This window comes from Pseudopipra pipra, chromosome W (assembly GCF_036250125.1).
Source record: "Pseudopipra pipra isolate bDixPip1 chromosome W, bDixPip1.hap1, whole genome shotgun sequence".
Taxonomy (NCBI): domain Eukaryota; kingdom Metazoa; phylum Chordata; class Aves; order Passeriformes; family Pipridae; genus Pseudopipra; species Pseudopipra pipra.
In genome coordinates, this window is record NC_087580.1 from 14156261 (window position 1) to 14225009 (window position 68749).

General features: G+C 52.1%; 3 protein-coding genes and 4 long non-coding RNA genes across 8 annotated transcripts in view; 6 read left to right on the top strand and 1 right to left on the bottom strand.

Moving 5' to 3' along the window:
• Positions 1 to 2383: 2383 nt before the first annotated feature.
• On the bottom strand, positions 2384 to 7418 carry LOC135404860 (kelch-like protein 10). The gene is given in 6 exon segments (XM_064639591.1): positions 2384 to 2626; positions 2628 to 2650; positions 2744 to 3221; positions 5871 to 6032; positions 6156 to 6331; positions 7221 to 7418. Coding segments are annotated over 6 exon segments (1140 nt in total). The 3' UTR covers positions 2384 to 2523.
• Positions 7419 to 13876: 6458 nt separating this feature from the next.
• On the top strand, positions 13877 to 15378 carry LOC135406187 (uncharacterized). Its single transcript, XR_010426205.1, has 3 exons — positions 13877 to 14282; positions 14773 to 14928; positions 15352 to 15378. It is a non-coding gene; the product is annotated as an uncharacterized LOC135406187 (long non-coding RNA).
• A 3663-nt stretch (positions 15379 to 19041) lies between these two features.
• Positions 19042 to 22237, top strand: LOC135404861 (hydrocephalus-inducing protein homolog). Its single transcript, XM_064639593.1, has 7 exons — positions 19042 to 19051; positions 19581 to 19680; positions 19873 to 20041; positions 20327 to 20547; positions 20876 to 20930; positions 21545 to 21749; positions 22117 to 22237. The coding sequence occupies exons 1-7, from the start codon at positions 19042 to 19044 to the stop codon at positions 22227 to 22229; spliced, it is 873 nt and encodes a 290-aa protein (XP_064495663.1). The 3' UTR covers positions 22230 to 22237.
• Positions 22237 to 29067, top strand: LOC135406029 (hydrocephalus-inducing protein homolog). Its single transcript, XM_064640555.1, has 10 exons — positions 22237 to 22350; positions 22932 to 23083; positions 23847 to 24042; positions 24533 to 24641; positions 25236 to 25481; positions 25796 to 25941; positions 26283 to 26504; positions 27650 to 27810; positions 27994 to 28106; positions 28694 to 29067. The coding sequence occupies exons 2-10, from the start codon at positions 22977 to 22979 to the stop codon at positions 28705 to 28707; spliced, it is 1314 nt and encodes a 437-aa protein (XP_064496625.1). The 5' UTR covers positions 22237 to 22350; positions 22932 to 22976; the 3' UTR covers positions 28708 to 29067.
• A 132-nt stretch (positions 29068 to 29199) lies between these two features.
• On the top strand, positions 29200 to 30631 carry LOC135406188 (uncharacterized). The gene is made up of 2 exons (XR_010426206.1): positions 29200 to 29516; positions 30336 to 30631. It is a non-coding gene; the product is annotated as an uncharacterized LOC135406188 (long non-coding RNA).
• Positions 30632 to 36755: 6124 nt separating this feature from the next.
• On the top strand, positions 36756 to 42276 carry LOC135406141 (uncharacterized). Of its 2 annotated transcripts, XR_010426160.1 has the most exons (5): positions 36756 to 37008; positions 38456 to 38552; positions 39526 to 39596; positions 39786 to 40106; positions 41761 to 42276. It is a non-coding gene; the product is annotated as an uncharacterized LOC135406141 (long non-coding RNA). The 2 variants fall into 2 exon arrangements; XR_010426159.1 differs by lacking the exon at positions 38456 to 38552 and having other exon boundaries at positions 36757 to 37008.
• Positions 42277 to 67965: 25689 nt separating this feature from the next.
• Positions 67966 to 68749, top strand: part of LOC135406152 (uncharacterized) — a 2150-nt gene continuing 1366 nt past the window's right edge. Inside the window, exons 1-2 of the long non-coding RNA XR_010426172.1 lie at positions 67966 to 67997; positions 68522 to 68736. This is a non-coding gene — a long non-coding RNA (uncharacterized LOC135406152). The remainder of the gene's footprint in view (positions 67998 to 68521; positions 68737 to 68749) is intronic.

A 68749-nucleotide genomic window follows, 5' to 3' on the forward strand; every position in this document is an offset into this window, starting at 1 on the left:
TTATCCTGTTTTTTAAATAAAGTTGAATTCCCTAGTTATAAAACCCCTCAGATTAATAAAGGTTGTAAGTTTATACACGGTTGGCCTAAGGCCCCTAAGTTAATAAAGTTATTTCTCCAAGTTGCACTACCCTTTAGGAATATAAGAAAGTTTTAAAAGATTTGCCATAGAAGTATAAGAAACCAAGCAAGCGATGTGCTGGGTCATTGCAAACCTTGGTAGTTTACAACGTACTGTTCTGAATGTTTGCACTGTTGTTGTTTTGCACTGTTTTCGTGACTTCTTTAGATAATTAAGAGCAGGGTGATGTGGGAGGTGTGTCCAGGGCACAGAGGACGTGCCGGGGCAGAGGAGCCCAGGGGACCATGCGCCGACATAGGTAACCTCATTGGCTAAAGAAGTCACATGGTGTAAAAGGATAAAACCGCACCGAATTTGAAATAAAGCTCTCTTTGTCTCAGCACCGCACGAGGAGCAGTTATTCCTTGTTATACAAGGACTTTGCGTCCCCTACAGGGTGAGTGGGTTGGCGTCGGCTGAGGAGCTCTGGCCGACCGAGTTCAGGTTGATATAGTCAAGAGACTCGAGAAATTTAGGGTTGCAAGGAAATAAAGAATTTATTGAAGAACAAATAAGCAAGGAGGAAGCCCCTTGTTCCTGCCACAGTCCGCAAAAGGGAACAACAGGGCAGCACTTCTTATACCCTTTCACAACCACCTCCCCCCAGTGTCACCTCATCTGTCCATTGGCTCCAGTTTCGCGGGTTAGATTCTGTTTGGTTCCCCTTTCGCGGGCTGTAGTGGTTTGAACCAGATTTTCCCCCAGAGGCTAAGAAAGTGGTAACCCCCGAGGGGTGGTGGCACTTGAGCTTTGAACCAATCTGCGCTCCTGCAAAATGTAAACATACCACAAGCAAACGGAAGAGAAGAGTTGTAGTTTTGTTGTTGTAGGAGAGGCAGCCATGTTGTGAGCCACGAGGAAGGGGCTCGGAGCCCCTTGGAGGGCTCTGGCCCCCTCCCGACCCCCGGCTGGGGGGACTGCAGAGACTTGGAACAGTGTTAGACTGTTTGTAGTTAAGCTGGGAGATGTTTTCTCCACTGTGAGTGAGCAGAGACAGCAGCAGCAGACGCAGCGTCCAGAGACTCTGGCAGAGAGCCAGGACAGATAAGAACTGAACCGGAGAAGCAGCAGAGACATACAGCTGAGTAAGGGAGACACCGAGTTGTCCCGGAGAGCCGAGAAGGAGAGTCAGCAGCAGAGCTACAGAGTTTTGGGGGTAAGAACTGAACCAAACCCCCCAAACTCCTTTGAGACCTCCGGGAAAGGAGGGACATGGACTCCTATTTTGGAGAGTAGTTTTGGATGTGCAGCACCGGAGGGAGAGGAGCTGAGAAGCTCACAGGTGTCCTGAAGCTGGATCGGGACAGAAAAGGAATGTGGGGGGAGTTGACCTTGGCCCCCCCGCTGCTGCTGACAAGCCTGGCAGCCTGGAACAGAGCACAGGAGCTCTGGTAGAACTCTTGAGGCAAAGGCTTGCGACTGAATGCTGCCCAAGATGTTCTGACTCAGGGGTGAATCCCCTGAGGAAGGGACTTTCACGAAGATGCCCCTGCATTTCGTGATATGCCTGTGGTGAAGCGAGCCTTGTCCCTGCTGGCAGTCCACAGATGAGGCCTTTGCTTGGAGTCGAAGGAGAGCCAAGAGGGGTGAAAGGAGACCCCCTGTGTCTTGAAGACCCTCATTTTGGAGACGACGGGCCAAGGGGCTTGGAGATCCTCTTGTGTGTATTGAAAAGAGATCCAGCTATCAGCTGCTGCATGTGAAGAGGACTGCTGCCGTAGAGAAACTGCTCAGAGACAAGAAGGGATCTGTCTTTCTTCCCTCCTGGACTTTTATTTGGAGGGGGGAAGAGATCTGATCCATTGTAAATACTTATGTCATGGTAGAGATAGCTAAGATTGTATATAATGTATTGTAGTATTTATTTGTATAGTCATTGTAATATATTCCCTTTCCCCCATTTGGAGTCTGGTGTGTTTTGTCTGGAAAAAAAAAAACCCATCTCACATTAGATTGAGATGTGACAGGGGGCTAGGACTAGGGAATTTAGATTTTGGGGATTTCAAACCATGACACGGGCCGACTCCTGTTTGGTTCCTCTTTTCGCGGGCTAATCCTGTTGCTGGGAGACATCAGCCAATAGTCCAGTAGTCAATAGTCTCTATGGGCCGTGATGCTGGAATTTTCCATTGCAGGTAGTGGTTTTTAAATCCAGACCTCGTGGTCTACCCCTCCCCCTGCTTTCTCCATTTTGATTCCTACAAATATGCTTAGAACAAGTACTTTTAAGAACAAGGCATAATGTGACAATTCATCTCTGCGTTGTGGTTTGTTAGTCAGCAACTCAACAGATCTTGTGGTTAGTTATTACACAACTCTCAAACTTGTGCTTTTAACAAAACGCTAAATATAACATTATAACATTATTGAGTTGTCTCTTACTTCGATCTGCAAATTTATTCTTTAATAATCTATAAAAAAGTCATAGATTTCTGACAGGGCCCTGATGATGAGATCTTTGCCCTCAGCACTGTCCTTCACGTACTCGTGAGCTTCGACGTTGTTCAGACTGTAGGAGTGCCAGTCGAACCTGGAACATGCAAGGAGGAGGTTAGAATACTAATGCTGATGGTTTCCCCCTCGGCAGCCTTTGGGGACAGCTTCAAAGCTGTGCTGCACCCACCTTGTCCAGCAAGCAGGCGATGTACTGCCTCCTGTTCTGCGGGTCGTGAGTGATCCACCTCAGCACAGCCTCGAGCATGGCTTCTTCTCGCCTCACGTTGAGCTCGTCCTTCTCGATGATGTGTGCCAGCTCCTCAGCAGAGAGGTCTAGGAACTCCTCGGACACCTGGGACACCTCCTCGAAGTGATGCAGGATGTACGCGCAGGCGGCTGCGCGCAGGTCAGGGCAGTAGTAATAGCTAGTTAATCTCCAGATGCCAATGCAGTTCTCAAAGCAGAGCCTGGAATGGAGGAACTCGCAGCACAGGTTGACAATGCCCATGACATTGAACTGGTCGGCTGCAGCCAGCAAACTCTCAACGTTGTCCTCTGTGATCGGTACTGTCCCAGTGTAGGCGAAATCGATGATGAGACCCATCATTTCAGCTGAAACACCAGGGATTTGATAGACCATCTTGTCTGTGCTGGTAAACAGAGTCCTGAAAACACAGCACTGCTGCATGAAATCCTGTCCTTGGGTCCCCTGTGTTTCCCGAACTCCCAGGGCAACAGTTTAGGCACTGACAGGAGCCCTGCTGGGAGGCCCCATAGTTTATTAATTAATGTTTTACTTGCTGGTTGTTTGAAAAAGGAGAGAAAGCCTCTGGCTGGGGACAGGGAGCACCAGGGTGAACGACCCCCATGCTTCCACAGGAATCACAAAATCACAAAATGGCCTGGGTTGGAGGGGACCTTAAGGATTATCCCATTCCAACCCCTGCCATGGGTAGGAACTCCTTCCACTAGACCAGGTTGCTCCAAGCCCCATCCAACCTGGCCTTGGACACTTCCAGAGATGGGGCAGTCACAGCTTCTCTGGGCAACCTGTGCCAGGACCTCACCACCCTCACAGGGAGGAAGTTTTTCCAACTATCTAATATAAACCTCTGTCAGTGTGACACCATTACCCCTTGTCCTGTCACTCCAGGCCCTTGTAAATAAATTCTTGTGTTTCCAGTACTGACCCAAAGTAGACACTGCAACAGGAGAGGATTTGCTTGTTAGCTTTGAATTGCACTCCATCAATTGTTATGATCACATCACAGGGCGGAGCTTCAAGGCGGAGCTCGTTGGTGATGCTCCAATTCCTTCCGCTCATCTCCCTCTCTGTGCTGGAGGATGACTTTCTGGTGCTATCTCCCACGCTGCAGTCAGAGGCAGTGGACCTCACTGACGTGTGCGGAACACTGGTGTTGCCTGGAAACATCCAGCGCTGAACCCACTCGCTGGCTCTGGATTGTGACCCGTGATGACATCACAACCACAGGGGTGACCCAGGCCCAACATTCCCTGGTTGCCCGGCGCCTTCACTTCCCCTCGGCCCAGGTTCTGCTGAACCCCGGGCCTGCACAATGTTAATGGTTGCTGGGAGCAAAATCGTCTGTGTGATCCCCCAGCATAAGAATAATGAATAATAATAATAATAAATAATCCTCAGTATTATTTTGCCAGAGTGTAAAAGTCCCAAAAGGTGGGCACTGACTGCTGCTGAAGTGCCTTGTGCCACCTCACCCAGGAGGAAGCTGAGGCACAGCCCAGCTCCTGTCAGTGCTGAAGTCGCACACGCTGCCCCTGATTTGTCATTTGAGGTGTGCCAGGGGAGATTTAGGTTGGCTCATGGGAAAGTTTTTTCCCCAAAAGGGCTGTCCAGCCCTGGCACAGCTGCCCAGGGCAGCAGCGGTGGTGTCCTCATCCCTGTCCAGGTTTAAAAGCCGTGTGGCTCTTGGGGACATGGGTTAGTGGTGGCCTTGGCAGTGCTGGGGGACGGTTCTCTGCGGGCATTTCCTGCACAGGGTTCCGCGACTCCGCGTCCCCGGCGCTGCGGGGCGGTTCAGTGCCGGGCGCCCTTGCCCGCGGCTTCTTTATTGGAATCTTTCCTTTCTGCTTCGCCCTCCCCGCTCGCTGCGGCAGAAACGAAACCGCCGGTCCCGCCCCGCGCTGCTGCGGGCGCCGGGCGGAGGCGCAGCCGGGGCACGGGGGGTCCCCCCGCACCCCCTACCCCGAGCACGCCCCGAGTCCCCCCCGGCCCCGCGGCCGCGTTCCGGTCCCGCCCCCCCGGCCCCGCCCCGCGGCTGCGCGGCCCGGCGGGAGCGGAGCGGGAGCGATGGTGAGCGGGGTCCGCGGGCCGGGAGCCCGGGCTGGGGCAGCGGCGGCCCCGGGGCTGGGCGGGGGAGCGCGGCCAGGAGGGCGCTGGAGGCTCCTCGGTCCCACCAGGGCGGCACCGAGCGGGGTCTCTGCTCTGCCCGCAGGTGCCCGAGCTGGAGAAAGCCACAGTCCGGATCCGGCAGCCCGAGCGCGTGCGGGGGATCCTCCGGACCCTCCGGGAGCAGGGGGTGGCCAAGCTGCAGGGAAGCCCTGCTTCAGCACCACTTGCCCTGGCCGTGGAGCTGCCAGGTGGGCACTGGAGCCCTGTCCCTGCTGACAGCAGCCCCAGGGGGGTTGCCCCCTCCATCCCTCCGTGCCGTGGCCCCTTACCCACGCCGATGCTGCCGTAGCCCAGGTGGGGCCCAGGTGACGCCGCTCGTTCACGCACATGCCCTGCAGACCCCGTCCATGCCGGTGATCAGCCGCCCCACGCCCACCACGCCGGCCACTGTGGCTCCTCGGTCATAGCTGGGGCGAAGGGACAGGCCCGTCAGAGGTGCAAAAAAGGATGAAGCTCCCAAAGCTGCTGGGAGGGGGCAGAGTGGGGGCACAGGGCTGCCCCCTCCCCGAGGTGCAGGTAGCCCACCACAGCCCATGAGCCTCTGTGCTGCAGGCAGAATCCACAGCTCAAAAACACGCATCCTGATGGGCTCAATCCTGTGCTGTTGGGGGGCAGCTGCCCCCTGCAGCACTGGTGAGGGCTCCAGCTTGACCCTTCACCTCCAGAACCCATCAGCTGCCTCCCCAGGTCTCACCCACAGAGCTGGGCTGGAGGCCAGCAGCTCCCAGGCTTCCTGCTGCTTCCAAACCATTTTGCATATGGCACATTGGAGCTTTGTGCAGCAAGGAGGAAAGACAACGTCCCGGCCCCTGCACCCGCCCAGCCCGGCCCTCTTGGAATTTCTGTAGACGTGTCGCTCATCTCCCTCTCCATGTTGGAGGACCTGAAGTAGGTACTGCAACAACAGAGGATGAGCTTGTGAGCCTTGAATTCAACTCCATGAACTCTTAAAACCACATCACAGAATGTCCCTTCAAGCCGGAGCTCGTTGGCGATGCTCCACTTGCTTTTGCTCATCTCCCTCTCCACGTTGGAGGATGACTGTCTGGTGGGTGCTCAGATATCCCCCACGTTGCAGTCAGAGGCAGTGGACCTCACTGACGCGTGTGGAACACTCTGGTGTGGCCTACAAACATCCAGCGCTGAACCCACTCGCTGGCTCTCTTACGGGTGGGTCCGCTGGTGTTTGGACAAGTGTCCACTCTGGGCAAAGCTCTTCCCACACTTCCCACACCTGTAGGGCCGTTCCTCAGAGTGGATGTGCTGGTGGGTGAGGAAGCTGGAGCTCTTCTTGAAGCTCTTCTCACATCCCAAGCACTTGAAGGGCTTCTCCCTGCTGGGAGGCTGCTCAGGGACCACCAGCTCAGAACTCACCCTCAAGCTCCGACCTTCCCGGCACAGGCTGGGTCTTTCCTCCTCAGAGCACCCTGGGATGGCTTTGGAGCCCCTCCTGCGGGGGGATCTCCAGCCCTTTTCCTCCCCGCCGCCTTCCTGCGCCGGGGAGCCCTTCAAAACGGCCTCTCCCACCAGGGTCTGCCAGGGGGATTTGTCCTCCGGGCTCTCCGTCCTCAGCTCGGGGCCTGGGGCATAAAGCAACAAGGACAGGGAGGGGATTTGCCTCCGGCCCACAGGGAAGGCCAAGGACATCCCCCCAACTCCGGCCCCGGCAGGACGGCGGCGCCAGCGGGGTTGTGCTGCAGCCGGGGCCATGCTCGGCTGACAGAGCCAGCACAACACCCGCCCAAAGGGACACTGACTGCCTCCTCACCTGCCTGGGGGGCCCAAGGCATCTTCCTCTTCCTCGCAGCCTCCTCCTCCATCCGCCCAAGCTTTGGGAAGGACAAATCCTGATGGGGGGGAAGCAAGAGCTGAGCACGTTGGTTTGGGGGTTCCTCCTGCCCAAGTCCATCTCTAGAACTCATCGGGAATCCCGTGACCATAAAAGCCTCCAAAACACCAAGATTCAGCCCAGAAAAACCCAAACCACAGTGATTCAGGAAAAAAACCCCTCAAATACCAAGAAAACTCTCGCCCCCACAAACTGCAAAAAGCTGGGATTCAGCTAAAATATACTCCAAAATATGAAGATTAGCCCAAAAAATCTCTCCCAGAAATTCCCCCTCTCTGGTCTCTCCCCTCTGGGGTTCAGAGAGTCTCCCCTGTCTGGGATGCTTGGGGTCCCACTTAGGGGTACTTGGGAGTGTTGGGTCTCAAGGGTCCCTTCTCCTCTGACTCTCGCCTTCAGGGTGCCACATTCCCGGATATTCCCTCTCTCCAGGTTTCCCACTTCATCGTCCGGGGGATCCCAGGGGTCCCCACTGTCCAGGCTTCCCCTTCTCCACGCCCCCCGTTTCAGGCTCCCGGGGGTCTCGGGGCTCCTCCCTCTCCGTGCTCCCCCCTCCAGGCTGCCGGGGTCCCCCAGCTCTGGCATCACCCCGCTCCACCCTCCACACTCGGCAGCTCCCGGGCTCCACACCCACCCCCAGCACTCCTGGAGGGGCCCCAAACCCGCTGTGTCCCCCCCGCCGGCACCGGGCTGACAGTGGAGCTGGCGGGGCCTGACCCAGCAACACCAACCCCCACCATGGGGGGGACCCGCATCCCCCACCCACTGCTGGGGCTCTGCCCCCAACCCAGCCCAGCACCCTCAGAAAACACCTCCCACCCACCCCCAGGAGCCACCCAGGGCTGAGCAGGAACAGGAACAGCAGGAAAACAACTGCCCCCCCATCCTGTGCGTGCCTGGGAAGGGGGAACTCGTCCCAAATATTCTGGGGGGAGCATGGGGGGTCAGGACATACTCGGGCTGCCAGCACAGATTTCCCTGCAAAGCCTGCAGTGAGTCAAGCTCTGGAGAGGAGATTGTGCCCCATGGAGGGGATTGCAGAGGCTCCCTCAGGTCCCCAGCAGGAATCAGGAACCAGGAATAGACACAAAAGGTCCCCCCAAAGATTTCAGGGGGAGTGTCCTGGAGGGAGGGGACAGTGTCACCCCACCAGGGCAGGGCTGGCAAGTGGGAGGCTGCTCCAGGGCTCTGCAAGAGGCCTCGTGCTCTGCTCGGCCCCAGCACTGGCTGGTCCCAACAGCCCCGGCTGCCCCTGGCTCTGGGCAGCTCTGCTGCCACAGGCTGTGCCCTCACCGTGGCCCTGCAATGGCCCTGCCTGTCCCTCCCCCGTGGCCCTGCCCGTGGCCCTGTCCCTTGGCTCTCTCTCTGCCAGCTCAGTGTGGGGCACACGGGCTGGGGGTCCCTCCCGCGGCCCCCAGGCAGCCGGCGTTGGCTGGAAGGATGTGAGGGCTGGGCCTGCTCAGCACAGCCCCGGCCTCGTGCCCAGCGCCTCTTTCCTGCCCCACACAAGAGCTTCCCGGCCCCCCCAGGGCTCCCCTGCTGCTGCCTCTGCTCCTGGCCCTGCCTTTGCTGCTCCCTTGGCTGGGGCAGCGGCTGCAGGGGGGGATGGCAGCAGCTTCAGCTCCACGGCACTTCCTGGGGGGAGCTCAGCCCGGGGGGCACGGGCAGGGACCTGATGGGGATGGACAGGGGCCCAGCAGGGGAAGGCACAGGGACAGCCTGTACAACGGCCACAGCATGGGCATCACCCGCAGCGCTGTCAGCTGCTGCGTGGTACCAGGGCTCTCCAACGTCATGGACTACATGGCCAGGCCACACTACTACCGGCACAACAACTCCATGGACATCTCATTCAGCACTGCAACTCGGAGCGCGCCGATGAAGATAGTTCCCCCTTAGAAAACTGTTGTGATCAGCCATCACTGGATGCTGGGATGGGAGGGTTTGACGGGTACATAGAGCTCACCACAGCAGAGCTCCCCACACTTGTAAGGCCTCTCCCCGGTGTGGATGCGCCGCTGGGAGGTGACAGTTCTGGTTCTGGTTCTGTTGGAAGCCCTTCCCGCAGTCGGTGCAGTGGAAGGGCCTCTCATCCCTGTGAATCCGCTCATGCAGGAGGAGATCTAAACTGGTCTGAAACCTCTTCCCACTTTCTCCACACTGGTAGGGACGTTCCCCGGTATGGATGAGCTGGTCTCTGCAGAGGTGGGACTTCTGCCTGAAGCTTTTCCTGCATTCCCCACACGTGTAAGGCTGTTCCCCAATGTGGGTGTTCCCCACTGTGGGTGTAAGGCTGTCCCCCGCTGTGGATGCGCTGGTGTTGGATCAGGCTGGAGATCTGCCTGAAGCTCATGTGCTGGTGCCCTTTTCCTCCCCACTGCCTTCCTGCGCCGGGGAGCCCTTCAAAACGGCCTCTCCTACCAGGCTCTGCCGGGGGATTTGTCCTCCGGGCTCTCCGTCCTCAGCTCGGGGCCTGGGGCAGGAAGCAACAAGGACAGGGAGGGGATTTGGCTTCGGACCACACGGAAGGCCAAGGACATCCCCCCAACTCCGGCCCCGGCAGGACGGCGGCGCCAGCGGGGTCTCTCCGAGAAATTACCCCTCTCTGGTCTCTCCCCTCTGGGGTTCAGAGAGTCTCCCCTGTCTGGGATGCTTGGGGTCCCACTTAGGGATACTTGGGAGTGTTGCCACATTCCCGGATATTCCCTCTCTCCAGGTTTTCCACTTCATTGTCCCGAGGATCCCAGGGGTCCCCACTGTCAACTCCGGCCCCGGCAGGACGGCGGCGCCAGCGGGGTCTCTCCGAGAAATTACCCCTCTCTGGTCTCTCCCCTCTGGGGTTCAGAGAGTCTCCCCTGTCTGGGATGCTTGGGGTCCCACTTAGGGATACTTGGGAGTGTTGCCACATTCCCGGATATTCCCTCTCTCCAGGTTTTCCACTTCATTGTCCCGAGGATCCCAGGGGTCCCCACTGTCCAGGCTTCCCCTTCTCCACGCCCCCCTGTTTCAGGCTCCCGGGGGTCTCGGGGCTCCTCCCTCTCCGTGCTCCCCCCTCCAGGCTGCCGGGTGTCCCCCAGCAGGGGGATTTGCCAGAGGGGAGGGGATTTGCCTCCGGCCCACAGGAAAGGCGGCGGCAGCGGGGTTGTCCTGCAGCCGGGGCCATGCTCGGCTGACAGAGCCAGCACAACACCCGCCCAAAGGGACACTGACTGCCTCCTCACCTGCCTGGGGGGCCCAAGGCATCTTCCTCTTCCTCGCAGCCTCCTCCTCCATCCACCCAAGCTTTGGGAAGGACAAATCCTGATGGGGGGGAAACAAGAGCTGAGCACGTTGGTTTGGGGGTTCCTCCTGCTCAAGTCCATCTCTAGAACTCATCTGGCATCATAAAAACCTCCAAAAAACAGCAAGAATCAGCCCAGAAAAACTGAAACCACCAAGATTCAGGCAAAAATCCCCTTCAGAAATAGCAAGCAGTGCAGGAGGAGCCTCCCAAGCAGCAGTTGCAGGGCAGCAGGGACCGACCTGAGCTGCCTTTGGTGCCCAGGAACTCCCCCCACACAGCCCCTCTCCTGCCCCGAGGGACCAGCAGAACAGGGGGAGCCCAAAGGACTGGACTGGAGGAATTGAACAGACATTTTGGGGCCATTTGATGGACATTTTGCAGGGGTGGTGCACAGACTAAGGGAAGGAGACCTGTGTGTTCTAGCAAAGAATGGGAAGGGGCTGGTGGGGGGTGAAGTTGTATTGAGTCGTGTGGGGCCTGGGCATGATGGGACTGGTGTGGAATAAGGGCCAGAATGTGCTGCTTTGGGCCGGGGTGGAGTTAATTTTCTTTGCAGGGGCTGCTGTGGGGCTGGGGTTGGGCTTGTGCTGAGCACAGGCTTGAGAACACAGAGGTGGTTTGGTTAGTGCTGAGCCCACCCAGAGCCAAGGCCTTTCCTGCCCCTGGCACAGACACACTGGGGAGGTGCTGGGGGTGTGGGGGAGGTTGGGAGGGGACACAGCTGGGACAGGTTTGGAGGGCTGGAGATTGTTTTCCCAAGTCCCCATTCCATGGGATAGGGCCCTGCTCTCCTGGAGGTGCTGAACACCTGCCCAACCGTGGGAAGCAGGGAATGAATCCCCTGTTTTGTTTTGCTCCTGCGTGCAGCTTCTGCTTGTCCTTATTAAAGTGTCTTTCTCTCAACCCACGAGTTTTCCAGCTTTTCCCCTCCCAGTTCTCTCCAGGGTCCTGCTGGTGGGGGAGTGAGGAGCAGCCGGGAGGGGCTTGGGGGCTGCATGGTGTGAAACCACAACAGCCTTTGTTGGTGTCCAGGGTGGGGCTGGGAGTGTTGGAGATAGCCACAGATGTGTCTGGGATGTGCTGCTGAAATTTGCAGCTGCTGGGGCTGTCTGGGGCTCCTGGCTGTGTGTCAGAGTCTGGGGCTCCTTGGTGGCTGCAACTCCGTGTGAACTCGAGCTGAAGGGCCTGTGACCTGTGGGTGAGTCCAGGCTGGAGCAGAGACCCCCCTGCAGCCCGGGGAGGAGCCCACACTGGAGCAGATTTGCCGGCAGGACTTGTGACCCCGGGGGGGATCCACACTGGAGCAGCCTGTTCCTGACGGACTGATCCCATGGAAGGACCCACACTGGAACAGCCTGTTCCTGAGGGACTGACCCCATGGAAGGACCCACACTGGAACAGCCTGTTCCTGAGGGACTGACCCCATGGAAAGACTCACACTGGAACAGCCTGTTCCTGAGGGACTGATCCCATGGAAGGGACCCACACTGGAACAGCCTGTTCCTGAGGGACTGACCCCATGGAAAGACCCACACTGGAACAGCCTGTTCCTGAGGGACTGATCCCATTGGAAGGACTCAGGTTGAAGAAGTCCATGGAGGACTGTCTCCCGTGGGAGGGAGCCAGGCTGGATGGAGCAGGGGAAGGACTCCTCTCCCTGAGGTTGAAGCAGCAGCACAAACATGGGATGAACTGACCATAACCCCCACTCCCATCTCCCTGGGCCACCGGGGTGGGGGGGGAAAGGGAGGAAATCAGAGATGAAGTGAAGCCCGATGGTTTTGTAGGATTTGTAGGGAGAGGAGGAGGGAGATCCTGGTGCCGAGTAAAGGGGAGAGGAGGGATGAGGCTGGAGCTGTGGAAGGCGCCGGAGGCGGCCGGGGGGCAGCCGGGACTTGGCTTTCAACATCCGTGCGGGGAAAGGAAGCCAGTCCCTGGTTTCTGGGGCTGTCCCCCCTCGCAGTTTGTTGGGTTTAACACCAAAGTGCAGCAAAGCCCCGCCCCAGGGCACGGCCGGTCCCGGACACAGCCCCGGCGGGCGGGCGGGCGGAAGCCATGATGGCGGAAGGTGCGGCTGCGCTGGGGGAGATTGCGGGGCCTGCGGGAGAGCGGGGCTCTGGGGATCCCCTCGGGGGCTGCGGGGAGCGCGGCTGCGGGTGGAAAGGCTGGAGGGCTCGGGAGGGTTTAGCCAAGGGGTTCGGGGGTTCCCGAGGGTCAGAGCGCAGGCCTGGAACCAGCGAGCGGAGGGGGGAACTTTGCTAACGCCCTGGCTGCACTGCGCAGGCGCCGGCGGAGTCCTCAAGAGGGAACATCAACTCCCATGAGGCTCTGCGCGATCCGCCATTACCCCTCCCGCCACAGCGCCCCCTGCCGGCCCGGCGGACCGACCCCAGGGAAAGGGGATCTTAATGCCCCCTCGAACCCCAGAGACCCCCAACACTCAGCACACAGAGACCTCACAGGGAAGGGGTCCCGGGGTCCCCTAAAGCCCAGCAGTGGGGTTCAGGGGATCTCCCAGCCCTCAGGGGAGAGGTCCTGGGGGTGCCCCCAAAAGTGCGGGGGGGTGATGGACCACGTCCGGGTAAGGGGATCCCTGTGCCCCCAGTATATCCCAGTGACCCTCAGTACGGCCCAGTAACCCCCTCAGTGACCAGCCAGTGTGTCCCTGTGACCTCCCACTGCCCCCCAGTATGGCCCAGTGATCCTGCAGTGAGCATCCAGTAACCCCCGGTATGGCCCAGTAACCTGCCAGTGTCCCCCCGTGTGTCCTGGTAATGCCCCAGAAACCTCCCAGTCCCTCCCAGTGCCCCCTGCTTCCCCCCAGTGTGTCCCAGTATCCCCCAGTAATCCCCCAGTGCCTTGCAAAGCCCCCCAACTGTCCCCAAGGTGTCCCCAGACGCCCTTGGCCTTTCTGTGAGTGTGAGGGGGAGAGGGGATGTTTTTGTGCTCAGAGGGTCCATGGGGGGCTCCTGGGGTGAGATGGAGGGTTGGGGACATCAGGGATGGAGTTTGGGGACAGTGGGGAGGAGTTTGGGGACAGTGGAATTGGGGTTGTCAAGGGGGGAATTGGGGCCATGGGGAGGCCCTGGAGAAAATGGAGACACCGGGGGGGTCTTGGGGTGTTAAGGAGGGAACTGGGGACACAAAGAGGGTCTTGGGGACACCAGGGGGGTCTCAGGACTCACCTACTGGTGGTACTGCCCATCCTCTCCCCCCCCCCGGCCCATTTAACCCCCTCAAATGTCCCCCAACCCCCCTTTTCCATTTAATCCTCTCCCCCTACAGATCCATTTGACCCCCCAATGCCCTCAAGACCTTTTAACTCCCCCAAATGCACCCAAAGCCCCCTAAAACCCACAAATTCCCATCCAACACCACAAGATCCCCCCAAATCTCCCCCAGCTCCCCCCTCAAATCCCTTCCAACCCCCCCAAGAGGGATCGCCCGGCACCCTGGGACAGGAACACAGTGGGCTGTACTGGGGGCACTGGGCTGTACTGGGAGGGCACTGGGGGGTCCTCAGGTGTCCCACGACAACGTGGCCCAGCTCCAGGAGAGATCTGGGGAGCAGTGAGGAGCTACTGGTCTGTCCTGGTCTGTACTGGTCTGTCCTGGTTTGTTCCCCCAATCCCCAAAGCCCCTCCCCAGTTCCCCCAGGACCCTCCTGCACCCCAAAGCCCCCCAGGGCCCCCCAGGCCCCTGACTTGGTCCTGCTGCCCCTTGAGCATCTGCAGCTGCTGTAGAACCAGGCATTTCATCAGCAAATGTGCAGCTGACACCAAGCTGGGGGTGTGTTGATGTGCTGGAAGGCAGGAGGGCTCTGCAGAGGGACCTGGCCAAGCTGGATCCATGGGCAGAACAGGATCAGACATATTCTGTCATCCTGGGACAGGGTTCAGGGTATCATGAACCAAGTGCCAGACAAGTCCCACTCTTCCCCTAAACACAAAGATGAGAAGAAGAGCAGTAAGTCTCCGGAGAAGCCAGAGAAGAAGCCTCTGGAAAAACATGGCAGCCACAAGAGTCTTCAGCGGGAAGGGGAAGTTGCAGAAGGCTCAGTCAGAAGCCAGGATGCCGGAGTGCCCTGCTTGGACTTCCACGTCACGCGTCGTGAAAAGGTGTTTAGGAGGATCCTGAAGAGCAAGAAGCTGCCACCACCAAAGCAGGTAAAAGCCTGCAAGGCTCAGATGCTGAACTTGCCGTGGTCTGGGGCCCTGGAACAGTGTGTCCCCCAGGTGATAAGAACACAGAGCATTGTTGAGGCCACTGATGATGTTCCACAATAGCTCCGCAGTATCTCTGTGGATGGGGAGGTTCTCAGCCTCCCTCAGATGTGTGGAAAGTGGGAGTGCTCTGTGTCCAAGCATCCCATCTGTTCAGAGAGTTTCTCAGTCTGGAAATCATTAAAAATGGTCCCAGGGCAGGGCAGCTCCCAGGCATTGTTCTCTTCAGCTGAGTCACTTGGGAGAGGTTTCTCTCTTGGTCCCACTGTAGGTCCTGCCTCTGCTCTGGAGCCTGCTGACCCACTGTGAATAAAAAAGCACTTGTACTCTGTATAAATCAAAAACTCCACTGCCAAAAGCTCAGGGCCTTTACGGAAGGAGTGTGAGGATGAAGGTGACAGGAGTATAAACAGGCTTTTCTCTTTGGTTTTAGATCCTGCACTCTCTGGGACTGGGACCTCCCATTCCCCCTGGCTCTCTTTTCTCTGTGGTCCCCTACCCAGAGGAGGACAGAGTCCCCACAGCAACAGAAGACCTCAGACACTTCATCCTTGTTGAACCTGAGGGTGCTGCTGCAGAAGATGATGTGGTGGGTATTCCTTTTGTGCCTTCAGTGAGGGTGCCAGGGCAGGGGACAGGTTGGATGGAAAAGGGTCACCATAGAGGGGCAGTGAAGATGTGATGGGGCCCCATGTCTGCAGGCATCCTTTCCACCAGGGATGAGAGAAAAGAGACAGCTCTGCTGGAGGCACAGAGCAGTTCTGTAAGACAACAGGAAAAAAATGGCTTAAACCCATCAACCCAAGGGTCCTTGGTGGGGAGAGAGTCCTGGGTAAGGAGGGGTGTCCGAGGCAAGACAAAGGCCAATAAGGAAGACCAAGTCCATGGGCACTGGTGATTATTTATTCTCTCTCCTGTTGGCTAACAAATCCCCCATTCTGCTTTCCAGGAGGGGGGTGTCTCAGGGCAGGTCTCACCTCTCTCTCCCTTTTCTCTCTCCCCTTATGCCAAGGCCCCAGAGGCAGAGGCACAGGACCACTTTAATGAGGGGAAAGCCACGAGCAGACACAAGTCTAGCAAGGAAAAGCCAAACTCCCCCCAGAGCCCGAAAAGTCTCCAGGATCACTCCCCAGAAACACCCCGAAGTTCACCTGAGCCAATGAAAAGCCAACTGCAGAGTGACTCAACCCTCGAGAGACCTGCCAGGTGAGCTGCAGGGGAGGAGGTGATCCCTGTGCTTCACGCTCATCTTGCCAAACGAGGTCCGTCGTCCTCAGCTCCGCAGCGACCCTCTGCCAGTGCCTCCATGGGATGGTGAGTGCACACCCCTCCTCCTTGTCTCCTTTGCCCCTTAGCAGTGTCTGAAGCTTCCCTTTTAACTGCCAGGCTGAGAAGGTTCCGGTGGATCGTTCCTGCCCACGGCGAGGTGGAACTGAAGATCCGCTTCAGCCCCACAGTGCCAGGGCAGTTTGACCAACTGATGAACTTTGAGATCCTGGGCTCAAAGCGCCTGTACCAGTTGCCCTGCAGTGCCACTGCCCTGTACCCCAGCATCAGCCAGAACCCACAGTAAGGCTGGGCCACGGGAGCATCCCACACTGCACCCCCGACCTGGGAGCCAGGGCTGCCCCTTGTGACCTTCTGGCTGGGGCAGATGGTGCTGCCTGAGTCACCCAGCATCCCTTCCTCTGCTGGGAGCTGGGAGGCTGAACTGGTACCTCACCCACCGAGAAGGGTGATGGCTTTCTGACTAGATTTCCTGCTTGCAGCATCTCAGAGCTCCTCATTCCCCATTTTTTCTCTGCCCAGGCTGGTGTTTCCTCGCTGGAGGAAGAGCAAGGAGAAGGAGGACATCATCTCCAAGGAGTATGTCATGAGCACGAAGCAGTTCCACTTTGGACCGCTGCTTTGTGGCAAGTCAGGAGAGTGGTATGTGCTCCCTGCTCCCAAGTGAGCATCCCTGTGTACTGCCTGTACAGACTGAGATGTCGGGAGGGGATCTCCAGGGCCTTGTGCTCTCCTGGACACACTTGCAGACACACTGTCCCAGTGGCACAATGCAGGGCAGTCCCGGGCAGAGACCTGGCAGACACATGGGCTTGAGGGAGCACAGATGTGTGAGTGTGAGCAGATAACAGGCAACTGAGCCTTGGAGGAGCTGCTTTGCCAGCCTGGTGGGTGCCCTGGTGTCCAGAGCCACCAGAGCTGCTGCTGCCAGCCCGAAGGTGACTTGGGGCAACCTGTGTCCCCTCCACATCTCAGCTCCACCCCTTAGGAAATGAGTTTATGGTGCTTTTTCAAGTGCTTTGAGCTCGACAGGTAGACTAAACAAGCAAGTATTCTCCAGATGGTTTTTGTAAACCTTTCATTAATCTCTAATAGTAGTGAGATTTTGTGATTTGACCTGCCAATATGTGTGAGTCAGAGGGGAACCTACAGCAGGAATTACGTTTTCCTGAGATTCCATTGCATCCACAGTGCTGGAAAAAGTCTACCTAAAAATGTTGTCATTGTAGCTGTTGACATATTTCTGTTTTTAATGTCACTCTTCTTTTTTTTTTTTAATAACATTTGAAGTTAAGTTCTTGTCTCCATGGGAGCTCTGGAAGGCCAGGCTGATGGATGGTCTGGGATTTCTGTTTGCCTCTTTAGCCCTTTCACTCCAAATTCAGTTGCACACCTCAGGGAAGGGTCATTTGTTATCTTTCACATTTCCCTTGGGAACTGATGCTTTTGATTTCTTTCCCTCAGACTTTTGAGCTAACCCATGGTAGTCTGACGACTTTTCTAAAAGAGATAAGCGAAACTCTTTTGCAAACATCTTTTCCAAAGCCTTTCTCTATCCTCTGCAGGGAAGGCACCCCAAGAAAGAAGGGGAAAGAACCCTTGTGCCTGGTGTATTGTTGTTTTTCCAGGCACTTTTGAATTTAAATTGTGTGAAACACTCTTGAAATGGCCTGTGCATCGTCACGCTTCTGGGGTGCAGGCACCAGGTATAGGGGCAGCATCAAAGCCAGGCAAGGATGAGCACACAGACCGTGCCTCGTGCCCCTGACAGGGATCCTTTTTCTTCCCCTGCTTGTTAGACCATGGTCTTCCAGTGCCACCTCCTGCTGCCAGCACACGGTGCTTTCCTCGGTGTGTGGTGAGGGCAACAGTCTCCTCTGCAGCCTTTTCCCCTTCTCTGGACAGGTACAAGGCACAGAACTGCCCCGGCAACAGCGAAAAGTTAACCATCCTCAACGACTCCCCCATGGAGGCAGAGGTGCATTTCTCCTTTGAGAATGACAGCAAAGGAGAGACGTTCCTTTTGGACCCTCCCAGCATGAGGCTGCAGCCCAAAGAGAAGAAGGTAGGAGGTGAGCAGGTAGGGCAGGCACCGCAGAAGTGCCGTTCCTCCTGCTCACAGAGGGCTCTTTGTATTTCTGTTTGTGGGGACGGGTTCAGAAGCTGAGTGTTTGGGTGTACCCGACTTCTGCTGGCCTCCTGGAAGACAGTCTCGTCTACTGCATCAAGGACAACCCGGAGCCAGTGGTCTTCCAACTGTGCTGCCAAGGGGTGCAAGTGAAGCTGGGGGTCAGTCCCCAGGAGCTGCATTTCAACAAGCTGCTTCTGCACAGGTCAGTCATCCCACGGCTGAGGGCACTCCAAGGCTCGTGACAAAGAGAAGAGGTTTGACTCTGGTTCCAGAGGCTCAGATGGAGCTGCTTTGAGCCGCATTCAGTGGCCAGGCTGGTGTGACCACCCAGCACTGACGCTGAGTGTCTTCCTGTCTCTGCAGGACTGACACCCAGACCCTGGTCCTGAGAAACGACAGCCCACTGTCCATGGCATGGCATCTGAGTGGGCTGGACGACCTTGGAGATGACTTCTCTGCATCGCAAGGCAGGGGCATCGTTGGGCCCCGCACAGACTTTGAGGTGAAGCTGAATTTCAAGGCCGAGAAGATTGGCATCACAAATAAGATGATCCAACTAGAGGTGAGAGGGGCTTGGGCCTTCCTGGCAGAGCAGGGCAGAGCAAGCAGCCGTGTGCTTTTAGGGACAGAGTCAGGGAGAGCTGCACCTGACAGACACGGGGGTGCTGTGGCCCCAACTTCTGCCTCTGTGCTGGGTTGGCCGGGTGCCCAGGCTCTGCATCCGGAGCCTGTAGCACAGCCACCTTGCTGCTGTGCAGGCTTGAAGGCTGTTGTTTGGTTGTACAGACCAGCATTTGCTCTGCACCCTTTCTGGGATTTTGTTCCCTGTGGTTTAGAGGCTGCATTTCAGCAAACATGCGAGGTGATTGACGAGGAAGGTGCTAATTGTCAATGCCACCTGCTCTGGGACACCTCGCATTTCTTGTGGTTGTGTTTACAGCCCTGGCCCTCTCAAGGGTGCTTTAGCAGCACCATTCCCTGCTGTGGGAGTGCAGAATTGGGCTGATAAGGTTTCCTACTGCAGCGGAATCCCGCTGGGGCAGCCTGTGAGATGAACAGGTTAAGAAAACTTGGGAGTCCACAAACACTTGTCAAGCCAGGGAGGCCGTGGGGGAAGCAGCTGGCAGAGACAAGGACTTAGAGGCTGTCTTCCAAAAGAATGGTCTAAGCAGTGTTTGTTTCTTGCTGCCTCAGATTTCAGATACAGAAAACATCCTGGGCATTGTTCAGGCTGAAACCATCAAAGTCTCTGTGGAGGTCTACAATGTTAATCTGAGCATCAACATGCCTGAAGGTCAGTGGATGCCTCCCAGACAACACAGTCCAGATGCATTTTACTACCTTGGCAGGTGGGCAACCAAAGCCCTTGGGAGGGGATGGCATAGCAGGCAAGGGTGGCACAGATCCATAAAGCACAGACCTTGCAAGCTGCGTGAAGTAAAGCACTGTCAGGGCACCAACAGCCTTGAGTCTCTCCCTTCTGAACTTGGAAATGTGCAGCTTCATGTGCAGATTGCATTTGGTGCTTTGAAACAACAGTCATCTGAACAGGCAGTTGGCTCAGCAGAGCACATAAAGTAGCTGGATTTGTGCTTGGAAGCAAGGAAATGGAAACCAAGCTGCTTGGCTTCTACCCTGCAGATACTGGAGTGAGAAGAGAAAGGGCAGCCAAGTAGCTAGAGAACACTTCTGAGAAGGGACACTTGCTGAAGAGGGTTTTGTGCCATCCAAGAACTCCAACTGTGTAGCTTGTGAGCTGGTGTGCTCTGCAGCAGCTCACAAATATTCACCACTTCTTACCTCGCTCTGTGGGTTTTCTGCAGGTCCAGATGTCAGCTTGGAATTTGGAACCATTAATGTCCTGGATAATAAGCAGCAAGTCCTGAGTCTGCAGAACAAAGGCTTATATGACATTGAGTACAGGTGAGTCCAGCTGCCTGGTGCTGAGCTTTTCCTCAGGCTCCCAGGCCTGCGTTCCCCCTCTGTCCCTGGCTAGAACCTGTTCCCATGCTGCTCCCTTTTCTTTTTTTTCTGGTCCTGTGCAAAGTGCTGGCTGTGCTGGTGGCACCTGTGCTTTCAACTGCAGAGGTCTTCATTCTTTCCCTTTCTCCACAGTTTCAAGCTGACCACTGGAAGTGCCAAGAGGGGTGACTTGGAATCTCCCTTCACTGTCCGGCCGCAGAGGGCTGTGCTGAAAGCCTCCCAGCCACCTGTGAAAGTTGAGGTCCTCTTCCACCCCACGACTGAAGTGTTTCTCGAGAGCAAACCCATCCTGCTCTGCCAGGTGAGCTGCCTGGGCCTGGCTGTGTTAGCACAGTGTGTCTTGGGAGCATAAGCAGGAGAGGTGTCTTGTGCAAAGCAGGCTTTAGCTGGGGCATCCTCTCTCCTACACACACAAACAGAGACTTCCAAAACCATTTGGGAGGCTTCATAAGAGAGCTGGAAATCTGGCTCTGGAAGAGGCCTTTAAAAAGGGAGGGTGAGCTGCTGGAGACCTGGGCTGGGGTCAGGGGACAGGGTTAGAGGCTGGCCTCTGTGCTGTGTTTACCAGCCCCTCCTCTGGTTGCAGGTCATTGATCTCAAATCGGGTCAAGGAGGCGAGACCGTTGCCACCATCCCAGTGAGGGTGTTGGCGAGAGCTGTGTACAGCAAGTACAGCATCGAGCCTGCCTCGCCCATTGACTTTGGTGCCATGGTTAAGGGCACCAAGAAGAGACAGGTCTTAATTGTGGAGAACAAAGGCGCCCTTAACTTCAAATTCCTCATCCGCCAAGCACCTCCACTGCAAAGGTAAGAGAAGACCTGCCCCAGCCGTTCTGTCTGAGGAGGCACAACCACACAGCTGGTGTGTGACAGGCAGCCAGACCTGGGTTATTGTCCATTTGGATTGCTGGCTTGGGAAGAGGGAGGAAAACAACACCTCAGTATCCCCGTGTGTGGGACAAAGCTGGTGACAGAGCTGCTCTGTCCATGAGCTGCAGCAATGGGTGCTGCAGGCAGCTCTCCGGGGGCCATCAGGAGCAGGAAGGCTTTCCTGCATGGGGAGGAAGGCCAGCTTTAGCCTCAGACAAAGGCAGGGGAGCTCAGCATGACAGATGTATCTGCTTTCTCCTCTCAGTTCACAGCAAGAGGAATCTGCCCCCTCAGTCAGGGAAAGAAAATGCTCCACACAGGTGGGTGGCTCCTGCTCCTGCCCAGCGTGTGCTGCTGCAGGGGATGGGGGAGGATGCAGCTGTGCCCAGGCTGGGGGTAGGACAAGGTCTGTGGGATGGAGAGTCCATTATCTGCTCAGTTCCACTGACAGTCCCATGCTCTGGCTCTGACCTGCAGTTGTGGGGTCAAGAGAGGGGAGCAGGTCCTGTGTTTGGTGGCTGCTAGCCAGCACAGATCTGGGAACACCACAGGAGCAAACTGTCCCCATCTGAACTCCCAATCCATAGAGCACTGACAGCTCTGCTTTTTCTTCTTCCCAATCCCCTCCCTCTCTCCCGGCATTTCTCTCAGTCCTTTCTGCTCTCCTGTACCCCTGGAGGTTGAAGGATCCCAGCTACCACCTTCATTCTCTTCACCCCAACTCCTTTCTCTCTGCCACTCGGGACAGAAGTGCAGCTCCTCCTGGCTTGTTCATCTCATCCTGGGGCTGCCTTTGGGCCGTGGAGTCATTCTTTCCCTGCCCTGCCACTGGGTGCTTGGGCCCAGCTGGAGGCCAAGGCGTGGCATCCTCCTTGCTGGGGGTGTTCAGGGCACGGCTGTTGGGCATCAGCCTGTCCTGGCGCTCTTTCTGCAGGCTCAGCTCACTGCAGGCGTGTTCACGGTGTCCCCTTGCTCCGGCTCCGTCGGTCCTGGGAGCCAGCAGAAGATCACAGTGGATTGCAACACAGGAGCAGAGGGGAAATGCGAGGAGCAGCTGTACATTGACATCAGCAACAGAGACCCCAAGGACAATCCCCTCGGCATTCCCTTTACCCTGACTGCCAAGTCCTGCTTCCCAGGTACGTGCTGTCCACAGGTTGCCAGGGGTAGTCCTGCTGCTGATCAGCACCTAAACTTGCTACTTGGATAGAGAGGCACCCTGGTCCTGAAGTCCCACCTTAAAATCCTCAGAGGCTGCAGTCCTTTTCAAGTCCACCAGTGGGGAGAGGCTGGGAGGGATGTGTGGAAGCATAAAAGGAAAGCAATGCCCTTTAAGACTGAGGTTGACTGAGCTCCATCCTCACTGACTGAGATCTCTCATCCAAGGCTGGGTTTTGCAGTCACCTGGACAGAAAGGGCTTATCAAGCCTTCTGAGAGGCCAACTGGGTCCAGGTGAATTCAGCAGAGGTTCTCCAGCCTCAGCCCTTCCTCTGGTCTGTCTGCAGCGCTTGTTGAAGACGTCACGTCCATCTTTGAGCAGTACCCGATCCACAGCAACGTCAATCTCCACCAGACGTTACAGTCGGTGCAAGGCCAACGGTGTGTTCATCAGAGATGATAACAAATTCATCTTCACCAAAGTTCAGGTTGGGCAACGGGCCACGGCTCGCTTCAAGATCTCTAATGGCAGCAGTGTCCCATGTGACGTTGTGCTCTCCATCAAAGCCTTGCCTGGAGAGGTAAGAACAAGAGGCCAAGGTGAGCGCTGCTCTCTAAAGGCCATGTGAGAGCCTGCCTTGTTCTCCAGAGTCATTGCGTTCTCTGGCCCAGCTGGACCAGTCCAGCTCAGTGCAGGTCGAACTGCAGGGCAGAGCAGCAATGCCAGGGGGCACTTGCATGGAATTCCACATCTCTCAAGCAAATTTTGGCTCATGCTTCTGGGTCTTTGGTGGGAATCCTTCTGAACATCTCTCGAAAGCACACTCAGAGAGGGGCTGTTACAGACCGATGGGGCAGAGCTCAAAGCAGAGCATTTCCTGGCTTTTCCTTCTCCTGAAAGGCCAGTCCGGGGTTATTTGAGGGGTTTCTGTGCCATCCCAACCTCCCACATGTGCTGGGGTGGCTGCCCAGCCCTCAAAGCAAGCTTTTGCTCGCCTGGGTATTGGCGCAAGGTCAGCATCCCCTGGGATGGAGGGAGCCTGCCCAGGGAAGCATGAAGCAAGACAGGCTGTCTGGGGCTGTTCCCAGGGATGCATCTAGGAATGTACTGGGTCACATTGAAAGATGTGACACTAACACTGCACTGTGGGTTCCCCCCAAGCCTCGCAGCCTCATCAGCAACATCTTCAAGTTGGATCCTGTTGAGATGAGCATTCCTGGCTTATCCCACGCCTTTGCTACAGTGACCTTCACTCCAGAACAAAAGGAGGACTACCAGTGCACTTTCACAGCTTCCCTTGTTAGCCCAAAAAGGTAGTGACCCCGTGAAGTACTGGGGGGACCGTTCTGGTAGCTGCCTCTCCTCTTGGTGCCTCTAATGCTTTCAGTGCCCTTAGGCAGAGTACCTGGCATGAGATATCTAGGAGGCATTAAGCATTAGGCAGAGCAGAGCAGGAAAATGAGGAGGATACTTCAGGCTGTGTGAGGGACTCTGAAGAGAGAGCCTTAGGTAGCCAGCTGGAAGTTACTGACAAGTGCAACAGCTGAGCTGGGGCTTTCCAAGGACAAAGGCTCAGATGAAGCAGTTTCTGTGCCAGCAAGTCAAGATTTCCTCCTTATTTCTGTAAAAGGAAGTGATCCTGTGTGGTTTCCAGGCATACATTAAGCTATTTTTTCATCAGGGGAGTGACTGGAGCTCTTATCAAAGAGAAGCCCAGTTCCTCTCCCTGGTACCTGTGTACTGGGGCTCTGACCTGCCCTTCCCCAAGCCTTTAGTGGCTGAATTGGAACAGGGAAGTCAGCTTTCTGCCCTAACAAGCAATTCCTTCTTTAGGATCCTTGGAAATAATCTTTACTGACGGTGCTGTTGATTTGGTTTTCCCTTCTTGCTTTTGTACTGTTCTCATGGTGTGCTTTTGCTTGTTGCATGTCTCCTATCACTGCAGCCAGAGGATTTGCCACGTCTCATCTGGTGCCTCGTTATTTATCTGCTGTATGGCATGATTCAAATGAGGGAAATTATTTAGAACTGTTATTCTGGAAGGCTCTGGCTGAAATGGTTTCTGTGCCTCTCCAGCAGGTCTGTGAAGATGAAACCCCAAGAGCTGACCTTCACTGTCAGTGGAGAGGGGCACGTGCCTCAGGTGACAGTCGAGTGCCCGGGCCTTCGGAGTAAGAGAGGAACCCCTGTGCTGCGCTTCAGGAGGCTCCTGCTGGGGGATTCACAGACACTCCCCCTGGTCCTTTGTAACAATGGCATCATACCCACAAAGGTAAGGACCTGCTCGGGGAATGCTCTGGGCTGGGAACAAGTGCTTGTCCTGTGGAGGAAAGGTCCCAAAAACTGTGATTTTCTGTCCAGTCTTTCCTCATCAGTTGAACACAAGACAAGAAAGGTGGTGGGGTGTTTTTCCCCCATCTCCCAGCTCACATTTTGTTCTCATGTGGGTGTGGGTGACGTCCCAGTTCCATGAGATTGCATTTGATACTGGTTGACTCCATTTTAATTAAACTTAGTTGTGGTTTCGTTACATTCTGCTTGTGACTGACTGTCCTGTTTGGCTCTATGGCAGTTCTATCCATATGCTTCTGAACAACCTTTTTTCCCTGTGTGACTTCACGTAACCTTTGTGCTGGGTGCTGTGTTTGAGGTGGGGAGGTGGTCTGGGTTCCCCGTGCTGGACCAGCGGCCGTACGGGCTCAACCTCCGTGCCAGCCTCTCCTCACACCAATGTCATTGTGCTCCGTGTTCCCTTTTCTCAGTTTACAGTTCATATCATGGATGACCAGGGAGTTTTCTTCCTGAAAAGCACGCAGTCCGCACTCCGTGCCTTCCACACTGCAGACATGGAAAAGGACTCCACTGGAAAAGGTAAATTCATTAACTGTGCAGCGTGATCATTCACAGAGGGAAAAGGTGTGCCCTGTTCTTGGCTTGTCTAAGCAGCAGCCACATGTTGGACATAGTTTCTTTCCTTGGTCTCTCTGTCCCCCGAGCTTTTCTTGTGGACTCCTTGCAGGGTTTCCTCCTAGCAAGTTGTAGGAAGTTTTTCTGTTCTTCGAGACACGGTGGGTTGAACTGTGGGGGACTATCACCACCTCAGTGGACTGGCTGAGGTCTTTGCTGCGTGTGGGAAGGTACCAGCCTGAAGGGAGGCAGCCCTTGAGCACACAAGCCAGCCAGCAGAAGCCAAAACCGCTCCTTGGCTCAGCCTTCTGTATGGCAGGAGCTGGCTGGAAGCAGGTGGAATGAGGGCTGGGCGTTAACCTGAGGTTGAGCCGCTTAAGTGGTGATATGTGTGATGGTGGCATAGTCTTGTGAACACAGGAAGAGGGTCTGGAACCACTAGTGAGAGAACCTGTGCTTAGAAGCAACTGATTCCAACCTCTTATTCCTCGTATACCCCAGGGAAATATTTCCTCTGTACAGCTCTATCACTTAACTCTGATTCCCATTGCCGTGCAGCCAAGAAGCCTTACCTGCTCCTGGAACACGGGCAATCAGCAGAGTTTGACGTGTTTTTCAAACCCACCCTGGCCCAACGTCTGAAAGGGAAGATCCGTGTGCCAGTGTCAGGCAACAGTGAGATCGACATAGAGCTGGTGGGTGAAGGCCACAATGATGACTTCACCCTTGATAACCTCCCTGGACTAGCAGAAGACAGCCAGGAGAGCAATGCTGAGGGCAATCTGGAGGACGACATCATTGAGGGTAAGAGAGGAGAGGCTGCCAAGGTAGAGCGAGGAAGAGGAAAATGTCTGGTCATGCGTGTCCTCTCTCTAGCCAGGGCTGGGCTGTCACCCACTGGACTTGGGGGCCTGTGAGCTTGCCAGCCATGCACACAGAGCAGTGTGTGCTGTGCTGCTTGTCGCTGGGCACAGGCACAGCCACGGGCTTGGGGACCTCCCAGAGGGAGGGAGGGAGGCTTGGAGGAAGGAAGAGCTGAACATACACGTGTGTCTGAAAGTGAGGGGGGCGGATGGACCTCACTGCATGCTGAGGTCTCTTGCTCTTCTTCTTCACAGCTGTCAGAGCGAATCACATAAAGTTTGGGGAGTGTGCAGTCGGGGAGCTCTACGACAAGACCTTCACAGTCACCAACCGCAGCAAGGAGGAGGTGATGCGGTTTGAGTGGCTGCTGGCAGATGCCCCGTTCCAGTTCTCCCCCAAGGTGAGCTGGGACAGCCCTGCCTTTCTCAGTTGCTCATGCCCTTTCCTGGTGTTCCTGGGAGCTGGCAGGGAGTCACCACATACCAGTGAGAGCCCGTTCCAGTGCCATGCAGGAGATGCAATCCCTGTCTTTGCTGGGGCAGGGCTGTCAGCCCAGCAGAAAAGGCTCCGCGTTCTGGGAGGTGGCACCTTCTGTTCATATTTTGCTCTGTCAAATCTCACATAAATCCTCACTGAGTTGCTGATTCCCAGCACAGCTGCTCGCCATATCAGTCCCTTTTGCTGTCAGTGCTGCCCTTGCCAGTGATTCCAGTTTGGTCTTGACTTTCTGGTTCTCCCTAGGTGGGACACCTCCAGCCTGGCTGTGCCAAGAATATCAGAGTGACCTTGAAATCCAAGGTCCCGGTCACCATCAAAAGGCACTCTGTGAACTGTATGGTGGACAAGATCAAATACCAGCTGCCACCAGAGGAGGTTTGCGACTGGGACGACAGAATGCGCAGTGAGAAGTGGGAGGATACCACCGAGAGACTCCCGGGAGCCCGCTGGCCTTTGAAGCGGAGGGTAAGAAGCACAGCAGCAAAAGCTCACCGAGCTGCTGCAAAAGGACCTGCCGACAGCAGCAGAGCACCAGCGCTGCTGGCAGAGCAGCTCCTGCCTCCCCTGGGCATTGGCTCCAGCCGGGAGGTTCACCAGCAGTGCCTTTTGGGGAGAGGCGGATGCGCAGTGAGCGGGTGGGCTCACACCACAGGGGGAAGCCTTTGGGCAAGAGACCTTTATCCACACGCAAACTGCCGGTCTGTGCCACGAGCCGAGTGTTGCAGCCCGTGTTGAGTGGGAGGTCACGTTTGATTTTATCCCATTTGACAGTTTCTTCATCTGATTTGGTGCCTTGTCACCCACAAGGAGTTAATTCCACTGCATTCTGTCTCTTGTTCCGAAGGGGAGAGCAGCACAAGTGCTCTTGTGCGTACACCAGTGAGCTCTGAGCTCTGCCTACACCGACACCAGAGATTTTGGTTGTGGCCTCTGTATTGTGGGGGATATCTCATTATGGAGCAGCCCAGGCCCTGTGTGATAGTACGCAGGAGTCTGGAGAAGCATCATCTCCAGAAAGTCTTGCTTTTTCTATCATTATTGCCAAGCACACTTATCTTGGTGAAGGTTCTTTCTGAGTTTCTGAATCATTGTGAGTCCTGTAAACCCAACTTCCCCATCAGGGCATCAGCAGTTGGAGACTTTCCCAGGGAGATCATTCACATCCCAAAATGCCCACAGCCAGCTCCCACCCCACATGTGCCATCTGGAGAGCACTTTCTCCTAAGACAAGAAGGAAAAAGTTCTTTCTAGGACTAGTCAGTCTTGGGCTTCTCCATCCACAGGGCTCCAGCAGGGGAACTTAATCCTAATGTCGAGACCTGCTGGATTTATAGGGGACCAGGGAAAAGGTCAGAGGCTCTCCAGGGTTGAAGCACAGGGACTGACAGCTGACCATAGTCCCCTGGGGTGTATTAATAGCTGTGGTGGTGACTGCTTTGATCAGTGGGTAGAAACCAATACCGTAGTACACCAGTCCAATTTTGTCATCTTTCCAGGCAAAGAAACCTGAATGTCCTTTCTATGCGGCCAAGTTTGGAGGCCCAAAGGTTTCCCTGCTCAGCCTGGCTTTCTGGGCTCTGCTCAGTGATTCTTCCCTCCTCTGCCTGCAGGTGGTCAAGGCAGTCCCGGAACCACCTCACACCATCGTGGAGAGGAGCAGCCACGAGGTCGAGCTTGTCCTCAGTGCTCAGGTTGACTACGCCGAGTTCAAACTGGACACGGTCGAGGTTCAGCTGAAGCAGACTGAGCTCTTCCAGACAGAGATAAGCACGTGAGTGCTGGGCACCGTGTTGACCCTTTCCTCCTAAACTTGCAGACTTTGAAATACTTTGTTTGGGCCACCCAGGGCAGCAATTCTGAACGTGGCAGAGTTTCCTGGGGAAGGTGGTACCAGGAGCCCAGCAGATAGTGTTACTTTAGTACTTGCTTTTTATTCCTCCTCCTTGTTTTTCAGTTTCTGGATGTCCAATACAGGGAATGTAGCCCTGAAATACTGCTGGGAGGAGAATCTGGAGGAGGAAATACCATCAAAGAGTTCTGGGAGGCCGTTCTCGTCCACTCAGACACGTAAGTGTTTGGCTCTGGGTGGTGCCTGGGCCATTTCAGTTGGTAGCTGAGGGCCTGGGGAGAAGACCCTGCCACTTCACCCCAAAACATTAATTGCTTTTTCATCCCTGTCCACTTCCCAGCTGCAGCTGGGGAGTTTTCTCCTTCCCCCCTGTCTGCCTTTTAGCCCCTCCTGTTCTTGCTCTGCCACTTGTGCTCTGCACAGGAGCTGAGCTGGGCTCCAGGGACAGCCATGTGCTGGGTCAGGACTAGGAAGGGGGACATCAGGGCCCCTCTTTGGGAAGTCTCTGAGACTGGGAAAAACCAGGGTGGAACAAGTGAGCTGCCCTGCAGCCGCTGTCTGGATGCAGTTCCCCACTCCAGGGCAAATGCAAAGTCACTGTCTAAAACCAAGCCTCCTGCCCCGGCACGGGAGTGTGTGCTGCAGGTGGAGACCCTGCTCCCAGCTGCTCTGTCTCCTGCTGAAAGTACTTGGCCAGAGGCACTCCAAGTGCATCCCAGCTCTCTTCTATCCACCTGCAGCAGGAGGCAGATTTGTTGGGAACAAAGGATTTTGTCTTTGAAAGATGTCGTCTTTCCTCCTGCAGGTGATTTCTTGTAGCAATGAACTTGCCATATGCTGTATGGAAAAAGTCCTGTCAGAGATGGGCTGGTGAGGAAAACAGCTCTAACCCTATGGAAACAGAAGCTTTTACTGTAGTTTAAACATGTCTCAACATGTTTGTGTATTTTCTGCAGTGTCACTGTCTCCCTCTTCCCAACACCCCCCTGTGAAGCTATTGTCTCCCATACAAGGTGTCCTGAGGTGTCCCATTGGTCCCCTGTTAACCCCTTCCTATTGGCTGTTAACCCCTTACCTGATGGTTTCTTTTGTGTTACCCTGAACTTGTGATTGGTCCCCTTTGACCCTCCTAAAAGCCTTATAAACCCCACAATAAACTTCCTCTTTCCTCCGTCCCTCCCAGGTGGTCTGTGTGTGCTCCTTGCGGGGTCACCGGGCCATGTGCAGGGGTGGGAGGAACGGCATACACCTCACAGGTAATGGGGCAAGCAGCATAAGGCCTGGAGGTTTCCCCCAATATCCCCAATCCGCCGTAATTTCTTGTCCTCTACTGCTAAGGATCTCTGGGAAAGGAATCGTGCAAGGCTGGTGCAGCAGGCATTGCTGCTCGAGTCAACTCAGCCCCAGCCAACTCAGCCCCACCCAAGTCTGCGCCTTTCAAAGCAGCTGTGCCGCTCTTCGAAGGGCCTTAGCTCCTCCCCGGAATTCTTTCCAATTCCCATCAAGGACCCACCGCTGTTCTCCATCGAGCCCCACTGCGGTACCATCCCTGCTGGCCAGAATCAGATTTTCCATGTGAAATTCTTCCCGACGCGTGTGGGGGAATTTAAGGCCGAAATGCTGTGCAGGTAGGAAATGTCCATGTGCTTTCCAATCCATGCTCCTGGTGGGTATCACAGGACGGGCCATTGGGTGCACCCTCCCTGCTCAAGCAGGGTCATCCCAGAGCACATGGCACAGGATTGTGTCCAGAGGGTTCTGGAATACCTGCAGTGAGGGAGACTCCACACCCTCTCTGGACAACCTGTCACCTGCACAGGAAAGAAGTTCTTCCCCATGTTCAGGTGGAAGGTGTTTTGCATCAGGTTCTGCCCATTGCCTCTTGTCCTGTTGATGGGCAGCACCAAGCAGAGCCTCTGACACCCTCCCTTCAGTCCCTCTGACTGGGGTGGGTGAGCGTGCAGCCCTGGCGACAGCCAGCCCCAGAGAGGCAGCAGGAACACACAGCATACAGGAGCACAGAGAGATGATCATCTGGCCAAGGCCAGATGTCTGTGGAGATGTCTATGGATCTGTGTGGAGACAATGGGAAAAGACACTGTATGAAACACTAAGCTCCTGCCCGGCTTCAAAATCTGGAATGGGAGATCCAGAACGGCTGTCAAGGGGCCAGCCAGTCCCTAGCTATGCTTCCTTATGGGGCAAGCACAGCCTCCTTCTCTACCTGGAACCCCGTGTGCTGCAGTTGGTCCCCAGGCCCATAACTGGTTGTGATTCTGCTCTTCCACCTCTGCTGCCTCCATGGCAGGCAGTGCAGTTCTGTTTCATTTGCTGCTCGCTGCTTGCCTGGAGAGAGGATGTGACACTGTGTGCTCTGTGAGGAGACAGGCGAGCGGCTGGCTGGCTGGAAATGTTCATCTGGCTAATACCAGTCCCTTTCTTCCTAGACTTCTTAACCTGAAGCCATCTCAGAAGAGTCCACGGGTGTTTGTGATGGGGAAAGGCTGTTTGCCGAAGGCTGATCTGAAATGCTCTACATCACCGCAAAAAGGTGAAACCCAGAGCAGCAAACCCAAGAAGAAGGTGCAGCGGTCAGCAAAACCAGAGTGACACCATTTGTGTCATGGCTTCTCCTGCTCGTGGTTTCCCAGCCTTCAGCAGAGACCTCCCCAGCTACTCTTCAAGCCCCAACACCCATCTCTACCTCATCTGTGTACTACCTAATAAACTGTGTCTCAACGCACGAGTTTTCTCACTGTTACTCTTCCAGTTCTCTCCCACCTCCCCGGGAGGGGAGTGAGCAGGTGTCCGTGTGGTGCTTGTTTGGGAGCTGGGGCTCAGCCATCTCCAGGAAAGCAGCTGTGATCAGACATCACCCCCATTGCTCCACAGGCTGCTCTGCTCTCTTAGGAATTCCCATTCCTTGGCCTTTGTGTCATGGGTGGGGTAGTGAAGTGTCCCTTTGGTCACACCAGGAACTCTGCACGACTAATGTGGGAGCAGCACTGACTGTACCAAGAACTCCAGTTGCTTGGCTAAAGGCTGGGGTGAGCATCTGCAGCTGCTGCAGAACCAGGCATTCCATCAGCAAATGTGCAGGTGACACCAAGCTGGGGGTGTGCTGATGTGCTGGAAGGCAGGAGGGCTCTGCAGAGGGACCTGGCCAAGCTGGATCCATGGGCTGATTGCAAGGGGATGAGGGTCAAGCAGGCCAAGGGCCGGGTCCTGCCCTTTGGCCACAAGAAGCCCCGTCAGCCCCCCGGGCTGGGGCCAGAGTGGCTGGAGAGCAGGCAGGCAGAAAGGGAGCTGGGAGTGGGGATGGACAGGAAGCTGAAGAGGAGGCAGAGTGTGGCCAGGTGGCCAAGAGGGCCACTGGATGGTGGCCTGGCTGAGGAAGAGTGTGGCAGCAGGAGCAGGGAAGGGATTGTTGGGCTGGACTGAGCGCTGGTGAGGCCACCCCTGGAGTGCTGTGTCCAGCTCTGGGCCCCTGAGTTGAGGAAGGCCCTGGAGGGGCTGGAGCAGGAGCAGAGAAGAGCAGCGAGGCTGGGGAAGGGAGTGGAGCACAAGTGGTGTGAGGAGAGGCTGGGAGTGACTGAGATCATTCTGGGAGTGACTGGAACCATAGCAGGGGTGAAGGGGAGCAACTGGAACCATGATGGGGGCAACTGGGATCCTACTGGGAGCAGTTGGGCCCCTACTGGGGTCATACTGGGGTCATACTGGGAGTGACTGCAATAATACTGGGAGTGTGTGAGAGGGACTGCAGCCATACTGGGGATGAGTGGGATCAAACTGGCTTCCTACTGGACGTGTCTGGAAGTTACTGGGATCATACTGGGGGTGACTGGACTCATACTGGGATCATACTGGGAGCAACTGGGACCATGCGGAGGGCAAATGGCATCCTCCAGGGAGTGACTGGGAGTGACTGGGGCCATACTGGACTCAGATGGGGAGTCCCTGAGAGTGAAAGGAGCCATCCTGGGGGTGGCTGGGAGCAACTGGGACCACCTTGGAGGCAACTGGGATTCAGCACCATACTGGAATCATAGCGGGAGCGACTGTAAGTGACCAGGATCAAACTGGGAGTGACTGGAACTATGCAGGGGGGAACTGGGAGCCAGTGGGGCCATGCTGGAAGGCAACTGGGAACATCCTTGGAGCAACTGGGATCATGCTGGAAGCAACTGGGAGTAACTGGGAGTGACAGGGTGCATGCTGGGGGCAACTGGCATAAACTGGGAGTGACTGGGAGTGACTGGGATCATCCTGATGGAAACTGGAACCATCCTGGGGCAAGTGGAAGTAACTGGGTGCAGTGGGTTTCTGTGGCTGGGTTTTGGTAGCGGGGGGGCTACAGGGGTGGCTTCTGTTAGAAGCTGCCAGAAGCTTCCCCTGTCCCATGGAGCCAATGCCAGTGGCTCCAGGATGGAATTCCTGCCGCTGGCCAAGGCTGAGCCAGTCAGGAGTGACAGCAACGCCTCTGGGATAACATATTTAAGAAAAAGAAGGAATTCCAGCCAGGGAAGAGCGAAGTGAGACCATGGGAATAACAACGTAGACCCCAAGGTCAGCGCAGAAGGAGGGGCAGGAGGTGCTCCAGGCACTGGAGCTGAGGCCCTGCAGCCTGTGGGGCAGAGCAGGGTGGGGCAGCTGTGCCCCTGCAGCCCCTGGGGGAGCATCGGGGTGCAGAGACCCCCCTGCAGCCCCTGGGGGAGCATCGGGGTGCAGAGACCCCCCTGCAGACTGGGATGGACTGGGAGCCCTTAGGAGGGAACTGAGAGCCCTTAGGGAGGGACTGGGACAAAGTGGGAGCCCTTTGGAGAGGACTGGGATGAAGTGGGAAAGGTCCGCGAGCCCTTAGGAAGCCACCGTGGCCCTCCCGTCATTTGCGTAGCGCTGAGGGCAGGGTTCTTGCGCCATTTGCGTATCTTTACGCAACTGACTTAACTCCCTTATTGCCATTATCGGCGCCCTCTTTACGCTGTTTGCGTAGCGACGCGGGCATTGCCGGCCCCTGTTACGCAGTTTGCGTAGCGCCGCTCCATTGCCGCCGGCGTCGCCGCCTTACGCCGTTTGCGTATCCCTGCGCCGTTTGCGCAGCGCGGCGGGGGCGGGCCCGTGTCCCCGCCTGCTGATGTTTATTTATCAGTGTCCAGGCGCTCGACCCCTCAGCCCCTCACACACCCACGGGCCCCACGGCAGCGCGGGGGAGGATCTCGGGGGTGTCCAAAAGCTCCTCCAAAAGTCAGTTTATGGCTTTGCAGAGGGCTCTCGGGAGTCACCGAGGGGCTGAATGTAAAGAGTGAAAAATTAAATCTTTAGGGGGAAAAAAAATATAACAATAGCATGTCTGTGTTCCCGAGGAGCCGTGGGTGTTTTTAGGCAGCTGCCTGCAGAGGCCATCGCCGTTTCGTGAGGTGGCATTAATGCAGCGGGAGGAGACTTGTTCTGCTGTTCACAGAAATTCGGATTTTAAGGTTTTTCTCCTTGGTTTGAAGCTTCTTCATTCTTCCTTCGCTCTCTTTCAGAGCAAAGGTTTTAATTTTTAAACTTAAGAGGAAAAAAGTATTAACAACAAGTGAGGAAAACTAGGGGGAAAAGGGAAAAGTTCTTCTGAAAGGATTACAATGTGCAAGCAGAATCAGTTCTCTCTCCAGGAGACAAAAAATATTAGAGGTGTAAATTGGCTCCAAAAATGCCCCCAGGGGCATAGGGAGGATAATCAGGATGACATCCTGGCTGAGCACTCAGCATCCGGGGCATGGCCCAGGTGTGCAGGGGAAATGCAGCTCATCAGGCTTGTGTTAAATAGAGAATTTGTTTCTGGTATGAAAAGATGCCTGACTGGTCTCTGCACACACCAAACCAGCCCTTTGTGACTTGCATGGGCCGACTTGACTTCCAGGTTTTGAGACACTAGTTTTGATCTAAAAGCCCAGCCTAATGCTAGTGCTGCAGAACTGTTTGTTTGATGCAAGGAGAAAACAGGGATTGTGGCAGGAGCGAGGTCAGGCAGATCCCCTTAGGTGCAAAACTCCTGGAGCGAGCTGCAGCATTTCTGTTAAGGGCCTTCTGTGTTGGAGTTGACTTCTTCCACTCCGGGACCTTTCACTTGCAAAGTACATTATGGGGCTCCTTTGTTTAACAAGTCTCTGGGAGCTGTGAGAGAGAGAATTAATGCTGGCATTTGGAAAGACAAGGGATAATGCTGCATTGGATTTGGGTTTCATGTCATTATTTTCTGGTTCTGGAGTCAGAAAAAGCTGCTCATTTATTTTTCATGCAGCTGTACTGTTTTTTCCTGACTTCTTGAGGAGGCAGAGCTGATGAAATCGTGCTGTAGGAGGCCTGAAGCTTTTGATCTGATGTTCAGCTTCAACAAATTTCACTTCTGGAGTTTCTGCACTTTGGGGGAGGCTGCAGGTTATAGAAATGAATTAGTGCATCTGCTAAAGGAAGAGGAGTATTAGTCATATTTAAAACCAAGACTAAGTCAGAGTCCTCCACATTGGCTGCAGCTGAATTTTGCAAGGTTTCTGATCTCCTCGCTCTGGCTGTGAGGGTGTTTCCTTTTCAAGCCTGTCACCTGCAAAGACTTCTCTGAGACAGTGATTTCTTCATGTCAGAAAAGCAATGTAGAGAAACCTCTTTGCTACCCCAAGATCATTATTTTCTTGATTGCCCTCTTGTACTCTGCTGAGGTTCCATTACACCTGCAGGTCAAATGTAACCTGACTGCAGCACTGATCACAGAGAGCAATAAATATAGTACAGAGCTTTAGTGTGAACTTCATGCCCATCCTTGGTTTGTTTGTGTAAGACTGTGTATTATACAGAGAATATAAAGCATAAAATAGTTTTCATATATAAAAATTACTTTTCCAGCACATACTAATGTGCCTTTCATAACCTCCTAATCAGGTTATGTTTTCTCCTAAACTTAATTCCTCTTTATGACCAAGAGTTGAGTCGACTTCAGCCTCATTTTTGGTTCCAATTTTCATTCTGTTCAGTGTGTGTGTATATATATGTATACACAAGAAGATAGTCCTTTATTAATCTTTTGAGCAGAACACTTTTCATTCGCGCAGCAAAAGTCCTGTCTCTGAATGTTCATTATCAGCACCTGATGTGCTGCCTGGAGCACAATATCCTAATAATTGGAGTTAAAGGGAAAAAAAAAAAGGGCCATTTATTAAAGTTACAGTGTTTCATTTCTGTGCATGTTCTGATTCAAAATTATTCAAGCATTTGACTGCTCCTACACACAGAAACTTATGTCTCCCATGCATTTTTGCACCCCAAAGTGTTCTCTGGTTTCCTTTGTCTCCCACACTACGTTAGAGTATTCAAATGCACTGTGCAGTACCAGTAGCCTGTGGCACATTACAAGAAAATTTGAGACAGTTTCTCAGTTAAATGCATTTTATTTTGACCTATTGCCTTTCACTTGAGTCTAACATTTGGTCTCTTCATAGCCAATATTCTGTTTTATGGAAAGGTTTTAAAGTTTTCCTGAAGGAGATGAGTAAAAGGTGAAGTACCCAAGACAACCTAAATTTATATTATTCCTTTTGCCATTATTATTAAAAATAGGAAAGAAGAAGTAGTGTTGGGGAAAATATAGGGAATGCTGATGCAATTATACCTACATGTGCAAAGCTACGTGCTTGCTTTTACTCTTGAAATTTAGACCTCTGCTTTCCTTCTACAGACTGGGACAGTTCATTTCAGTTGCATTTTGCAACTACTGACATACATGTTCATTCCTAAATTCACTTCATATGCTTCCAAATCCTTAGGACAACATTCAGTTTAGGCACACCAAGAAAAACCTGGAGTGATTCCACCGACCTAAATGTAATTACTCAGTGCTGAATTAAAGGCACAGGTGTGTAACTTCAGACCCATGTGTTTGGAGTAACAAGGAGAGATCAAAATCTCAGCTTTTGTCATTAAATTCAATGTTTCTAGACCTTAATCCAAGACACATTTGTAGAGAGAAGTGATAGCTTCTTTTTAGAGGCATTATTATTATTAAACACTATTTTCTTGGACTGCTCACATTTTCTCCCAGCTCACTGTCTAACACTAATCTGTGACTAAATATTAAAAAAAAAGTGAGCTGTGAATGGTTTTAAGCTGAGACAAGATTGTCACTGTTAATGGCTTGGTCAGAGAGAGTATTTGTTTCAGCATGTAAATCTCTTTCCTGCAATGCTTAAAGCTGCTGATTCTGGAGTTTAGGAGGCCAGCGTGTCCAGAGCTGCTCTAGTCCCTGGGCTGATGAGCTCTCCCAGCTGGGTAAAGCTCTGTCAGGAGCCAGTTTGTAGTGAAAGGACTGCAGGCAGAAAATATAAAAGCTCATAGGAAACATGAGCCTGACTCAGGAGCTATTTCTGTTCAGGTGACATTCTAATCCAAGCGTGTGGTGAATCACTACAGCAAAAATTGATTGGACCCCATATCAAACGAGTATTGACAAATATGAAGAAGTTTGTTTTGAGTTAGTAATATAAGGGGTCTTTTATATATATGGTGCATTACAACGGGGGGATTCAGGGCTTTGTCAGACTGTCTATAAAAATTAAAAAAATACATGTTTGTATAAAAATCTCCGTTCTATACTTGTGGCTTTGAAGGCCTGGGCTGTTTTTCTTTTCCTTCTGGAGTAGCTCCGATTCATCTCGTTCGATTGCAGTGAATCCATCCCGTTCCCGAGGCCAATGGGAGGAGCGAGCGGGCGGCCATGTTGTGCGGGGGGCGGGGAGGAAGGAGCCGAGATGGCGGCGCTCCCTCACACGCACGGCACAGGATGGCCGGGGAGCAGCGGCAGCTCCCGCACGGCTCCCGGGCGTGCTCGGGGGACACCCGGCTGGCGCCCCGGGTGCCGCGCTCGAGGGCCGGGGGCTCTGGGGCTGCGGAGGGCGGCGAGCGGGGCTGCCGAGAGCGGCTGGGACGGGCGGGCAGCAATGGCGCCGGGACTGCGAGCGCTGCCCGCGCCGCTCCCTCGCCGGGCGGGCGCGGGGCCGCCCTTGGCCGCGGGAAGAGCGAGCATCGGAGCAGCGCCCCGTCCTCGGGGCCCCCGGTGCCGGCCAGCGGGCTGCTCTTCGCCAGGTGAGTGCCGCGCTCCTCCTTGTCCTTTGTCCTGGGGAGGGAAAACAAAATGTCCTCGGAGCCGGGAGGGGAAGGGGGCGCTGCCTCTGCCGGCCCCCCCTCCCACCCCTCGCCGCTCGCTGAGGGGACCCGCGGGAACTGTCGGGGACCCCCGGCCGTGTCCTGCCCGTGGGGGGTGAGGGGGAGCGGCGGGACCGGGGGAGCCCCGGTGCCCCTCGGCGGCTGCGGCGCTGCCGTCCCGGCCCTGCAGCACCCGCGGGGGCCGCCCGGCCCGGCCCCGATGCAGCACCGAGGGGGCAGCGGCGGGTTTTGGGTCCCCGGTGCGGCCCCGGGCACAGGCGGGGCACTACGGGAAGCAAAGGTAGGTACTTAAATATGAGTTACAGGATAAGGAAACGGATGAGTTTGTGTGTTACGTGGAAAGCTTTTAAAAACGTTTCTTGGGTGTCAGGTTTGTTTTTAGTGTTCAGTTTATGCGTTTTTCAGAGACCTCACAGTCATTTCTCTTTCTGGAGCATTTTTTATCTTCTTTTCGGTGCCTAATAATTTTAGAAGTTGTAGAACACCTTTTGCAAGACTTTCTAAAAATGCAAGTTTAAATGGAACGCCTGACGTTTGTTATGTGTTAGCTGGCATTCAGCAATTACCAATGTAAGGGCAAAATTGGAATTGTGAATGTATGAAAAGTCTCGAGTTTCTATAAGTTTCGAATAATAGTTTATTATCTGGTAAAAGCAGCAGCCGGCTGGGTGACAGAAATGGGACCAGTTTCCCAAATCTGCACACCCCTACTACAGGGTACATTTAGTATTTCCCTTAGCTACTTCATGCATATTAATTATATCCTAGACATAGACATTCTGCAGGTTTTTGCTAAGTATTTAATAGATGGGTTTTCTTACAGCTAAAGCTAAAGGGTTATCTCTACAACCGTCATAATTCATGCATTCTTGGATGAACAGGCGCCTAAAGATTTAAAGTTCTACTATATTTTATTCTTAGGATAGTAAGGAGGTTTTAGGCCTCTTGACTTTGTGAGGGTCTGTTTTATTTCTTTATGGGGGTGTAATTAAGTTTTACAATCTGTTTGTTTTATTTTGATGTAATCACCCATTTGTTTCACGAATCACGATTATTTATATATCACAAAAAGTCACTGTGATAGAGGAACAGGTAAATATTAAGAACTTTAGTTTTAGTTGGAGGTTGTGTTTAGCCATATTTGTTGGATTTCTATGGTGTGCACTTGAGCAAGGTTATAAAACTCCGTGCATGTTTTAAACATTGCAGTTGGAGGTAAATCTGGATTATTCAATACTTCCTCTGCAAATGTGAATCTGTCATTACAACAATATAAGTTTGCCCTTTTTTGGAAATAGAAATACAGGTTTTAGCAACTGCTGGACATCTCCACCTTTATGCAAAATGTTCCGTGTCTTTATTTTAGATTTGGATTATGGTGGTTTTCTAACCCAGCCACAGTTCTGCAGTATAGAACAGGTTCTGGCATACACACTGTGCCCTAAAGAAAGTTCTGGCTGTAGGTGGGTGTCTGCTGGATTTCTCTTTTCTTAAAGATGTTATGGGATTTTTTTTTTCGATAGCTTTGAGTGGTTTCTTTTAACAACTGAAAATAAAATAGCAAGTAATTGTCTCAAAAAATTAATTCCTCTTAATTCTTAGTGTGTTTTGTTTAACAGTTCTGCTTTTTTATATTCAAGGTGTAGGAATTGGAATTTATATTTGGATACCTTTTAATTTAGCAAGGAATGTTTTTTAAAATTGTGTCTTTACCCACTGATTCCAGACTTCTTCTTAAGTATGAAGTAGTGGGGCTGATAAATATAACTGCTGTAAAATAAAATAACATTTTTGCCTTCACAAAAGGCAAGAAAAGTTGGCTGGAAGTAGTGCAAATATAGTGTTCCTTTTGTTAAAGACCCTGGTTTGGGATCTGATGAAAGGTTAAAGAAGCTGAAAGCTTTAAAACTGTTTTCTAAAGGGCAAAAAGATGCATTTTTGGGGAAGATCAAGCAAGGTAGGACTTACAATTCAGAGAAGCTGATGACAGAAGCCATTTTGAAATAACTTTGCTGTCCCTAAAGGTTTTATTTAATTTTGCATAGCTTGGTTCTAAAGACTTTAATGGGAAAAAAAAGCACAAGGGGTGAGGGGTATTGGGTGATAAGTTACTCAATAAAAACGGTTAAGTTTGCATTTGATCTCTAAGTCTTTCAAAATTAAAGTAATGGAAGACAGAAGAGCAGATTGCAGTTAGTCATGAGAAGCACAGGTCGTGTGTGTTGTGTGTCAGTCACTGTCATCTCCAGTGTGTTTTATTTCAGCCAAGAATGTCCTTTTATTTTTAGAGTTGAGTTGTAAAGATACAGTTACTGCTGTCATAAGTTTTCTTGACTTAATAATTACCTAAAGATCAATACATTTCAGGCCTGTGACTTGTTCTGCTTTTCTAAAGCAAAATGTTGAAAATTTCCATCTTTTTTTTTTTTTTTTCAGGTAGAATGCCATGAATAATACCTTATTGTCTGAGTGGCTTCAGAGGAATCGTTCATGAGTTATTTTCTCAGGTAAGAGTGGCTGTAACTTGTGGTAGTATGTTCATTTCCTTGTTATTTTTTTATCTTGAAATTTGCCTTTTTGCTACTGTGCAGATGGGAAGAAAAGAAATCTGATTTTTTATGTGGAGGGGGGATATATTTTGTAAAATATCTGGACTTTTAGAAAGATTTTTTTTTTTTTTTTTTTTTTTTTTGCAGATGCAGGTAGACTGTCTTCAAATAATGTCAAGTTTCTGTGCTCCTTCTGTCTAAATTTGAGTTTCCCCAGCCTGCCTGGTTAGGTGTTCCTCAACCAGACGCCAGGAGGAGACGGCAGAGAGAGCCCGGGCTCCCGCAGGGCTGAGCAGCGAGTCAGGGGCTCTACGCCTCAGGGCTTTGGCCTGTGCTGCAAACTCCTCTAACTTCTGCCTTGGAACCAGTGGAGGAGCACCTGGAGCACACCTCGGTGTTCCAAGGACAGAGACTCCCTGACTCACCGTGGCAGACAGGCAGGAGGAGGCCCGGAAGGGAGGGAGCCAGGTGAGAGCAAAGTGCCCCTCCCGCAGCCTGGCAGAGGGGCTGTCAGGGTGGGCAGCACAGGTGCCATGCCCGGGGCCACTGTCTCTCTCCCTCCAGCATGCGTGCTGTGCCAGCCATCAGAGGCTGACCCGGACATCTGTGGGCAAAAAAGTTTCGTATTTGGGCTCTGTGTCCACAAGCTCTGCCTGGTGAGTTGCTCTGCAGGCTCCCTCCACTTTTTGACAGGCAGTCCCTGCCACTCTCTCCTCATCAGTGAGTGTCCTTTTCCTGCAGTTTTTTGTCAGCAACTCTCCTGACATCCCGGTTCAGCGACTAGAAGACTGGAATATTGGTGCAAGGGAGATCCCACATATAGTCTCCTGGGCAGCACAGCAGGTGAGAGCCTGACAAGAGCAGGGAGATTTGGGCCAGGCGAGGTTTGCTGGAGCTCAGCCCAGACCCCAAGCAAGAAAGCCCAGCCCTTCCAACCAGCTCTGGCACAAGGAGGAGGCCCTGAGGCTGCTGCTGATGGGGCTGCTCTGCTCTTTCCAGAGCTGCTGCATCTGTGGCCAGAGTGGGGCCACCATCCCCTGCTGTGATGGCACAGGGGGAAGGCAGGGACACCCTGCACCTGCCCGATTCCAGGACAGAGGGAGCTCATCAGTTTTCTTTTCCCATCAGGCCACCATCATGGGAGGGCTTTAATGCATTGGCTGAGCTAGAAGAGACACACAGGCACTGGGATGCCAGTGAGTGCCTTTGTCCAGGAGGCAGGCAGGAGGCAGAGGAGGAGGGGTAAGTTGCCAAAGCTGCACCCCAGGGCTCTGCAGGGCTTGAAGCAGAAGGACCCAGGAGAAGAGCTCAGCACCTCCATGAACTCGTTTGCTTCCCCAGGCCCTGGGAACTGCTCCTGTGCTCCTCCTGTGCTGCCGAGGGCACCCACAGGCACTGCTCTGGCCTGGAGACAGCAGAACCAGATGGGAATGTGATGGCTGTGCACTCCCGGGCACAGGTAAAAGGCAAAGCACCCTGGTGATCCTGGCAGCTGGTGCCCCTGGGCCTGGCAGTGGGTGTCCAGGGTGGGCTTGGCTGAGCTTGTCTGCTCCAGGAGGGCTGGGGGCACCTCTCTGACCTATCTTGTCCCAGGTCTGGAACGATCTTGTCCCTCCTGCTTCCCCTTACAGCCTCCAGTTAAGACCCAGAGCATGTTGCTCTCATGAGGGAATCTTCTGACGACTTGACAGAATACGAGACCATCACCCCCAGTACGAGCAAACTCCATACCACCCAACAGGCAACATCGGAGGAGACTCTGGAATCCCCCTCCCAGGAGACGAGCAGCTCCAGCCCTGACAGTCAGGTAACATCGGGGTCGTGTCAGTGTTTCCTGCCTCGGAACCAGTGGAGGAGCACCTTGGAAGAGACCTCGGTGTTCCGAGGACAGACGCCCTGCTGACATCACCATGGCAAGCCCCCGAAGAAAGGGAGCAAGCCCCCAAAGAGAGACAGGAAGCCCCTGAACAGAGAGAGGACCAAGCCCCCGAAGACAGGCAGGAAGCCCCCGAAGACAGGGAGCCAGGTGAGAGCAAAGTGCCCCTCCCGCAGCCTGGCAGAGGGGCTGTCAGGGTGGGCAGCACAGGTGCCATGCCCGGGGCCACTGTCTCTCTCCCTCCAGCATGCCTGCTGTGTCAGCAGTCAGAGCCTGACCCGGACATCTTGTGCGGAAAAACTCCGGATAAATGGTTTCTGTGCCCACCAGTTCTGCCCTCCCAACAGCGAAACCAGTCCCGCCAGCCAACGGGACTGGTCAATGCAACAGGAGCCACTGGGAGGGACTGGGAGGGACTGGGTGTCATTATCTAGTTAACTAAACCAAGTCCCTTCACTATAAACCTTAGACAAGGTAAAAGGGAGGTAACTTGTTTTATGTCTTTACAGGGGCCCAATTAAGTTTTACGATTTCTTTTTCTTTTCTCTCTCTGGGTTGTGTTGACCTCAGGCTGTTTTCTTTTTATGTACCTCAAATCGTTCTCCCTTTTACCTTGTCTAAAATTTCTAGTGAAGGGACTTGGTTTAGTTAACTAGATAATAACACCTTTCTTAAAAGTTGATAACTGTGTAGATAACAAGCACCCATCTGCTCAGTGTCTGACCTGACAACGTGTAATGTTTTTGCTGTTGTGTAATGAATGTACATATTTTATTTATTTACTTGTATTATACATTTGTATATATATTATTGAAATAAATTGTATATCTATATATTATATATTGTTGCCGGTGTATTTTGGTGCTGAAAAAAATCTCTGGAGCAGTTAATTAGGGGTGAGATAAGAAAGGGTTTATTTGCCAAGGCAGTAGATGGTATACGACGCGCGCACCGGCCGTGCCCGAAAGGTTACCTTTTATAACATTATCCATCCAATCCCAGATGTGTCCACCCTTTGGCCCTTCCTCTGGACCGCCCCTGGCCCTCCCCCTGAGAATTGGGTCTGGGGTCTTTTTGGGACCACTTACTTCATCATCTTCAACTTCATCAGAGCACAAAGGGCACATATTTACCTAATTCTTGACCTATTCTGTGGTTTAGGCCCAGATATGCTGTTCTGTCAACTGTCTAGGCCTTGCCTTGACAAAAGACTAAACAATTCTGCTGTATTCAGAAGCAGGATTGATATGGGGAGCACAGAATGGGGTAAGAGGGTTAGGGAATGTATAAACAAGGGTACTGGAGAAAGGGAAAGGGACAAGGGACAAAGAAGGAAGGGGTTTCTGCTTTTAAACCTACTTATAAAACTCATAAGTCTTACAAATATTAGAAAAATGAAAACCATTAGGGGCTTAAGGCATCAGTTCCCCCCTTAGAGACTGGACAAAACCCAAAGGTCTTTGTCCAATCTCTACTACTTACACCTACAGCAACTATATAATAAGCTATCCAGTTTTTACACTAGTATTCAGATTTAGCCTGGTAACCATGAAGTAAGTTTGTGAAAATAGACTTAATGAAACATCTTAAGAATTACCAATATGCAATTTAAACTTGTTGCTAAATTTCAGCCAAATCCGTGGTGCAAATTCAGCACTCACTTATAAAGAATGTTTGGTGCATTTTGCTAAAGCCAAATGTAAATTTAGGCTTTAAACTTAATTCATAGTTCCTGGCCATACTAAGCAATACAAACAAGAAAAGCAAACTTAAACACTATTTTAACAGTTCTTGTAACAGTCCTTGCTGTTCTACTCGTCTCAGGAACAGAGGTTTCTCTTCTTCTTGGATGAAATTCAGGGTCCTTGATGATAACTGTCCACGTTGGAGATGGTCTGCTGGACTTAAAAACAGTTCTTTCCATTTGGTTTGCAGGAGTTTCAGTCTTTAGTGTAACATAAACTTAGTCCTTGGGCTGGAACAGATGAGCAGGAGTGTCTAGCTTCACAGGCTTAGGTGACATGATGTATTTTTGCAGTTCCTGCAAAGCAGATCTTAAAACATTAAACAATTCTACAGATAAACCTCTTTATGCAACTAGGGAGTCCATGAAGTGTGACTCTCTGATGACAATTTCACAGGAATTTTGGATCTTGAAATTCCTGCATTTCAATCTTCTGAGAGAGGAGCTTGTGCTTTTATCAAATAAAGCGATTAACTGCCAGTCACAGATATAATAGGCCAGTCAAGAGCTTACCTGAAGCAGACTGCGTCTGGATGCAGACAGCACCCTGGCAGTGCCAGTAGCCCACCGCAGAGAGCTTATACTCTCTGGACAAATTCTAGGCCTTACCGGGGGCAGGTTGTCCTGTTCCAACCTGTCCCAGACTGCAGTCAATCATCTTTACCTCATGGAGTAGTCTTACAGGGACTCCTTGCCTCCATGGATAAAAGCTGCCTCACCTGTTAAAATAGGTACATTTATAGATATGGGAATATCAACCAAGCAATAAAGTTAAGAAAGCATTTTTAGTACACTATTTAAGTAACTTAAACCTATTATTCCAACAACGATGTTACCGGATTGTCTCAAGGATTGTAAGCAATGGTGCAAGCCAGATTTTGGGTCTTATTGGAGGGTTCACAAAACCAGTGCTGTAATTCCTGGTTAGCAATCAGAAGCAGGATTCTCATGATGCAGCGTTGAACCTGCTAGAGTAGTACCGCTGCTTTACAGAAGCTGTGATGGCATCTAGGTAAAGGGTCACTTTGTGCTTTCTTGGCTCCGCTGCTTTTCACTACAGCATTGATGCCACTTTCTTATCCGTCCTCTGTTTCAGTGTAGGACTTTCTTTGCAAATTCAGGTTCACACACATTCCTAGATGACACTAGATAAAAAGCATCTTAAAAAGATAAACAGATTCCACAATCACATGCAAATTTTACGGACCCTTCATCAAACTGCTTTTAGGAGAAATTCTTCCACAAGCTGCAGAGAGACATAGATGTTTACAAATTTTTGTTGGAACAAGATAAGTGCAAGTACAAACATTGTAGGCTTCGAAGCAATTCATGTAACAAAAGCAAAAGCAATATAAGCCTTCAATTCTTAGCAATTAAGCTAACAAAAAGCGAAGCTTAAAACAATATAAAATAGTAAGTAACAAAGAAACACAATAATTACAGTATATGTATACGTTTCTGTACCACCTTTTAGTGCAAACTGATTTCAATTGTGTCAGAAGGCTTTTACCTACTCACTCTTGGTCTGGTGTATTGCGTTTGCAGTTGAGACATGTGTCTACTCTTGCATAAAAGTTGTTCTCATGGCATCTCAGTTTGAATTTTAGTGGTACAGCTTCCAGGGTTGTTTGCTGGAACAAACTGTCTGTGAACATTTAACTTCTGACACATTGTTAGTTTACATTTAAAATAGATCAGTATTCCCCTTTTCTGAGTTAGGGTAGGAAATATTCTTTCACAGGTTATGAGCCTGCGGCAGTTTTAAAAGATAGAAGATGCAAGGGTTAGTAAATAGTTTCTTTTCCCTTAGATAGTTCTCACAGTTTTCAAAGCATCACCTTATTACCTTATGACATATATTGCACCAGCGGATTTTAGTTTTTGTGTTCGCCGGGAATTTATACTGCTTTTGTCTTCCCTTCCCCCCTTTCGGTCTGATGGGGGGAGCGGAGGGTCCTGTGTTAGACTGGACTGGGACTCTAGCTACTGACACCGCTCTCTTGCTCACAGCCGCTAAGGTGTTATGAATTGCTCCACTCGTGTTGGCCACAGCCAGGAAATAATTTGCTTTTGCCCCTGCTACGGCCCCTGCTCTGTCTGCGGAGGCGGCAGCAGCTCCTGTACCAAATCTAGATTTTAACTGTCCCGCAGTTGGATTCATCTTTTCTGTGCGTGTGGTTAACGCTGCCCCGGCACTCGCAGAGCGGTGCCAGTGCCTGCGACGGTCATGTGATTTTCTCCTTCCTTTCCTACACATTGGGGTAGGTTGGGCACTGGCTGCTCTGGCTCTCGGCCTTGCTCCGCTTGTTATGGGAGCAGGCATCTTTATTGTTATGACAACTGTAAAGTCGTCGGGTGGCTTTAAAATCTCCACGACACTCGCATCCACTGCAGCTGCCTGCGTGGGATTAGATGTTACAGGGGAAGGAACTATTCCCCCCATGCCAGCTCGTACGGATAGGGGAGGCTCTATACTCTCATCTATTCTGTTTGTTCTAGCCTTTCTCGCAGCTCCCGGTGTCATTGCTACTTCCCGACCTCTGGTCACGCCTGCCACACCTGGGGCGGTTCCCGAAGCAGCAAGGGCAGAGCTGGGTCCCGCCACCCCTGCAAAGTCAGTGGCCCCATCTCTCTCTCGCGCTGCTACGCTCAACGGTCTCATAGCCTTCCTGGTACTCGCATTTGCTGTCTCTGCCTGGACCATACCAATAGGAGCCAAAACCTCTTCATTGGTCGGAGCAACAACTGGGACTAGCTTTTCCTGTCTTCGCTTTATTGTGCTCGACACAGTTTTAAGCTTCGGGATCGCTCCCTGCTCTAATCTCGCTTTCTCCATCACACGCATCCTCACTGTATCACACACAGGCAACACTTTTTTCTTCACGGCACCAGCCAGTTCTGTCGCCATGGTAACGGCCATTCTAGAAGCCTCCCCTGCTCTCTGAGCCGGGAGTTCTGTTGCCGCGGCAATGGCTGTTCTTATAATCGCCTCACCGCCCACCGTACTAGCTTTCTGCTCTCTGTTCTGGTATACTGCCCAAGCTATCTCTAATAATTTCTTTTTTATATCGTTTGTGGACCGTCCCACAAACAAGCGTGCCAGCTGTTTCTTTCCCACGTCTGATTCTAAATCAATATCAATATATTTTCTAACAACATCTTTCAATCTGTTCAAAAACTCTGTGGGCGACTCATTTGCCTTTTGCCTGGTTTCATACATTTTGGACCAGTTCATATCCCTTGCACTTGGGGCATGCAATTCCGTTCTAACAGTTCTTATATCGCTATCACCACCGATAAAACCAGCTGCCTGAGCACCCATCCTTGGTGCTGGGCTACTCGTTCTCAGAAACACTTCTACATTTGGGGCCGATGCCTTCTCTTCACTGCTACCGGTACAACTATCACCTTCAGTTATTACTAGTTTCTCTACTTTCGAGCTCACTTCTGCCGCTGTTATGACAACTTTATCTACCCTGGCAAAGCTGCCAGCTGCTGCAGAGCTACAGACTGCTTCCCTGCTCGGTGGAACAGACAGGGCAGACTCCGCAGCCATTGCCCCTGTGGGGCCAGGAGTTTCTCCTGCTGTTTCTCTTGTTGCAATCAAACTAGATGTTATTTCTGGGCTAGCCAGCCCCGCAGCGTCTGCATAACTTTCGCTCTGCTCTGCCGCGCTGAAAGCGGCTTCAACAAAAGTTGATTTCACCTGCACCTCTGTGCGTACTCCAACTAAACCGACAGGACTCACTTCCGTTGGACCTGAGCTAACTTCTCCAGAGGCTTTAATTTGCCTAATCCCTCCCGGTGCAGCCAAATCCACACCAGGGGGTCCGCCGATGGCTCCTGCCTGCTCAGCAGGGGCTGGTCCCCGGGCAGCTTCTCCTGCATCTCTAGCCTCTCCCGGGCTGTTTGTTCTCTCATTAGGTGACATTAACACATTTAAATCACCATTCCCCGTGTTTTTAAATAAAACTCGTGAGACAGGGGTAGTTTTAACTTGATCTTTTCCCTCTTTTTCTAACTCTATTTCCGATTTTTCTGCCCTTTCTGAGCTTTCGTTTCTCTTATCTTCCACCCCCAATCCAGGACGTGTTAATAGGAACAAAAACAACTCTGCGTATCGAATTTCTCGCCACCTCTGTTCTACATGAAGAAGCGAGATCAATCGAAGCACTGTATTGAGTTCAAACGGACCAAATTTCGGCCATGCTATCCCTCTCAGTTGTCCAAACAACGGCCAAATATTTAGAGACAACCTACACAGCTCTTCCTTCTTTAAAGGTGCCTCAGAACCAGCTAAAGTTTTCCAGTGTTTTAGAACCAAACTAAGGGGGGTTTCTTTAGGGATCTTAAATTTTGAATCCACACAACCCATGCTTGCAAAACAGAAGCAAACCAGTCAAACACACTGGGTCTCGAGATGACAACCTTTAGGTCACGAGGCTGTTAACGTAACCTCTCAGCTATTTACCGAGTCACACCGACTCCAGAGCCCCACCGGCTCTCCCACAGCGTCAGAGTACCGGAGGGCGTCCCCTCCAAAACCAGAACAGCCCCTAGGCTGAACTCCCGCCCTGACCTGGGTAATTGGCGAACCAACCCGTTCGCCTCCCCCTGAAAATTGACTCTCTAGACTGTTTCGAGGGCCCAAGTCAAAATTTTCAGGAATCCGTGCCCCCTATCCCGGGACACAAAACTTTCCCGCAGCTGCTAATTAACCAGATAGGTACCGTTTCCTTATCTCACCTCTATGCTCCGTGCTTGTTTTCGTGGGTTCCGTGGAGCTGGGCTTCTCAGACCGGCGGGAATTTCTCTCAGATAAAAGCCGGCTTGCTGAGGAATATTCCTGCTGATGAAAATTCCAGTCTGAAGAAGTCCCCGGTCCAGTTCTCCCCGTACGGGCCACCACTGTTGCCGGTGTATTTTGGTGCTGAAAAAAATCTCTGGAGCAGTTAATTAGGGGTGAGATAAGAAAGGGTTTATTTGCCAAGGCAGTAGATGGTATACGACGCGCGCACCGGCCGTGCCCGAAAGGTTACCTTTTATAACATTATCCATCCAATCCCAGATGTGTCCACCCTTTGGCCCTTCCTCTGGACCGCCCCTGGCCCTCCCCCTGAGAATTGGGTCTGGGGTCTTTTTGGGACCACTTACTTCATCATCTTCAACTTCATCAGAGCACAAAGGGCACATATTTACCTAATTCTTGACCTATTCTGTGGTTTAGGCCCAGATATGCTGTTCTGTCAACTGTCTAGGCCTTGCCTTGACAAAAGACTAAACAATTCTGCTGTATTCAGAAGCAGGATTGATATGGGGAGCACAGAATGGGGTAAGAGGGTTAGGGAATGTATAAACAAGGGTACTGGAGAAAGGGAAAGGGACAAGGGACAAAGAAGGAAGGGGTTTCTGCTTTTAAACCTACTTATAAAACTCATAAGTCTTACAAATATTAGAAAAATGAAAACCATTAGGGGCTTAAGGCATCAATATAAATATATAAAGACATTTATATATTAATTTTTAGACATTATTTATGTATTTAAATGTTTATTTTATATGTTTTATATACATTTTATATATTTACGTATATTATTGATATATATTATATATCAATATATTTATATATTGATATATAAAACATATATTTTTATATAAATGTATATATTGTTTATGTATTTGAATATTTATTTATTTTATATATATTTTATATATTTATATATTATTGATATATAATATATCAAGATATTATATATAAATATATAAAAACATATACTAATATATATAAATATTAATAAGCGGGACTGGGGAGAACTGGAAGCTTTACTGGGATCACTGGGAGCAGCCGGGTGGAGGCAGAGTGACAGCAGGGGAGGGGGGGACACACGACCCCCCGAAATCCTCACAGGGATGGGGGGGGTCCAGGCTGGGCCCGAGGCTCTGGGGAGGGGCTGCGGCCGCCACCGGCTCAGGAGCTCTGTGGGGAGAGAAAAGGGGGTGACACCGGGGTGGGGGGACAGGGGGGACACCGGGATACACCGAGACCCAGACTGGATCCAGCGGGATCATATGTACTGGGATCATACTGGGATCAGACTAGGATCATACTGGCAGCAAGTGGTTCTACGCTTGGGGCAACTGGGAGCTACTGAGATCCCACTGGGAGCCATTGGGAGCAACTGGGACCATGCTGGGCACAACTGGGATCCTATTGGGAGCAACTGGGCCCACAGAGAAGGCGGCTGGGGTCATACTGGGAGTGACTGGGATCGTTCTGAGGGCAGCTGGGACCATGTTGGCGCAACTGGGGTATACTGGGAATAAGCAGGATCACGCTGGAGGTGACTGGGATCATACTGGGAGCGACTAGGACCCCACTGGGGGTGACTGGGAGTGGCTGGGAGCAACTGGGATCATGCTGGAAGCTACTGGGAGCAACGGGGAGTGAGTGGAACCACACTGGGGGCAAGTGGGATATACTGGGAGAGACCAAGAGTGACTGGGATAATACTGGGACTGACTGGGAGCAGGCTGAGGTCAACTGGGATATACTGGGAGAGACTGGCCGTGACAGGGATCCTACTGGGAGGGACTGGAACTACAGTGGGGTGACTGGGAGCAAGTGGGACCCTGCTGGGGGCAAATGGCTTTATCCTGGGAGTGCCAGGGAATGTCTGGGTTCATCCTGGGTGTGACTGACACCACACAGGGTGTCCCTGGGATCATACTGGAGTCATACTGGGAGAGACTGGGAGGGACTGGAACTACAATGGGGTGGCTGGGAGTAACTGGGACCATGCAGGGGGTAACTTGGATCCTACTAGGAGAGACTGGGATCATACTGGGACTGACTGGGAGAATGCTGGAGGCAACTGGGATATCCAGGGAGTGGCTGGGAGTGACTGAGATCATTCTGGGAGTGACTGGAACCATAGTAGGGGTGAAGGGGAGCAACTGGAACCACGCTGGGGGCAACTGGGATCCTACTGGGAGCAGTTGGGCCCCTACTGGGGTCATACTGGGAGTGACTGCAATAATACTGGGAGTGTGTGAAAGGGACTGCAGCCATACTGGGGATGAGTGGGATCAAACTGGCTTCCTACTGGACGTGTCTGGAAGTTACTGGGATCATACTGGGGGTGACTGGACTCATACTGGGATCATACTGGGAACAACTGGGACCATGCGGAGGGCAAATGGCATCCTCCAGGGAGTGACTGGGAGTGACTGGGGCCAGACTGGACTCAGACTGGGATTCCCTGAGAGTGAAAGGAACCATCCTGGGGGTGGCTGGGAGCAACTGGGACCACCTTGGGGGCAACAGGATCCTATTGGGAGTGACTGGGATCATAGTGGGAGTGACCAGCACCATACTGGAATCATAGCGGGAGTGACTGTAAGTGACCAGGATCAAACTGGGAGTGACTGGAACTATGCAGGGGGGAACTGAGAGCCAGTGGGGCCATGCTGGAAGGCAACTGGGAACATCCTTGGAGCAACTGGGATCATGCTGGAAGCAACTGGGAGTAACTGGGAGTGACAGGGTGCATGCTGGGGGCAACTGGCATAAACTGGGAGTGACTGGGAGTGACTGGGATCATCCTGATGGAAACTGGAACCATCCTGGGGCAAGTGGAAGTAACTGGGTGCAGTGGGTTTCTGTGGCTGGGTTTTGGTAGCGGGGGGGCTACAGGGGTGGCTTCTGTTAGAAGCTGCCAGAAGCTTCCCCTGTCCCGTGGAGCCAATGCCAGTGGCTCCAGGATGGAATTCCTGCCGCTGGCCAAGGCTGAGCCAGTCAGGAGTGACAGCAACGCCTCTGGGATAACATATTTAAGAAAAAGAAGGAATTCCAGCCAGGGAAGAGCGAAGTGAGACCATGGGAATAACAACGTAGACCCCAAGGTCAGCGCAGAAGGAGGGGCAGGAGGTGCTCCAGGCACTGGAGCTGAGGCCCTGCAGCCCGTGGGGCAGAGCAGGGTGGGGCAGCTGTGCCCCTGCAGCCCCTGGGGGAGCATCGGGGTGCAGAGACCCCCCTGCAGCCCATGGAGGCTCCCACGCTGGAGCAGGTGGATGCAGGAAGGAGGCTGTGACCCCGTGGCAGGCCCAGGATGGAGCAGGGTCCTGGCAGGGACCTGCAGCCCGTGGAGAGGGAAGCCCAGGCTGGAGCAGGTTTTTCCCAGGTAGGACTCGTGGCGCCTCTCTTGCCGTTACCGACGCCCTCGTTACGCCGTTTGCGTAGGGCTGTGGGCAGCGGCGTTAGGAGGGGTCTGGGATGGACTGGGAGCCCTTAGGAGGGAACTGAGAGCCCTTAGGGAGGGACTGCGACAAAGTGGGAGCCCTTTGGAGAGGACTGGGATGAAGTGGGAAAGGTCCGCGAGCCCTTAGGAAGCCACCGTGGCCCTCCCGTCATTTGCGTAGCGCTGAGGGCAGGGCTCTTGCGCCTTTTGCGTAGCTTTACGCAACTGACGTAACTCCCCCATTGCCATTACAGGCGCCCTCCTTACGCTGTTTGAGTAGGGCTGTGGGCATTGCCGGCCCCCGTTACGCAATTTGCGTAGCGCCGCTCCATTGCCGCCGGCGTCGCCGCTTTACGCCATTTGCGTATCCTTGCGCCGTTTGCGCAGCGCGGCGGGGGCGGGCCCGTGTCCCCGCCTGCTGATGTTTATTTATCAGTGTCCAGGCGCTCGACCCCTAAGCCCCTCACACACCCACGGGCCCCACGGCAGCGCGGGGGAGGATCTCGGGGGTGTCCAAAAGCTCCTCCAAAAGTCAGTTTATGGCTTTGCAGAGGGCTCTCGGGAGTCACCGAGGGGCTGAATGTAAAGAGTGAAAAATTAAATCTTTAGGGGGAAAAAAAATATAACAATAGCATGTCTGTGTTCCCGAGGAGCCGTGGGTGTTTTTAGGCAGCTGCCTGCAGAGGCCATCGCCGTTTCGTGAGGTGGCATTAATGCAGCGGGAGGAGACTTGTTCTGCTGTTCACAGAAATTCGGATTTTAAGGTTTTTCTCCTTGGTTTGAAGCTTCTTCATTCTTCCTTCGCTCTCTTTCAGAGCAAAGGTTTTAATTTTTAAACTTAAGAGGAAAAAAGTATTAACAACAAGTGAGGAAAACTAGGGGGGAAAGGGAAAAGTTCTTCTGAAAGGATTACAATGTGCAAGCAGAATCAGTTCTCTCTCCAGGAGACAAAAAATATTAGAGGTGTAAATTGGCTCCAAAAATGCCCCCAGGGGCATAGGGAGGATAATCAGGATGACATCCTGGCTGAGCACTCAGCATCCGGGGCATGGCCCAGGTGTGCAGGGGAAATGCAGCTCATCAGGCTTGTGTTAAATAGAGAATTTGTTTCTGGTATGAAAAGATGCCTGACTGGTCTCTGCACACACCAAACCAGCCCTTTGTGACTTGCATGGGCCGACTTGACTTCCAGGTTTTGAGACACTAGTTTTGATCTAAAAGCCCAGCCTAATGCTAGTGCTGCAGAACTGTTTGTTTGATGCAAGGAGAAAACAGGGATTGTGGCAGGAGCGAGGTCAGGCAGATCCCCTTCGGTGCAAAACTCCTGGAGCGAGCTGCAGCATTTCTGTTAAGGGCCTTCTGTGTTGGAGTTGACTTCTTCCACTCCGGGACCTTTCACTTGCAAAGTACATTATGGGGCTCCTTTGTTTAACAAGTCTCTGGGAGCTGTGAGAGAGAGAATTAATGCTGGCATTTGGAAAGACAAGGGATAGTGCTGCATTGGATTTGGGTTTCATGTCATTATTTTCTGGTTCCAGAGTCAGAAAAAGCTGCTCATTTATTTTTCATGCAGCTGTACTGTTTTTTCCTGACTTCTTGAGGAGGCAGAGCTGATGAAATCGTGCTGTAGGAGGCCTGAAGCTTTTGATCTGATGTTCAGCTTTAACAAATTTCACTTCTGGAGTTTCTGCACTTTGGGGGAGGCTGCAGGTTATAGAAATGAATTAGTGCATCTGCTAAAGGAAGAGGAGTATTAGTCATATTTAAAACCAAGACTAAGTCAGAGTCCTCCACATTGGCTGCAGCTGAATTTTGCAAGGTTTCTGATCTCCTCGCTCTGGCTGTGAGGGTGTTTCCTTTTCAAGCCTGTCACCTGCAAAGACTTTTCTGAGACAGTGATTTCTTCATGTCAGAAAAGCAATGTAGAGAAACCTCTTTGCTACCCCAAGATCATTATTTTCTTGATTGCCCTCTTGTACTCTGCTGAGGTTCCATTACACCTGCAGGTCAAATGTAACCTGACTGCAGCACTGATCACAGAGAGCAATAAATATAGTACAGAGCTTTAGTGTGAACTTCATGCCCATCCTTGGTTTGTTTGTGTAAGACTGTGTATTATACAGACAATATAAAGCATAAAATAGTTTTCATATATAAAAATTACTTTTCCAGCACATACTAATGTGCCTTTCATAACCTCCTAATCAGGTTATGTTTTCTCCTAAACTTAATTCCTCTTTATGACCAAGAGTTGAGTCGACTTCAGCTTCATTTTTGGTTCCAATTTTCATTCTGTTCAGTGTGTGTGTATATATATGTATACACAAGAAGATAGTCCTTTATTAATCTTTTGAGCAGAACACTTTTCATTCGCGCAGCAAAAGTCCTGTCTCTGAATGTTCATTATCAGCACCTGATGTGCTGCCTGGAGCACAATATCCTAATAATTGGAGTTAAAGGGAAAAAAAAAAAGGGCCATTTATTAAAGTTACAGTGTTTCATTTCTGTGCATGTTTTGATTCAAAATTATTCAAGCATTTGACTGCTCCTACACACAGAAACTTATGTCTCCCATGCATTTTTGCACCCCAAAGTGTTCTCTGGTTTCCTTTGTCTCCCACACTACGTTAGAGTATTCAAATGCACTGTGCAGTACCAGTAGCCTGTGGCACATTACAAGAAAATTTGAGACAGTTTCTCAGTTAAATGCATTTTATTTTGACCTATTGCCTTTCACTTGAGTCTAACATTTGGTCTCTTCATAGCCAATATTCTGTTTTATGGAAAGGTTTTAAAGTTTTCCTGAAGGAGATGAGTAAAAGGTGAAGTACCCAAGACAACCTAAATTTATATTATTCCTTTTGCCATTATTATTAAAAATAGGAAAGAAGAAGTAGTGTTGGGGAAAATACAGGGAATGCTGATGCAATTATACCTACATGTGCAAAGCTACGTGCTTGCTTTTACTCTTGAAATTTAGACCTCTGCTTTCCTTCTACAGACTGGGACAGTTCATTTCAGTTGCATTTTGCAACTACTGACATACATGTTCATTCCTAAATTCACTTCATATGCTTCCAAATCCTTAGGACAACATTCAGTTTAGGCACACCAAGAAAAACCTGGAGTGATTCCACCGACCTAAATGTAATTACTCAGTGCTGAATTAAAGGCACAGGTGTGTAACTTCAGACCCATGTGTTTGGAGTAACAAGGAGAGATCAAAATCTCAGCTTTTGTCATTAAATTCAATGTTTCTAGACCTTAATCCAAGACACATTTGTAGAGAGAGGTGATAGCTTCTTTTTAGAGGCATTATTATTATTAAACACTGTTTTCTTGGACTGCTCACGTTTTCTCCCAGCTCACCGTCTAACACTAATCTGTGACTAAATATTAAAAAAAAAGTGAGCTGTGAATGGTTTTAAGCTGAGACAAGATTGTCACTGTTAATGGCTTGGTCAGAGAGAGTATTTGTTTCAGCATGTAAATCTCTTTCCTGCAATGCTTAAAGCTGCTGATTCTGGAGTTTAGGAGGCCAGCGTGTCCAGAGCTGCTCTAGTCCCTGGGCTGATGAGCTCTCCCAGCTGGGTAAAGCTCTGTCAGGAGCCAGTTTGTAGTGAATTGACTGCAGGCAGAAAATATAAAAGCTCATAGGAAACATGAGCCTGACTCAGGAGCTATTTCTGTTCAGGTGACATTCTAATCCAAGCGTGTGGTGAATCACTACAGCAAAAATTGATTGGACCCCATATCAAACGAGTATTGACAAATATGAAGAAGTTTGTTTTGAGTTAGTAATATAAGGGGTCTTTTATATATATGGTGCATTACAACGAGGGGATTCAGGGCTTTGTCAGACTGTCTATAAAAATTAAAAAAATACATGTTTGTATAAAAATCTCCGTTCTATACTTGTGGCTTTGAAGGCCTGGGCTGTTTTTCTTTTCCTTCTGGAGTAGCTGCGATTCATCTCGTTCGATTGGAGTGAATCCATCCCGTTCCCGAGGCCAATGGGAGGAGCGAGCGGGCGGCCATGTTGTGCGGGGGGCGGGGAGGAAGGAGCCGAGATGGCGGCGCTCCCTCACACGCACGGCACAGGATGGCCGGGGAGCAGCGGCAGCTCCCGCACGGCTCCCGGGCGCGCTCGGGGGACACCCGGCTGGCGCCCCGGGTGCCGCGCTCGAGGGCCGGGGGCTCTGGGGCTGCGGAGGGCGGCGAGCGGGGCTGCCGAGAGCGGCTGGGACGGGCGGGCAGCAATGGCGCCGGGACTGCGAGCGCTGCCCGCGCCGCTCCCTCGCCGGGCGGGCGCGGGGCCGCCCTTGGCCGCGGGAAGAGCGAGCATCGGAGCAGCGCCCCGTCCTCGGGGCCCCCGGTGCCGGCCAGCGGGCTGCTCTTCGCCAGGTGAGTGCCGCGCTCCTCCTTGTCCTTTGTCCTGGGGAGGGAAAACAAAATGTCCTCGGAGCCGGGAGGGGAAGGGGGCGCTGCCTCTGCCGGCCCCCCCTCCCACCCCTCGCCGCTCGCTGAGGGGACCCGCGGGAACTGTCGGGGACCTCCGGCCGTGTCCTGCCCGTGGGGGGTGAGGGGGAGCGGCGGGACCGGGGGAGCCCCGGTGCCCCTCGGCGGCTGCGGCGCTGCCGTCCCGGCCCTGCAGCACCCGCGGGGGCCGCCCGGCCCGGCCCCGATGCAGCACCGAGGGGGCAGCGGCGGGTTTCGGGTCCCCGGTGCGGCCCCGGGCACAGGGGGGGCACTACGGGAAGCAAAGGTAGGTACTTAAATATGAGTTACAGGATAAGGAAACGGATGAGTTTGTGTGTTACGTGGAAAGCTTTTAAAAACGTTTCTTGGGTGTCAGGTTTGTTTTTAGTGTTCAGTTTATGCGTTTTTCAGAGACCTCACAGTCATTTCTCTTTCTGGAGCATTTTTTATCTTCTTTTCGGTGCCTAATAATTTTAGAAGTTGTAGAACACCTTTTGCAAGACTTTCTAAAAATGCAAGTTTAAATGGAACGCCTGACGTTTGTTATGTGTTAGCTGGCATTCAGCAATTACCAATGTAAGGGCAAAATTGGAATTGTGAATGTATGAAAAGTCTCGAGTTTCTATAAGTTTCGAATAATAGTTTATTATCTGGTAAAAGCAGCAGCTGGCTGGGTGACAGAAATGGGACCAGTTTCCCAAATCTGCACCCCCCTACTACAGGGTACATTTAGTATTTCCCTTAGCTACTTCATGCATATTAATTATATCCTAGACATAGACATTCTGCAGGTTTTTGCTAAGTATTTAATAGATGGGTTTTCTTACAGCTAAAGCTAAAGGGTTATCTCTACAACCGTCATAATTCATGCATTCTTGGATGAACAGGCGCCTAAAGATTTAAAGTTCTACTATATTTTATTCTTAGGATAGTAAGGAGGTTTTAGGCCTCTTGACTTTGTGAGGGTCTGTTTTATTTCTTTATGGGGGTGTAATTAAGTTTTACAATCTGTTTGTTTTATTTTGATGTAATCACCCATTTGTTTCACGAATCACGATTATTTATATATCACAAAAAGTCACTGTGATAGAGGAACAGGTAAATATTAAGAACTTTAGTTTTAGTTGGAGGTTGTGTTTAGCCATATTTGTTGGATTTCTATGGTGTACACTTGAGCAAGGTTATAAAACTCCGTGCATGTTTTAAACATTGCAGTTGGAGGTAAATCTGGATTATTCAATACTTCCTCTGCAAATGTGAATCTGTCATTACAACAATATAAGTTTGCCCTTTTTTGGAAATAGAAATACAGGTTTTAGCAACTGCTGGACATCTCCACCTTTATGCAAAATGTTCCGTGTCTTTATTTTAGATTTGGATTATGGTGGTTTTCTAACCCAGCCACAGTTCTGCAGTATAGAACAGGTTCTGGCATACACACTGTGCCCTAAAGAAAGTTCTGGCTGTAGGTGGGTGTCTGCTGGATTTCTCTTTTCTTAAAGATGTTATGGGATTTTTTTTTTCGATAGCTTTGAGTGGTTTCTTTTAACAACTGAAAATAAAATAGCAAGTAATTGTCTCAAAAAATTAATTCCTCTTAATTCTTAGTGTGTTTTGTTTAACAGTTCTGCTTTTTTATATTCAAGGTGTAGGAATTGGAATTTATATTTGGATACCTTTTAATTTAGCAAGGAATGTTTTTTAAAATTGTGTCTTTACCCACTGATTCCAGACTTCTTCTTAAGTATGAAGTAGTGGGGCTGATAAATATAACTGCTGTAAAATAAAATAACATTTTTGCCTTCACAAAAGGCAAGAAAAGTTGGCTGGAAGTAGTGCAAATATAGTGTTCCTTTTGTTAAAGACCCTGGTTTGGGATCTGATGAAAGGTTAAAGAAGCTGAAAGCTTTAAAACTGTTTTCTAAAGGGCAAAAAGATGCATTTTTGGGGAAGATCAAGCAAGGTAGGACTTACAATTCAGAGAAGCTGATGACAGAAGCCATTTTGAAATAACTTTGCTGTCCCTAAAGGTTTTATTTAATTTTGCATAGCTTGGTTCTAAAGACTTTAATGGGAAAAAAAAGCACAAGGGGTGAGGGGTATTGGGTGATAAGTTACTCAATAAAAACGGTTAAGTTTGCATTTGATCTCTAAGTCTTTCAAAATTAAAGTAATGGAAGACAGAAGAGCAGATTGCAGTTAGTCATGAGAAGCACAGGTCGTGTGTGTTGTGTGTCAGTCACTGTCATCTCCAGTGTGTTTTATTTCAGCCAAGAATGTCCTTTTATTTTTAGAGTTGAGTTGTAAAGATACAGTTACTGCTGTCATAAGTTTTCTTGACTTAATAATTACCTAAAGATCAATACATTTCAGGCCTGTGACTTGTTCTGCTTTTCTAAAGCAAAATGTTGAAAATTTCCATCTTTTTTTTTTTTTTTTCAGGTAGAATGCCATGAATAATACCTTATTGTCTGAGTGGCTTCAGAGGAATCGTTCATGAGTTATTTTCTCAGGTAAGAGTGGCTGTAACTTGTGGTAGTATGTTCATTTCCTTGTTATTTTTTTATCTTGAAATTTGCCTTTTTGCTACTGTGCAGATGGGAAGAAAAGAAATCTGATTTTTTATGTGGAGGGGGGATATATTTTGTAAAATATCTGGACTTTTAGAAAGATTTTTTTTTTTTTTTTTTTTTTTTTTGCAGATGCAGGTAGACTGTCTTCAAATAATGTCAAGTTTCTGTGCTCCTTCTGTCTAAATTTGAGTTTCCCCAGCCTGCCTGGTTAGGTGTTCCTCAACCAGACGCCAGGAGGAGACGGCAGAGAGAGCCCGGGCTCCCGCAGGGCTGAGCAGCGAGTCAGGGGCTCTACGCCTCAGGGCTCTGGCCTGTGCTGCAAACTCCTCTAACTTCTGCCTTGGAACCAGTGGAGGAGCACCTGGAGCACACCTGGGTGTTCCAAGGACAGAGACTCCCTGACTCACCGTGGCAGACAGGCAGGAGGAGGCCCGGAAGGGAGGGAGCCAGGTGAGAGCAAAGTGCCCCTCCCGCAGCCTGGCAGAGGGGCTGTCAGGGTGGGCAGCACAGGTGCCATGCCCGGGGCCACTGTCTCTCTCCCTCCAGCATGCCTGCTGTGCCAGCCATCAGAGGCTGACCCGGACATCTGCGGGCAAAAAAGCTTCGTATTTGGGCTCTGTGTCCACAAGCTCTGCCTGGTGAGTTGCTCTGCAGGCTCCCTCCACTTTTTGACAGGCAGTCCCTGCCACTCTCTCCTCATCAGTGAGTGTCCTTTTCCTGCAGTTTTTTGTCAGCAACTCTCCTGACATCCCGGTTCAGCGACTAGAAGACTGGAATATTGGTGCAAGGGAGATCCCACATATAGTCTCCTGGGCAGCACAGCAGGTGAGAGCCTGACAAGAGCAGGGAGATTTGGGCCAGGCGAGGTTTGCTGGAGCTCAGCCCAGACCCCAAGCAAGAAAGCCCAGCCCTTCCAACCAGCTCTGGCACAAGGAGGAGGCCCTGAGGGTGCTGCTGATGGGGCTGCTCTGCTCTTTCCAGAGCTGCTGCATCTGTGGCCAGAGTGGGGCCACCATCCCCTGCTGTGATGGCACAGGGGGAAGGCAGGGACACCCTGCACCTGCCCGATTCCAGGACAGAGGGAGCTCATCAGTTTTCTTTTCCCATCAGGCCACCATCATGGGAGGGCTTTAATGCATTGGCCGAGCTAGAAGAGACACACAGGCACTGGGATGCCAGTGAGTGCCTTTGTCCAGGAGGCAGGCAGGAGGCAGAGGAGGAGGGGTAAGTTGCCAAAGCTGCACCCCAGGGCTCTGCAGGGCTTGAAGCAGAAGGACCCAGGAGAAGAGCTCAGCACCTCCATGAACTCGTTTGCTTCCCCAGGCCCTGGGAACTGCTCCTGTGCTCCTCCTGTGCTGCCGAGGGCACCCACAGACACTGCTCTGGCCTGGGGACAGCAGAACCAGATGGGAATGTGATGGCTGTGCACTCCCGGGCACAGGTAAAAGGCAAAGCACCCTGGTGATCCTGGCAGCTGGTGCCCCTGGGCCTGGCAGTGGGTGTCCAGGGTGGGCTTGGCTGAGCTTGTCTGCTCCAGGAGGGCTGGGGGCACCTCTCTGACCTATCTTGTCCCAGGTCTGGAATGATCTTGTCCCTCCTGCTTCCCCTTACAGCCTCCAGTTAAGACCCAGAGCATGTTGCTCTCATGAGGGAATCTTCTGACGACTCGACAGAATACGAGACCATCACCCCCAGTACGAGCAAACTCCACACCACCCAACAGGCAACATCGGAGGAGACTCTGGAATCCCCCTCACAGGAGACGAGCAGCTCCAGCCCTGACAGTCAGGTAACATCGGGGTCGTGTCAGTGTTTCCTGCCTCGGAACCAGTGGAGGAGCACCTTGGAAGAGACCTCGGTGTTCCGAGGACAGACGCCCTGCTGACATCACCATGGCAAGCCCCCGAAGAAAGGGAGCAAGCCCCCAAAGAGAGACAGGAAGCCCCTGAACAGAGAGAGGACCAAGCCCCCGAAGACAGGCAGGAAGCCCCCGAAGACAGGGAGCCAGGTGAGAGCAAAGTGCCCCTCCCGCAGCCTGGCAGAGGGGCTGTCAGGGTGGGCAGCACAGGTGCCATGCCCGGGGCCACTGTCTCTCTCCCTCCAGCATGCCTGCTGTGTCAGCGATCAGAGGCTGACCCGGACATCTTGTGCGGAAAAACTCCGGATAAATGGTTTCTGTGCCCACCAGTTCTGCCCTCCCAACAGCGAAACCAGTCCCGCCAGCCATCGGGACTGGTCAATGCAACAGGAGCCACTGGGAGGGACTGGGTGTCATTATCTAGTTAACTAAACCAAGTCCCTTCACTATAAACCTTAGACAAGGTAAAAGGGAGGTAACTTGTTTTATGTCTTTACAGGGGCCCAATTAAGTTTTACGATTTCTTTTTCTTTTCTCTCTCCGGGTTGTGTTGACCTCAGGCTGTTTTCTTTTTATGTACCTCAAATCGTTCTCCCTTTTACCTTGTCTAAAATTTCTAGTGAAGGGACTTGGTTTAGTTAACTAGATAATAACACCTTTCTTAAAAGTTGATAACTGTGTAGATAACAAGCACCCATCTGCTCAGTGTCTGACCTGACAACGTGTAATGTTTTTGCTGTTGTGTAATGAATGTACATATTTTATTTATTTACTTGTATTATACATTTGTATATATATTATTGAAATAAATTGTATATCAATATATTATATATAAGTATATAAAGACATTTATATATTAATTTTTAGACATTATTTATGTATTTAAATGTTTATTTTATATGTTTTATATACATTTTATATATTTACATATATTATTGATATATATTATATATCAATATATTTATATACTGATATATAAAACATATATTTTTATATAAATGTATATATTGTTTATGTATTTGAATATTTATTTATTTTATATATATTTTATATATTTATATATTATTGATATATAATATATCAAGATATTATATATAAATATATAAAAACATATACTAATATATATAAATATTAATAACCAGGACTGGGGAGAACTGGAAGCTTTACTGGGATCACTGGGAGCAGCCGGGCGGAGGCAGAGTGACAGCAGGGGAGGGGGGGACACACGACCCCCCGAAATCCTCACAGGGATGGGGGGGGTCCAGGCTGGGCCCGAGGCTCTGGGGAGGGGCTGCGGCCGCCACCGGCTCAGGAGCTCTGTGGGGAGAGAAAAGGGGGTGACACCGGGGTGGGGGGACAGGGGGGACACCGGGATACACCGAGACCCAGACTGGATCCAGCGGGATCATATGTACTGGGATCATACTGGGATCAGACTAGGATCATACTGGCAGCAAGTGGTTCTACGCTTGGGGCAACTGGGAGCTACTGAGATCCCACTGGGAGCCATTGGGAGCAACTGGGACCATGCTGGGCACAACTGGGATCCTATTGGGAGCAACTGGGCCCACAGAGAAGGCGGCTGGGGTCATACTGGGAGTGACTGGGATCGTTCTGAGGGCAGCTGGGACCATGTTGGCGCAACTGGGGTATACTGGGAATAAGCAGGATCACGCTGGAGGTGACTGGGATCATACTGGGAGCGACTAGGACCCCACTGGGGGTGACTGGGAGTGGCTGGGAGCAACTGGGATCATGCTGGAAGCTACTGGGAGCAACGGGGAGTGAGTGGAACCACACTGGGGGCAAGTGGGATATACTGGGAGAGACCAAGAGTGACTGGGATAATACTGGGACTGACTGGGAGCAGGCTGAGGTCAACTGGGATATACTGGGAGAGACTGGCCGTGACAGGGATCCTACTGGGAGGGACTGGAACTACAGTGGGGTGACTGGGAGCAAGTGGGACCCTGCTGGGGGCAAATGGCTTTATCCTGGGAGTGCCAGGGAATGTCTGGGTTCATCCTGGGTGTGACTGACACCACACAGGGTGTCCCTGGGATCATACTGGAGTCATACTGGGAGAGACTGGGAGGGACTGGAACTACAATGGGGTGGCTGGGAGTAACTGGGACCATGCAGGGGGTAACTTGGATCCTACTAGGAGAGACTGGGATCATACTGGGACTGACTGGGAGAATGCTGGAGGCAACTGGGATATCCAGGGAGTGGCTGGGAGTGACTGAGATCATTCTGGGAGTGACTGGAACCATAGTAGGGGTGAAGGGGAGCAACTGGAACCACGCTGGGGGCAACTGGGATCCTACTGGGAGCAGTTGGGCCCCTACTGGGGTCATACTGGGAGTGACTGCAATAATACTGGGAGTGTGTGAAAGGGACTGCAGCCATACTGGGGATGAGTGGGATCAAACTGGCTTCCTACTGGACGTGTCTGGAAGTTACTGGGATCATACTGGGGGTGACTGGACTCATACTGGGATCATACTGGGAACAACTGGGACCATGCGGAGGGCAAATGGCATCCTCCAGGGAGTGACTGGGAGTGACTGGGGCCAGACTGGACTCAGACTGGGATTCCCTGAGAGTGAAAGGAACCATCCTGGGGGTGGCTGGGAGCAACTGGGACCACCTTGGGGGCAACAGGATCCTATTGGGAGTGACTGGGATCATAGTGGGAGTGACCAGCACCATACTGGAATCATAGCGGGAGCGACTGTAAGTGACCAGGATCAAACTGGGAGTGACTGGAACTATGCAGGGGGGAACTGGGAGCCAGTGGGGCCATGCTGGAAGGCAACTGGGAACATCCTTGGAGCAACTGGGATCATGCTGGAAGCAACTGGGAGTAACTGGGAGTGACAGGGTGCATGCTGGGGGCAACTGGCATAAACTGGGAGTGACTGGGAGTGACCGGGATCATCCTGATGGAAACTGGAACCATCCTGGGGCAAGTGGAAGTAACTGGGTGCAGTGGGTTTCTGTGGCTGGGTTTTGGTAGCGGGGGGGCTACAGGGGTGGCCTCTGTTAAAAGCTGCCAGAAGCTTCCCCTGTCCCATGGAGCCAATGCCAGTGGCTCCAGGATGGAATTCCTGCCGCTGGCCAAGGCTGAGCCAGTCAGGAGTGACAGCAACGCCTCTGGAATAACATATTTAAGAAAAAGAAGGAATTCCAGCCAGGGAAGAGCGAAGTGAGACCATGGGAATAACAACGTAGACCCCAAGGTCAGCGCAGAAGGAGGGGCAGGAGGTGCTCCAGGCACTGGAGCTGAGGCCCTGCAGCCCGTGGGGCAGAGCAGGGTGGGGCAGCTGTGCCCCTGCAGCCCCTGGGGGAGCATCGGGGTGCAGAGACCCCCCTGCAGCCCATGGAGGCTCCCACGCTGGAGCAGGTGGATGCAGGAAGGAGGCTGTGACCCCGTGGCAGGCCCAGGATGGAGCAGGGTCCTGGCAGGGACCTGCAGCCCGTGGAGAGGGAAGCCCAGGCTGGAGCAGGTTTTTCCCAGGTAGGACTCGTGGCGCCTCTCTTGCCGTTACCGACGCCCTCGTTACGCCGTTTGCGTAGGGCTGTGGGCAGCGGCGTTAGGAGGGGTCTGGGATGGACTGGGAGCCCTTAGGAGGGAACTGAGAGCCCTTAGGGAGGGACTGCGACAAAGTGGGAGCCCTTTGGAGAGGACTGGGATGAAGTGGGAAAGGTCCGCGAGCCCTTAGGAAGCCACCGTGGCCCTCCCGTCATTTGCGTAGCGCTGAGGGCAGGGCTCTTGCGCCTTTTGCGTAGCTTTACGCAACTGACGTAACTCCCCCATTGCCATTACTGGCGCCCTCCTTACGCTGTTTGAGTAGGGCTGTGGGCATTGCCGGCCCCCGTTACGCAATTTGCGTAGCGCCGCTCCATTGCCGCCGGCGTCGCCGCCTTACGCCGTTTGCGTATCCCTGCGCCGTTTGCGCAGCGCGGCGGGGGCGGGCCCGTGTCCCCGCCTGCTGATGTTTATTTATCAGTGTCCAGGCGCTCGACCCCTAAGCCCCTCACACACCCACGGGCCCCACGGCAGCGCGGGGGAGGATCCCGGGGGTGTCCAAAAGCTCCTCCAAAAGTCAGTTTATGGCTTTGCAGAGGGCTCTCGGGAGTCACCGAGGGGCTGAATGTAAAGAGTGAAAAATTAAATCTTTAGGGGAAAAAAAAAGATAACAATAGCATGTCTGTGTTCCCGAGGAGCCGTGGGTGTTTTTAGGCAGCTGCCTGCAGAGGCCATCGCCGTTTCGTGAGGCAGCATTAATGCAGCGGGAGGAGACTTGTTCTGCTGTTCACAGAAATTCGGATTTTAAGGTTTTTCTCCTTGGTTTGAAGCTTTTTCATTCTTCCTTCACTCTCTTTCAGAGCAAAGGTTTTAATTTTTAAACTTAAGAGGAAAAAAGTATTAACAACAAGTGAGGAAAACTAGGGGGAAAAGTTCTTCTGAAAGGATTACAATGTGCAAGCAGAATCAGTTCACTTTTGCAGGAGAGAAAAAAATGTTAGAGGTGTAAATTGGCTCCAAAAATGCCCCCAGGGGCATAGGGAGGATAATCAGGATGACAGCGTGGCTGAGCAAGTGTGTTCTGCTCTATACCATTGATTTTCTGATGTTTAATACTTCAGCAGGTCCAGGACTTCCAGGACTGTCCTGGTGGCTGTGATCACAAATGACTCATCAGAGCCACTTGAACAAGAAAAGCCTTTCTAAACAAGGGCATTTCTGAGGCTCTTGCTGGTTTTTTTGCCTTCCAGCTGACCATCTTTGACTTCAGGGAGGTTGGTCTCAGGCTCAGGAAGAAGCCGGACAGCCCTCAGGAGACAAAGCTGCCCAAGACTGTCCGGCCCCCAGGCACGAGTGAGAACTCCAGTTCCAAGGTAGCCTTTTCCTGCCCTTTTCCTTGCTGTTTGATGTGACACTTGAAGAGGCTGCGTGCCTTGCCTCCAGCTCATTGAAACCCCTCAGTGTCCGGGTCCTGTTGTCGTTGCAAACTGCTGGTGGTGGTGGAGTTCCTTCTGCTGGGGCAAAGGCAAAACGTGTTCTCCTAGTGAGATGCTGGAGTCCTGATCTGTGCTAAGCCAACACAAATAATTTCTGCTGAAGCTGGTGGGGTTTGCTGGAGTTTAGCTACCATGGCGAAGGCACAATAGCGGGGGAAGGCTGGGGCAGGACACAAGGGCACGAGCTTGCCATTTTCCATTGTCCCACTGAAAGAGCCACCTCTTGCTTTGGTGTTGTCACTGGCAAATGCTGGGGGTCATAGGATTCCCTGCACAGTGGCAGTGCTGGCCTTTGAAGGCTGAGGGCCTGAGGGAATTACTCCCAGTCTAACACAACTCCAGCACTGCTGAGAAAAGAGCTGAACCTTATCCTCATGCAGCACTCACCTTATTTGTCCTATTCCTATCTACTGTGGTACTTTCTTTTTGCCCTTAACCTTCTCTGGTGCTGTTCTCTTCTTACTGGTGTCTAAGCTCTAGAGTCTGGAGTTGTGTGGGCCTCAGTCTCCCTGCCTCAGAGTAAAGGTCACCCAAAAATTGTTTCCTATGGAGTCTGATGTAAATTCTTGAGTTTCACTTACTGCTTGAGTGCTCAGTGAGTGCCCAGAGCTCTGGGACCCCATTAGCACAGGGCTGTGCTGGAGGTAAGCGCTGCCTGGCTTTTTGGAGAAGGAAAGCTGGAGAAACTCCTGCCAAAAGAGCTGCTCAGCTTGAGCCTGCTTGGTGTGGTCCAGCAGCTTTTGATCAGCTCAGAGCAGAGGTGGGTGAACTACTGTTCCCCCAGTGGCAGCTGGGCAGACCTAGTCACCAAGAGCCTGTCCTTCACCAGGGATCAAGAGAGGAGAGTCATTCACGAACCTTCCTCCCAGCAGCTGAACCTCTCCCTGCTCTCTCTCGCCTCTCCAGTTCTCATCCCCTGACTGGAACAAGACCTTGCTTGAGCCTGTCCCATCCGAGCTGGTGTTTCAGAACTATGTCCTTGGCAAGGTCTGTGAAACGGCCCTGCTTCTGAGGAATAGAGACAAGGTAAGTGCTGGGATGTGGCGCTTTAACACTGTGCTAGAAGAAGAGGAGAGTGGTGTAACCCCCATGGTTTACAGCAGAGCAAGTATCAGCTGTGGCCCATCCAGATTCACCACCTTGGATTTGCAAGATGGTGGGAATTTTCCCGTGCTGAGGATTCTCCCCTGATTTTGGCCGTGCCTTGTTGGTATCTGACATCCAGAGCAATGGGCTCTTGAGGGTTTCCACCTTCACTTGAACCAAGTGTGATTGTTTTGCAATTGCCCACGAAAGCTGAGAAGGAAGAAGCTGAAAAATGTCAGCAATTGTGTTGCCCTGTAAAGAGGAAAACTGAGACCTTTTGAATTTCAGTCAAGGAAACAGTTTCTCAAATGACTCTTGTGCCAAGAGCAAGCTGGTGGGAATAGACAGCAGGGAGTCCAAATCACCTGGTTTAGAGGTTGTGAGATGGGATTTGGTGCTCAGGGGTTGATACCCTGTGCTAGCAAATGCCTGTTTGCTGTCCCTGTGCCTGTGTTCCCCTGAGGGCAGAAACTGGCAGCAGGGTGGCTGCAGGAATGCCCAGCAGTCTGGCTTGCCTGCACTGGCAGCTGCCTGGCCACAGTCACCAGGCAGCAAGAGCCCCTGGAGAGCTGAGACTGGCTTTTAATAATGAAACCACACTGTCAGTCGGTGCTGCTCATGTTTCTCCAGGCAGAAAATAACCTTTCAAGCCCAGAGTTGACAGGCCCAGCCTGCAGGGCCGTCTGGCTTTCCCTCACTCTGGCAAGCTGACTGCTCCCATCTTCTGCACCAGCCTTTCCTGGCAGTGTCTTGTGCTTCTCCCTTGTTTCTTTACAGCCCATTTCAATTCTCTTTGCCATCTCATTGTGTCAGGGCTTGTCTCTTTGTCTTGCTGTGTTCCTCCTTTTCTCTTCAGTTTCCCAGGAAGGCCAAGGGTCTGGTCTCCTCTGCTGGTGTGCCCATAGGACTGTCTCCCCACAGCTGGACTTCCCCACTCCACCTCAGTCTGTTAGAAGGGAATTTCTTCCTTCCCCCAGGACAATGTGCTGGTTTGCCTTCAGGTAGCACATTCTCCCTCTGGAACAGGGCTGCGTGGCTGTGTGCAGGCAGAAGCAGGCAGATTCTCTGGGCTTGTTGAAATGAGGATGACTTGGTTCAGGTGTTCTATCTCCATACTGCTGGTGCCTGACCTTCCTTCCCAGCAGGCACTGCCCTACTGCCTCTGGCCAAGCTGCTTTGCCCAGGCAGAGGGATCCAAGCTCACCCTTGTGTAGCCTGTGCTTGTACCTCCAGAGCTAAAAGTCTTTTGGGAAAATGGTCAAGGAAGGCTGTCACCAGGGCACACCCAGGCCTCCTCCTGTTTCCATTAGTGGCAAAATCACCATTTTGTGTCTTTCCTGCAGGTTACTCCGCTGGTGAAGGTCACCATGGACAGCTCACCTTATTTCAAGTTGGTCAGCCCCAATGGTGTCTGCCATCAGATCCCACCGGGCTCATTTTGCACTGTAAACATCCTTTTCACCCCTGAGGGGAGCAAGGTGAGTTTGGAGGAACGTTCTCTCTAAAGCCAGGGCCTTTGTTGCACACTGGTTATAGCCCAGCCCGTGCTGTGAGGTCGGCTCTGGGCTGGGGGCAGGCAGCCTGGAGCTGGTCACACCTTGGCACGGCGTGGTGCTGCCAGGCCCTGCAGCTGGGCCTAGAGGGCTGTGCTTTCCCTCTGTGCCTAATCTTGAACGTTCACAAGGGAAGAGGCAGATGGAACAGCAGGGAAATGACAGGGAGGGGTGTTGATGTTTAGCCACCTCTGGGTTCAGTGGAAGGGATTTAAATATGGAAAACACCAGAGGAACAAAAAGATGATCCAGAGAGCTTTATTCTTTCCCATTGGAATGGAGCAAAAATGATGCTTTTTCACATGCTCTGTTCTCCAGCCTTTATTAATATGAATTAGTGGTCGTTTTTGGGGTAGGAGAGGTCAATTCATGCCCACAAAGGGTCATAGAAAACAGCCCTTTTTCTTCTGCCATGAGGATGGCACTCAATGCCCTCAATGCTGTGCCAGTTACTTTTCCTGCAGGATCATTTCCACCAGCTTGTCTGCAGCAGTGAAAGGGAAAAGGTCTCTGTGCCAATCCGAGCCATTGGTGCCCGCCCAGTCTTGGACTTCCCTGACCAGATGGACTTCTCGTCGTGTCCAGTCAACCACAGCACCCAGAAGACTCTGCTGGTTCACAACACCGGGAACCTGGAAGCCTGTTACAGCCTCAGCACTGAGAGGTAAAGCAGCTCA

Coding starts and splice junctions, on each gene's coding strand:
- LOC135404861 (XM_064639593.1), top strand. Junction 20,042..20,326: donor AACCCATCCTGCTCTGCCAG/GTGAGCTGCCTG, acceptor CTCTGGTTGCAG/GTCATTGATCTCAAATCGGG. Junction 21,750..22,116: donor TGCCAAGTCCTGCTTCCCAG/GTACGTGCTGTC, acceptor GTCTGTCTGCAG/CGCTTGTTGAAGACGTCACG.
- LOC135406029 (XM_064640555.1), top strand. CDS start 22,977: ATGAGCATTCCTGGCTTATCCCACGCCTTTGCTACAGTGACCTTCACT. Junction 25,482..25,795: donor GGAGGACGACATCATTGAGG/GTAAGAGAGGAG, acceptor TCTTCTTCACAG/CTGTCAGAGCGAATCACATA. Junction 26,505..27,649: donor GCTGGCCTTTGAAGCGGAGG/GTAAGAAGCACA, acceptor CTCTGCCTGCAG/GTGGTCAAGGCAGTCCCGGA.